Source organism: Cryptomeria japonica, chromosome 4, assembly GCF_030272615.1.
Source record: "Cryptomeria japonica chromosome 4, Sugi_1.0, whole genome shotgun sequence".
NCBI classification, from domain to species: domain Eukaryota; kingdom Viridiplantae; phylum Streptophyta; class Pinopsida; order Cupressales; family Cupressaceae; genus Cryptomeria; species Cryptomeria japonica.
The window spans coordinates 529426270-529498358 of NC_081408.1; the positions used below are offsets into that span (position 1 = coordinate 529426270).

The window sequence follows — 72089 nt, forward strand, 5'->3', positions numbered from 1 at the left end:
TAAGCCGAAGGAACAATAGGAGAAAAATGTGAGAATGAACACATCCTAAGTTGACGAAACCCTCTCCAACTACAACAATATCTATGATGTTAAATATTTGAATTATAGAAAAATTTGGTGTGAGTTTTTCTCATGCTCCATCCTATGTAATTTAATAGATATGATAATGATTAGTAATGATAGAACACAAATAAATAATCAAATGATATGTCATCACTATCAATAGATCCTTTCCCACAAACACACATATGTTTTGTTAGCCGCTAGGATATATGTTGATGACCAAGGCACAAATGCAGAGGACACACTCTTTGATTAATTCATATGATGAGAAACTTCAAAATCGAGTATCCAACTCTTGCACTCAAAATTTGCAACTGCAACAAGTGCTTCCCCTTTTGTTTGTTTTAATTTGATGAAGAAGATGATGATGAATCCCCAAAAATTATTGAAAAAATATGATTTGGTCCTTCTTGAGAAGATGCTTCATATCATCAATCTTTTTTGAAAAACGTTGATTTTCATCATGCCCTATTTTTTTGCAATATACACACTTGGGCTTCTTCATAATGATCCTCCTTGAGAGGGAGAGGATTCAAAATATTTGGGTAATTTTTTCTTCTTCTTATTTTTTTAAGTATTCACTTATTATTTTGGTACCTTAGGCTAACTAGTCACCAATTCCTGTGGTTTACAAGACTTAATGAGACCCATTTGAATTAACTCCACTTCCTCTTGGATTTCAAGATATAAAAATTTATCAAAACTAGGATCAACATATGTAGCTCCCATAGACATACATTCAAAATCAATTTTTAACCCTTCTTAATAATCTTGCAATCATTTAGTTGTGTTCTTAGTTGTTTAATATTGGATATGTAGCCAAAAATCTTCAAGATCAAGATTCATCAAATCATTACCAATTTGATATCCCTAATTTTGTTATTTTTAACAAACAATTTTTTTAAAGTTTCTAAAGCCTCCTAAATTGTTTTCCATGATTCAGATGAAAATAGAAATCAAGAGAGACTAATGAACAAATACATCCAATTGTTTTCTCACAATTAATCCCCCACATTCTCCTTGCATTGGCATCAATAGGTTCAAGAATAGATCCTCTTAGATATTTTAGATAATCTTTTCCCATTTTATAGTTTCATATTGATTGTTCCTATAAAGCATAATTATATGGATTTAGAAGCTCAATTTGATTTTTCTCAATTGTAAGAACACACAACAAATAAATGAAAGCAATCAACAACCACAAGATTACACCCCTTATAATTTTTCAAGCAACGATCCCCTCCAACAATACGTGTGTTGACTCACCTAGGAGCTTCACTAGTAAACCAAAGGAAACCTCCACAAAGACAAAGAGAAGTGGCATAGAAGAATTTATTTGACAAGTCAATGAACTATTGCATTGATGAGAATGAGATATACAAATGTACAAAGAACCATGCATATAAAGCAAGGATGAAAATGAAAGTGGTGACCAACAAATTTAATTAAATGCACCCACTACATCATTAGCTAATGTACAATTGTATGCAGCTAAATAATAAATGTTTTTACCTAAATAAACTTAAGTAGATGTGCACGGAATAAACATGTACACCAACACACACCCTTAAGTGCAACTTAGGGAGAAATATGCAATAGATGCAATTGTAAAATGAAAATGCAATATGCAATATGAGATGCATTATGGGTCTTCGCAGCAACACCATAGTAGGTACCCATGTACAAATACAATGCAATGCAATGAAATCTCTCACAATTAGAGAAAAGGAGAAAAACCATATGGGAGGAAACTCCTTTCCAAAAGAGAAAACAAAAAATGCTAAAAAGATGAAAGGAAGGACTCCTCAAGGCCCCCCAAGGACAACTTCCTTTACACAAAACATCCATCACAACTAAACATAGCGAGGAGATGCCAAAGGTTTAGTGAAGACGTTTGCAACGTATTGTTCCGTAGGCAAATACTACAAAGCAAGAACATCATACCATATGAGTTGCCGAACAAAGTGCATGTGGATCTCAATATGTTTGTTGTGTTGATGCTCTACTGGGTTGTGGTAAATATGTATGGCACTCTAATTATCACACCAAAGAGTTGTGGGATGATCAATAGGGAAGCCAAACTGAGTCACCAACTATTGAAGCCAAAGAACCTCTTGACTAGCCAAGACTACTCCTTGATACTCAGCCTCAGTTGATCATAATACAATAACAATATGCTTCTTGCAAGACCAAGCAACTTGACCAGAACAAAGACAAAAGACAAAGCCAAAATTAGACATTTACTTATCAACATCACCAGCCCAATCTAAGTAAGTGAAACCCACAATCTCAATAGCTCTTGATGTGTAGTGCCCTAAATTTACCACAAGATATGCTTGTCTACATTCTATTGATGTGTTTTTTAGACACTTCAAACATAGAATAAAATACCAAAAGTATTTTATCCTCTCTTGATCAAAATATTTTGGATTCTAAATGATGTGATCAACCAAGACAACTCCAAGGTTTCTATAGTCAGATCATGACATGTTGATAGCTCAATTGGTTGATGTGATTGTCGTTAATCCAAGGGGCCTTACACATATGCTTCTTGAGAAGTTATCAACTTGGTTTCAAGAAATACTTTTTGAATGGTATGCAATGTAGCTCTCTTACTTGCTACTACTACTAGACGTTTGATAAAAAAATTTGCAAAAGTTGAGGGTTGAAGGATACTAAACTATGCCTAAGAATGCAAAGGACGAAGAAAAATTCCATTGAAACTCTACTAGTCTTTGCTTGACATACAAGAACAACTCCACAAAGAATATTCTAAGGAAATGATATGATTTTCAAATTATTACCCCAAACATAAACACCATTATTTGAATGCATATCAATGATTGAATAACAGTTGAACGTAAGCTCATTCAAGAATTCTAGTTGACCACACAAGGTAAATTAACAATCATAAAATTGCTAGTGGTATGGATTAAGAGTTTCACCATGAATCATGCACAACACTCTATCATTCAACTTAGATACTTAAACAAAATTTAAAGTTTGAATTGAGAAGATGAATAATCATGCAAATGCTTCAAAGATTGAATAGAAACACCACACTTCAATGTCTTTATTAATCCAACAGCAAAATAGCAACAATCGTTCAAATCTCTAATCTCTACAAATGAAAATGAGTGGGGCTTATATAGTGCTCCCAATAATAACGAATGGCCAAGATTGAATGGAGATCAAGGGCCAAGATTTCGCCACCTAAACCCTAATTAGGGTTTACTACAATCAAAACCTATCTAGATAAACATCACCAAAACATTAGCCAATGGGAATGTGACATCCACTTGGCATAAATTACAAGGAGGAACCATCAAATAAGAAAATTCATTGCCACATAGGATTATAGCAAAGTGTCATCAGGAATCTTGTTGCCTTTTTCTTTTTCCCTTTTGGCAAATTCAATGAATCTAGTCGTTATGCATTCAATTTCAGTTACTGGAATTGTTGGCAAGTTCTTCAGTTGATCTTCCAAATAACTAACTTCCTTAATAGCCGAGACAAAAGTAGTCTCCCACCTTGGCCCGAAATCTCTTGTTTAGCTAACAAGTACCATGAGTGCATGTATGTCGTCCATCTACTTCTCCGTTATTGACTCATCAGTTCCATGGAATATGACTTTCACTTTCCAACTCATTGATATATATATGCATCACAATGTCTATCTCCTTTTCAAGAATGATGGGTGCTACTTCCACAATCTTATCATGAATTAAATGGATTGCCTCATCAACTTGAGTGCACCCATTGTTGATCTCTCCATAAATAACCTTCCTCATACGGAGTAGGTTGCTTCAATGTAGAAAGTTCGACAACTATCCATCTTTCAATATCCCTTCTTTCACCAAAATATGCTTAGAAGTCTTCCTTATTTCTTGCAAAGTAGGGATGATGAAGTCCCTAGTGTAAACAAAAGTGTCAAATGCTGCCATGAGAGCTTGAGTTCTTTAGAGGATTCTCAAAACTCTATCAAGTATCTTCATTATGTCTCTTACGAATTTCTTAGCCTTCTTGAGGGATTTGTTTATCCAAGTATTATCCATTAGATGTGTTGAGTTCCTTACTTTCTATGTATGATCAATTGATTCTGGAGGGAGCAACAATGGTGGTGTAGCCGAAGGATCGTATTACATCAATGGCCTCTTGAATTGCTAGAAGTAATTTCTGCATGCACTTATTTCTCTCTCCAATTTCCTATTTTTTTCTACTTCCATCCTAATCATATCATGGGCTATTTTCACCGAATCATTCCTATCACCCAATGCTTGTTCAATGGTAGGAGAATCCAAATCATATTCTTTCGTTGTATGACTCATTCATATCACCCTTGGAGTAGTGATTTGTATGACTCGAGAACCTGTATTATCCCTTATCACTTTGGACATCTTTGTTACCTTCTTCTTTTCGATAATTTATTGAGTTTGACTTAGAAGACTATCCAAATCACTCAAAGGTTCTTCTTCCACTGCTATTACTTCTTTTACGATCCTCTCTTTGAGCCATATTGGGATATCGGATCTTCCTTCTCCTACTTGTGTTTCTTTGGGCAATCGGTCATCTCGAGGGGGTGAGGTTGTATCATCACTATCTTCTTCTATATTTATAGACTCATTGCCCTCATCTTCATTATTTACTTGCATGCAGGGAATGGGATTGTCTTGGTCTTGTGGTTACTTCCCTTTGCTTTGCTTCTCATTTCTATCATTTTGGATTGTAGATTATATTGATTCATTAACTCCACGATTCAAGTCTCCTTCAAGTCTTTGGTTCTCATAGCCTCCATCTTGATTCATCTCTACTTTGTGCGTACTCCTGGAAGGAAAGCCAAAATTTTATTTACGCCTCTTACGTGATGATCCCTCCTCATGATTTTCCTTTCTCTTGGAACCTTTAGAATGAGTTGAAAGAGTGGCACTTCCACTTGCACTTGCATCTTCTTCATTGTCATCTGATAGGTCTACTCTTCCCATTAAGTCAAATGTCAATTGCACATTTTGTTCTTTCAATTTATGGTGTTGGATATCTACCCATTTGCGTGTGTAGGCCAAGACTGGCTTCATCAAATCCTTCAAATATGTGATTTCTACATCAATCCAATTAACCTTTATTTCCTTGTCTTTCTCTTCTTCATAGGTAGGCCAGAGACGTTTACCGTTGTCTTGTGCTTGAACGGCAACATCAAAGATTTCACATCTCTGAGTGATGTCAATGGGTAGCCTAGAGTACATCCTCCTTACTTTGAAATCATCTTGAGCATTCAACCAGTAATCCTCCAATTGCCATTTGTGTTTATGCTTTTTCCCATTAGCCTTCTTTATGTTTCCATAAGGATAAAATTTATCTCTAGAAACATATTGTGTAAGTGAGTAAGATGACAATTGTTCTTCGGAGTTGTCAGCTACTTGTAGAGAGGAACAAACTTCTATGGATTGTCCAAGTGAAATAGGAAAAGCAATGCCTGTCTTGTGCCTATTCCTTTGCACCTTATCATACACCATCAACTGCCTTACTACTTCTAGTAACACTATCTTATCCGTAGAATAGCATGGCAACATGTGGGGTGGGGAAGAGCACCCTTGAATTCTTATATATGTGAACTTTGGGAATTGAATGAACCAAGCGCCAAATTTCTTGACCAATTTCTGCGCTTTTGGAGATAGTCTTTGATGGATCCCGCCTTGTAGGGTTCTTGTGATATGCATAGTGAATGCAACATTGCCTCTCCTATAATGTGGCTTACTAGGATGTTGCAACTATGTATATGATTCACATGCTCTTATTTCCCCAAGTCCTCTTCCAACTAGAGCTCTATACATAAATCTGCCATACTCATAATTTATGGCAAGGGAGTATATGATATATGAGCTCATATAAAATGTCTTAGTGCGGACAAGCCTCTTCAATTGTATGTCAATGATATTGATGATGATCCTTGCCCGATTGATCATATCCTTCCCATTTGATATTTTTTCTATGAAGAAGAACATCCAATTCTTGAAGTAGAATGCTTGAGGGGTGCTTGTGACTCAGTTGAGTAAAGTGATTAAGTCACTGAATTCCTCCTTAAAATCAACTCTACATAATCAGCTAGAAAACTTGCTTTTGTGAGGTCGACTCTTTAATAGCCATTATTTATTAATGATTCCAAGACATCTCTCGAGATCATCATCATAGAATGCTTTAGCTCCTTCTGTGCTCCTATAAATCATATTTCTTGGCTCGGGTATGTGGAAAGCTTCACTAATGGCCGCTTCAGATAGATAAGCAAGCACTCTTCCATCGGGTGGCACTATTGTCCTTGTATGAGCATCATAGTGTTTAGCGCATTCAACCATTACTTCCTAGCATTGTATGGCCAAAGTAAAGCCAGCTACCTTGATAATTACGCTCTCAATCATCTTCTTAGTCATTGCTAAAGGTTTGCTTGTGTCTAGTGAGCTCCAAAATTTCTTCACATCAAATTGCCGAAGATTAGTATCGCTCACGTTGCTCTAATAGGAAGTGATCTTACTTTCCAGCACTTCACCTCTCAAATCTTCTTTGATGAGGGTTTGATGTGTGTCTGCTCCAGCCTTTGGTGTTGCCATACTTCACCTAAAAGAATTGTCTAAGTTAGGATTATGGTGTGAAAAGTGCCCAAATTACTGATTCAATGCCTATGAGGCATTAGAACCAATCATGAATGGCTATAACCTTTGATTAAAATACAATCTAAATTGAAACAAATCTGAAAAGAATCATTCAAATAACACTAATTCTACATTTATAGTATGCCGTCTGCAATTTCATCCCTAGCTCATGATATTTAGCTAAGAAAAAGGTCTAATTTTACCAAGATAATCAAAATTTAATATGTCTCAAACCTACACAAAACTTTTCACCAATTTGAATATCAAATCTGCCTTTGAATTTGATGATTTTGACCCTATATTGATGTGCTTAACAAAGGCAATGACTGATAATAATCTATAAATTCGCTATATGTTGAAGACGTATGAATGAATTTGCTTCACCCTGATCAAATTTGTTGTACCATGAATAAATTGCTGCTATGCACATGAAGAAGTAATCCACTTTGCTTTTGTGATCAAATGATATGATCAACTTGTCCTTTATAGGCGCTCAAGGGGATGAGGTGTGTCTCTTCACTTCCCTAGGCCGACTTGTCTACACTTTCACAAAATTCTTTCCTTCGAGGTGTGTCTCTTCACTTCCCTAGGCCAACTTGTCTACACTTATACAAAATTCTTTCCTCCATTCCCTAGGAGGCCGACTTGGTTGCACAATTAAACATTTTCTTTCAAAATCGCACCTCCCTTCTATATTGTGGACTAGCATGATCAAAGGAAATTTTTCAGACTTTTTCGGACTTTTTGGAGAGCAAAGGAAGAAAAATGGACTTCTTGGGAGGCAAAGCAATAAAATCAGACTTATTGGGAGGCAAAGGAAGTTGACTTAAATTGCTACCTCCACTTGGCTCTTACCAAAACCATTCCTTACTTCAATCTCAAGCCCAAACTGTCTCCTGATCATTCATGCTTATGAGCAAAGGAGGGGTTGCAGCCATGACAAGGAAAAAGAAATGTTAAAGGCACTTGCGTCATTTGCTAATGCGCTTCCCACTACTACAAGAACATCAAAGCATCACTTTCAATCTAACCTTCAATCAGCCCTTGTGTCCACATTAGACCTCTAAGGGATCAAAAGAAACGCATTCTAGGCCAGAATGAAGCTTGGAGGGGTCAAAGACATTGCTAGCAAAGGAAGGATCCCATGATTCCTACAGGGCAAAGGAAGTTTTTTGGTCTTTTGAGGGGTCAAAGGAAAGAATTCAGACTTTTGAGGGGTCAAAGGAAGTGCCCTACACTTAGTCTAATTTTCATCCAAGTAACTTGCCTTTTCAAACCCCCTTGACTACCCTGCTCAGATTGACACCATTGACACCTTTTTTCACCCTTTGCCATTCAAGGTTTTGATCAATCAAAGCAATTGCCATGTACTAGCCCTAGTCACTCAATTGCAAGAATTAGAATGCTGCAAAATATCAAAAATTGAAGCTAAAATAATGGGGTTCCCATTTTGATGGGGTGATGTTGTGAAATAATCACAACATGTTCCAATGACTCTCATGAGGATCTTGACAGAAACGGAAGACAAGACCAACTGCAAAGGAAATATCAAAACAACTATGTGTCAAGTACAAAACAACTATGTGTCAAGTACAAAAGGAAGATATAAGGTAGAATCAATTGATGTAGTGCAACTGGTGGACAACACATCTGACTGAAAAGGAGTAGGGGTTAGCTTGCAATCATCCATCCCATGTAGTTGAAGTAAATCAAGAGCATACTTTTACTAAAAATAGAAATATCCGTAGAAAATTGATGAATTTGAAGACAAAGAAATAGTGCAACAAACTAAGATCCGTCATATCAAAACACTCCATGAAGGCTCAATAAATATCCTCGATCATGGTAGGAGAAATCCATATGAGAATCAAGCCATCCACATAAAGAACAAAAATGAGAAGATCCCCCAATGACTTCAAATGTAAACTATAGGATCAGAGTGACATCTAGTGAATCCAAAAGCAAGCAAAAAACTGTTCATCTTCTCATACCAAGCTCTAGGAGCTTGTTTGAGACCACACCCATAGGAAAATACAACACTCTAACTCCTCCAGACTCTTCAATTCAACAACGCAACCCCTGCAAAGCAGCTTGAACAAAAACTTGATAAAACTCCACTTCCAAACACATGTTTTATAGGAAAATAATACAACTATGAACAAGGGCATCCAAGATTGAAAACCCAACATCTCTCACCTTGTAATCATCAATTTGTAGCTCATTATGACCTCTTACAGATGCTCTTTCAGCTATCATAATGCATCTTTCATGCATGAGCACCTAGGGACCAAAATAGAAAAGGTTTCATCATATACATTATAGTCATCATTGAATCTTATGACAAGTGTCATAGTTGTCATATGCTCTTACAGTTTATGATGAATGTCATAACATCCCAAACTAGTTGATTCTCAAGGTAGATGCTTAGGTTGTTCAACTTTACCATTTGATTGTTACTGTGATGCCTATTTAGTGAAAGTAACTCTATAACTCCCTACTAATATATAGACAAAAAATGAGGCCAATAAAAATATATTTATCGTATTAGCGAAATATTAAGTACCACTATTAGTGAAACCCTCCATCCTTGTGGGTGAATTACAAACAATATTAGGAGTAAGTAATTACATGGATTTACGAGACTGATGGCACCTAAATCCCAAAAATTCTTTGCATGAGGAATCTAAAGTCTTATCCATGAGGTAGCTCCCCAAACATTCCAATCGAGAGGGCTCATATTGAGTTTCTCCTCCAAGATACCAAGCTTATAGTACAGTTTAATACTTTTGGGCAACTCCAAAACAACTTTAATACAAACACAAAAATCTAACACAGAAAACTTGTTCTAGCTTTTGTGGCATAGTCAATGATAAAAAACTGACCAATAGTATCAACAATACTATGAATGATAGTTTCATCCTATAACTCCAAAGAGAGCTCTATGAGACGAACCCAAATAAGAACCAAGCTGATTTTGGTAACATCAAAACCAATAGACCATCTTTGTAAATGATGAAGAGCCTTACCAAGAAACCAAGTATCTACCAGAAGAACTCAAGGCAGCCCTCAATGGAATTGAAGCGGAGTCTGTCTCTTATTGTTGTGTGGCTGTTTATTGCAGGGTTTCTTGGGCCCTTTAATCATTACCATTACACTGTGTGTTTGAGTGAGAGAGAGGGAGAGAGAAAGAGAATGAAAAAAAAAGTGAAGCAATTCTCCTCAAGGATCCCAAACGGTTATAAAAATGACAAGCAGTGTCAACCAAATCTCCTATACATTCTAAAAGGCGTGTGACTAGCGTCTTTCCAGGAGATGATGAGGACATATACAGTCAACATATGTCAAGCAAACAGAGAAACGAGAAAATAGAAGCAAATAAAAGGTTGTAAGAAACATCCTTACAGTAAGTAGAGCTTACTGTCGTGATAACTGAGTTGAGACACAATATCAAGAAGTTACAAAACCAGAATTTTCAAAATTTTCTATGTTTTGTTATTTTAGAATAACATATCCCTTTGGATATGTTCTGAAACTTGAATGTCAGCGATCAAAATGTCACTCTTAAGAAACCATTTTGGTCAACACATATAAAGGTTAACCTAAGCTTTTCAGCATATCTTAGAGTTTCAAATTTCATTTAATAGAGAACAAATTTCATTCTTTCCCAGACTTCGTGTTTCATCATATGTTCTGCTAACAAGATGTCCACGATCTCCACATACACATAGCTATGGGAGTTCAGAGCTAATTATTTTTTAACTATATGCTTGGAGGTAAACTTTCGGAGGACTAGTGTTGATGGTGATTACTAAGTTGTATTAAGCTCTAATGCATCTTTTGTGCTACTGTTGTAAAATTATGCCAACACATTTTCATCTCCTTAATGAGAAACTGTAATCATCAACATAACTCTCCCACTAGTGCTCAAACTTGGAACACATTGTGCTTATTCTTTACATAAACTTGAGAAAAATATTTTCCTAACAATGCTATCATGTTTCACACGTTAATCCTTCAATATGAAAAAAAATATACCTTACAGTGTGTCAAGCTTTTCTGTGTTACCCGTGCCAGCAGCCCTATATCGTACAATCATGACACAGGAATCAAAATCATCCAGTTATATCCTGACACTAGCCTGCTGGTGGTTGCATAAACATACATGCCAGACAAGCAGAGGTACCATCACCATTCAAGAAGATAGAATAATGATACAGAAATGCCAAACAAATTCAGACACCTGTTGTATTGTAATGTATGACTAGAAGCCTTTGGGATTGTCAATTGATTGTTTGAGGCTTTGGATGAATGACAGACTTCAGAGCCATACCTTGCCTCTCAACGACTATTCCTTGGCAAGTGCTGCAATCCCTTCTAAAACGAGTGAGCCCCTTAATAAAGCCCACTTTCTTCTGTTAAAGAAAGCATGCGCTCATTCATCAATCTTCATAGTAAAAAACTCAATGTCGTTTCAATGATTCATGATTAATTGGTACAACTACAAGAAGTGCGCTTTATGACTTACCTCAATATTATACTCATAAATTTCTTATCAGATGCCTGTCTTTCAAGGAAGAAAGGATATCATCATATCACTTAATCTTATAACCATCAATTTGGGATCCTTGCCACAACCACATCCACATTTATTGAAATTCATATTTTAGATACAGCCAATATCTGGAGACATTATATGATCAATTATGCATTTACTGCGAGCATGGCTTTTTATGTTAAGCACAGTAGACTACTCCTAACAAAAATTTGACCTAAAGATATATTTCTAAACAAATACTGCTAACAGGCAACTAGCAATCGCTTGGTTAACTCCATAAATGGCCTGAACAGTTAATACATGCCTCAAAACATACAAACTAGAGTCCTAAAAATTTTCAAATTTACAGCTTTATAGTTCACCTCTTAAAACAAAACTCCAAAACATCCATGTTTTACCACACCTTTGATTTAACAAAATAGCAAGGGAAAAACTCAAAAAAAGCGTGTTCCCAGTCTTGACAAGATTAAACACTAAGAGCAACCCACACATCTGCAACAATATTGGAAATTTGATTTTCTAAAGAAATGGCACAAAGTAATAATAAGTTCTAGTCGATATTAATAAACAGGAGGAAAACATAGCATGAATGCAACTTCAAAATAACACCTTCTCTCTCCTGGACAAGAATATACACAATTTTCCTCTGAACCGCTTAAAATACATGCCTACAGAAGATGTAAAAGTCACACAATTAACACAATCGACACCATAAGAATTCTTTTTAGTTGTCTTGAACCCAAACCTTTACAGTCTTATCATTTTCCAATGCACCAGAAGCAATTTTGTTTTCTGTTGGATGACAGGATACTGAAATAACAGTATCGGTATGGCCTTCCAACTTTTGAACTATATTTCTTGTTTGAAGATCCCACATATACACACAATTGTCCTCTGACCCACTTACAACATATTTTCCATTTGTTACAGAAAAAGTGGAGGATATACAGAATTTCTTGTTGGTGTGACCTTTGTATGTTTTCAAAAACTTCCCAGTTGAGAAATTCCAGAGCCTCTGCAAAGACATGAATTTATCCCAAGTTAAATAACAAATTTAAGAAGACAAATTGCCACTTTTCTTCCGACAGAAATTGACAATATCATAAATATCCTAACAAATAAATGGTTCTCCAGAAATTTTCTGCCGAGGAATAAAATAAAACTAAATAAGCAGGAATTAAAATTCACAGTTATGTATATACAATCGAGAAAGCTTTGGAAAAGTACACGAGTAATGTTGTAAGGCAGAATCAAGCATAGCATGATACTGAGTTCAGAGAGACCCTTACCAAGTGATTTGTTCTAATAAAGCATATTTTAAGGTCTCAGTTATAGGTGAATAGTGTTATAAAAGAAACAGGAACTTGGTGTCAGTTCGCAAAATTCTACACTCGAGACCTGGGATACTAATTTAAAGATCTTGCTGGAAATTCCGCATTTGATAGCTGAAAACTAATGCCAATAGATAATGTTCAGCAATCCTTGTTGCTATAAATGCTGGAAATCTAAACTAACGTAATTTTTTACTTTTTTCCTGAATTAAATCTGTTTATTAGACAAACCTAACTATTTGAACAGAAAGATGGACTACCCAAGAATAATTGAAAAAAGACAGTGAAGCTTCACTCTTATCAAAATTAACAATTTAGAACAGCACATATGATAGCAAGAAACAATCCTAAGGAAGTATGGGTGCCAACTGCCAAATGACACCAAAAACCCAAGAGCAACGCAGATGCTACATTCTACCACAAACAGTCCTTCCACAAGATCCTGCTCAATATTTTCTCCAGCACAAAAGACACTTTTACAGGAGGGTAAACAACATTTTGTAACTTCTGCAGGCTTCAGGCCTTAGTGTAAGTGACCTCAGATAGTTTTTCACCTATAGATTCCTAATTATCATCATTGATACCTGATGTGCAACTAGCTGAATAACTGTTGGTGAATAAATTGTATAACTGATGACTACACCAAGACTACTGACATATTACCACAGAGCATATCCATTCCTCCACATAACCAGCACTTTCTTCCATAACTAATTTACTTCTGCGTAGCTTGGATAGGTGAAGTGAAATTGGAAGAAGCTGTAGATATTATATCTACTTTTAAAGAGATCAGTTTTGATGATATACACAGGGAACAAAACAAAAGCAGCAGACCAGTTCACCAATGAGGGTGTAATGAGCTATCAAAGTAAGAAATATAAAAAATGGACGATAGAAAGGCATTGCAGGCTCTCAATTACTTGCTGAAGATATCTAGATTCTAGATGTTCATCACCAACCATCAAACGTCCCAAGATCATTCTCAAAAACAGTGCTGCTAAAGGTATATTAAACAATAAGAAATTGTCAGTTTAATATTTATTTATTTTTTAATTTATGTTTTCTTTATTTGTAATTTTTTTTTTTTTTCATATAGACTGCTATGACCAAATTCACCTCCAACACAATCTTCCTGAAACAACTTGTTAAGGTGCAGGAGGCACTTTCTTGCCGTCATCACCTTTGGTCCTTATCGAGGCAATCCTAGATGACACTTAACAGGATTCTGTTGAATATCTTCTTCATTTTGCCAAGCCCATCTTGAGGGTAATCTGTTTTGTTTATGTGGATAAGCCATGTTTTGGAGAGAGATATATGGTGTCGCCACCTCAACGATTGAGAAGATGAAAATCATCATAAATGAGAAACAATAAGATCCTGTTATCAAATAGGTGTAGACATTTCTAGTTGAACAATGAAACAAAATGACCACCCCATTGCATCTTATTGCCCTTGTATTGAGTCCAAAATATTATAGCTCTGATATCCTTTCTTGGCCATAAAGGTTGCCACCATATTGACATTTGGAAATCAATAAAACACACAAGCTAGCAATTGCTAGACTCTTCTCTCATCCTATTGTGGAGGATATAGTTACAAGTGAGTTTTTGGGTTTTGTAGCCTCCACCAAGTGTAAAAAGAATGCTCCCTCTCGATGGTAGCTCCATGGCCAAAAATTCCCACAACCATAGAAACAAATATTGTTCTCCAGGATTTCTCAGCATCCCAAAAGATAAAGATGTTTTCAATTTCTTGGGATATTATTTGCTTATGTTTTTTACATTTAAAACCATCCTAATTACATAGCGACTGAGAGTGAAAGTAAGCAAGAGTGTACATCTTTAATTTTGAAATGTGGATTTATCTCATTAATTTTGAGATCACTGATTAACAAATAGCTCCATCAATATGATTATGAACCTTTAATGCAATAAAATGCAACTAAGGTAAATACTATTCATTAACTCTACTGTTTTCCTTAACTATCAAGTCGAGGAGAATAATCTATATGCAAAATGGTAACTACAGTTGACAAGAGTCTCCCTAACCTCTTCAAATAGCTCTTAAGTTACAGTAATGGCAACATTCATGCCTGGGCATTTCTGGACACCAATTTCTTGTCATAACAATGTTTCACATTAATCACTTTGAACAGCAATATTTCCTATAATGTCAACAGTCATATTGATGCCCATATTAATTGATTACAATACAAATAAGGATGCTACTGATCAGTGGTTACATGAAGATTACTAATCACAAAAAGATATTTATGTCAAAAGACAATAATGATGACAACAATCTCGACAGATACAAAATTATTAGCAGCTGATCTGTAACAATGAAAATTTCCAAACACTTGGTTCATTCATACAGCAAATATACAAATGAAATAACGACAAAAATATTCATTGATAAGTAGAAACGACAAGTAGTCCATGACAGCACTAACATTTGTGATGCAACAATGTAATATCCCCTTTAATTTTTTCCACAATTACATTCAACACAACACTTGTTATGGTTAGGAAATGAAAACCAAATGCTGCTGAAAGTAACCCTCCACTTTTTGTTCACCGAGAGCCCAATCTGGGAGGGTGAGAGCATACAGTATCGAGGGGATCTTTAGATGCCAATAACTGAAAATGATTACAATCTTCGGGCAGCAAGCCAGCCGCTTTCGCTTATACAGCGGGATATTGAAAACTATGCAATCACCTGGCAATAAACTGGCCAAGGACAAGCCAAAGATTGAAGAATGCAATCACTCAACCACTTGTGCAGCCGGAGGACTAGAAATAGAAATTAATATCAACTCCACTGCTTATTCAGCGGGAGGACAGAATTACAAACTCAATATAGGCGGCCAAGCCAGCCTCTTCCACTCATGCAGTGGGAACCAACTAAGAAATCTGAAAGATAGCTGTTAGTACTACTAATCAACTTTACAAATTCATTACAAGAATTTTGAATATAAGAAATAATACTAATCTAAGATAGGTGGCTGAGCCAACCTCTTCCACTTATGCAGTGGGATAGCAGAAAGCCAAAATGTTGCTGTTAGTACTACTAACCAGCATTACAATAAATATGAAATTTGATAGCCAAGTGTTGATTATGAGCTGACAACTACAACAACACCTCCAATCATCATCTAACCACCCAACCTACTCACACTCTCAAAAGCACACCCAATGACCAACTTTCAAAAATCTGATATTTATGACGGCGAGCTGGAAATGCATAACCAGCAACACAAAAATACACCAAAATGCTCCTAATTCTTTCAAAACCCACTCAAATCACCCAACAACACACCCAAACTGATAAATAGCATAGAGCGACTAAGAACCAACAGAAAACAGCAGCAATATAACCCGAAACACTCAGCACGCATCCCAATGCACTCCCTAACCAAAACGTCTAAGCTGAAAAGTTTGATTTGCAATTAAAATTTGGAAACTCAATACTAGGAGCTATAAACTTACAAATCTCATTGCTGGGAGCATAGAAATCTTTAGAAGCCCACATAGGAAACTAGGAGTGAAAATCTGCTTCAGCCATGACGCCAACCAGCAACCAGGAAAACACATAACTCACACCAAAAATAGAAAACCAACTGAATCATCCATTCCCCATAAACTCTATCTATTCCTTTGAGTGATAAATAGTCTCTCTGCAGCTAGGTGCTATATCTCAAGCACGAAACTTGCATAGGCTAGGAAGCTCACAACTTCGAAGCACAAATCTAGCACCATTCCGGCAACACTTCGTTATACAAATTTTCATGGATATCAAAATGAGAGCCCAAGTCACTTATTTATAACTTTTGCCTAGTCAAATTCAAATGCAAATTATGGCGATTTATTTCATTTCATTTCCTTCAAGTATATGGCGCCCAAGATGAAAATTCACCACCTAGGCTTCAAGTTCAAACTTTTCCCTTGGTCCACACTTTGCAACATAAAAACATTATAACTTAAGCACATTTTCATCAATATTGCCGCTTTTGATAAATACAATGCATAAAAAATAATATTCATGAAATTACACTTTGGAGTCCAAAAACAAGGTGAAATAATTCGCCCAAATAGACTTAGGATAAAATTAATATTTTCTCCATTCCTAAGTCGTCCCTCAATAAAATAATCAAATATTAATACCTCATGCCTAAGGTATTAATATATTAAAAATACCTTCTCCTCAAATACTGATTATTGATGAATTGAGCCGAAGACTGAAGTGCTAGAAATCACCAAAAGTGAACTGAGTTGGAGCTCTGAACTGAACTGCTAAAAATAGTCATCTGAGTGAATATAGGATCCTGCCAAAATAATACTGCCAGAAATAGCCACTAAGCTGAGCTACAGAATCCCTGCCAAAAATAGCACTGCCAAAAATAGTACTTACCATAAATAGCATATTGCTAAATATAGTAAATGTTTCCAAAGTGATTTTTACCACATTTTGAGCAACTGCCAAACTTACTAAGAATAGTAAGTCCTGAAAAGGTCCTCAAATTGGTTTGCATGTTATACTATCGCAGAGCTCTCAGAAAAACCTAGAGAACTCAACTGCTTCTGCCTCCACTTACTAAAAATAGTAAGTCGGTCAAACTCCGTAACTTGCTATGCATGTACCCTTACAGCAAAGCTTTCTGAAAACCCAAAAGGAATCTAAAATCCAAACTGACAAATTCCAACATGCAAGCCTTCAAAACTGCAGAAACATCCTCCCAGAGGTAGGAAACCCTAATTCTGCTCTCAACTAGCCTACGGGCCTCCGAAATAGGCTAACTACCAAGTGAATTGTTCACTATTGAGAAGGAGGCATTACAGTCTGCCCTCCCCAAAATTGCTTGTCCTCAAGCAATTGAAAGCCTGGATGCTACAAAATCTCTTCATTCTCCCAAGTAGCATCCTCCATAGGCACATTCTTCCACTTCACCAAATACTCCTTGTTTGACCTTCTCCTCAGAGAACGTTCTCTAAAATCAAAGATCTCCTCTGGAATCAATACCAATTGTCCTTCCTCATCCAAGGGAGGCCAATCAGAAGAGACAACTACACTGTGTCCAAGTGCCTTCTTGAGGCGAAACATGTGGAAGACATTATGAACTTTGCTACTCACTGGCAGCTCCAACTCATAAGCCACTGCACCAACTCTCCTGATGACTCCGAATGGTCCATAGAAACGTGGCTTAAGTTTCTCTACTCCACTCTTCTTGAGAGTAGGTTGTCTGAAAGGCTAAGGTCTAAGATAGAACATGTCTCCAACCTCAAATGAACGCTCTACACACTGTTGATCAGCGTACAACTTCTGTTGATTCTGTGCAATTTGGAGGTTATCCTTCAAAGCCTTCAAAATATCTTGACACTGCTGCACCATATCCTTTGCCTAAGGGCCTTTGCTATCACCAAACACCAACCCAACAAAGCTAGGGGCCTCATACCCAAAGAGTGCCATGAAAGGTGACATTCTGATGGACATGTGGTAGGAAGAATTGTAGCAATATTCCCCTAAGTGTAGCCATCTCACCCAAGCTCTCTGTTGCTCCGAGACATAATTCCTCATATAGCTGAAATCAATGCCATGTAACATATCATGCCAAGACAACTCTATAAAATCCACATCAGCAAACTCACTGACAATCATGATCTTGAGTAAAAGAAAGAATATTCCACTCAGCCAAAAAACATAGACCCAAGCATCACTTCTCATGATGTCCTCAGAATGAAGAAGATCAATCATTATTACTAATCTAAAATCTACCAACCAAGGAATGCCTCTACTGTCACTAATCAAAATTGTAACACCAACCCTTAACTTCCATGTCTCAAGGGAAGAAACTCGAGTACCCCAACAAGCCAAATTCACTGTAGTCAACCAACCATCATCTAGAAGTATGCATACTATCACTATGAAGTGACAATAGTGATCCAAACTCTCCCATGTAGAAGTGGAGAATTACAGAACCATCCCCAGAGGATCTCCTGCGGCTGGTTGCATAATCGTCTACAAGTGCTCAAAATCAAACTGCCCAAGTCAGAGGTCACCAAAAATAGTGTGGAACAACTCGGACAATTCTAAACGATCTGAAATCTCACTAAATGCATAGGACACGAGTGTGGGAGTAGCTGGAAAGCCAACTCCTCTAATCAATTCATCTCTACCATCAATCCTCAACCATGAACAACTCATCTGCTGCCTTGAAGGAACCATCCAACACATATGCTGATCAGAATCTGAACTCATGTGTAAGTTGATCAGATTGTGGACAGTAGTGGTAATGCCCATCGTCACAACTCCAAGGATCTCTGAAATATGAGCCATATCATAAAGAAATTCACTGTCCTGAACCAACTTTGGAGGTAAACTATTAAAGTTTACAACACAAACCTTCATAAAGAGAACTCCTTGAGTTTGGAAGGTCTGAAATAAACAATAACCACTGCTGTAAATGATTGAAATCAATGAAGTGCAATTTGATTGAAGTGCTCTACATAGAGGACAATAGTAGTACCAATGAAGCTTCCAAGTATAAGCATGAAAGTTGAGCATTCCAATGCTCAAAAATAAATCAAAAGTGGCTGGAAAACACCTCCAAGCAATCTCCAATTGAAAACCATTACTTGCATAACCCAAAAAATTGCCCCAACTCCCTTGAATGAGAGCAAACCATAAAGTAAAGTGACAGATCTGCAACCAGTCAGCAAGCCCAAATCTGAAAATCTGATCCATTCTTTTCCAAAGAAGATGCCCAAGAGTATGCATTTGATCAATGTTCCAACCCTAAAGACTTCTCTCCAATCCACCTGTGGTGAAACAATGGAAACACAGTGGCTTGTAAAGAAAGGAACATCACTTTTAAGTCTGAAATCTTGATCCTTATCACTCCAAAGGTCACTATTATGACTCCCTATAATCTCTATCAATTCTTGTTGAAAATACCAATCAAGGATATCCAACCCCAAAGAAGGACTAGTATATGCTAAAACATTACTCAATCCAAAGGCCGGATTGTCAAGTGTATAGATTTCATATTTATATCCTTTTTCCAAAGCTACACAAGAAACAAGCTGGTAACTACCTTCCCTTACTGCTGTTTTGAAAATTCCAACAAGCTTAAGAACAATGTTTGGAAACCTTTTAAAATATAAAGGGTAGAAGTCTCTATGAATCAATCCATCCCATGAAGAAGCAACATCTCCAACTACATATGAAAGGCATGCAAGACTACTCATCAATTCTGATTTGGTATGAAGTGTCCCACTTGTTGGCCAATTCCAAAACTCAAGACCACACTTACAAGTCATCATGTTGTAAGGAACAATGATGCCTCCTACTTTCATATCACTCCAAATGCATCCTCCTTCTATCTCTTCATTTTCATATGTCATATCTAATGGCTTCCCAAGAGGGTAGCCAATCACCTCATAAAGTGAACATCAATCAAAACCAAGCTGGAAAGAACACTCCAATTGAAGTCCTCGATCCCACACCTTGCTGTTTTCACCAAGTGCAATACTACAATCATGAGTTAATCCATCATCCAACTCAAAAACTGGATTGTCATATGTCTTCTCTATACCCATCTCTAACAATGGGCCATCATTGGAAACCACAAATTGACTTCTGTTGTGACGTTTTCACACATCGCCCCATTGCAAATGGGGACCCATGTTTTTTGTTTTTTGCTCGTTTTCGCTTTGCTTTTCTAGGGTTTTGTTAGTTTGTTAGTTGTCTGGATTTAGGGTCAAGCCTTAGGGTTTTAATTACCGTCTTTTCGGACCAAAATCCAGTCAGTTTTGGGAGCTTTTTGAATTTCCTTTTCTAGAATGCAAATTTTGAATGAAATGAATTCACCAGAATGGTCTAATTTTCAATTGGAATGTTGATGCAGAGCTTAAATTTGTCTAAGTGTTGAAGATGAAATGTGAATTTTTGTCCAATTGAATATTTTTGACCAAATTTTGACATTTTTGATTTTTGATCCTAGGCATCTCAAATGATTTGTTTTCGCCTTGTGAAGTGTTAAAATGTGTAAAATCATGTTATTTTGGCCTGTAGGAGCAAAATCGCTCCTGTCCCTTAGTGAAGGACGGGAGCTCGTTTTCAAATATTTTACTATTCCTGCAGGGTCAAGATGAATTACGAATTGGAAGTGATGGAGAAAGGCGAGATCTTTCCATTGAATATAAATTGAAGATTTTCATGAGCACAGAAATGCCTCCAGGGGAAAGATCGCTCCTATCCCTCAGTGAAGGACCGGAGCTACAAATTCAATTTCGCCTTGTCCTTGCAAGATTTTGATGACTTAATGATTTGAGGACGTCCAAAGGAAGATGCTTTGCCAAATGAATATAATTTGAGATGCAAAAACGAAGGAGAATGACCTATATTGACCAAATCGCTCCTGTCCCTCTCCAAGGGACCAGGGCGAGGTACCTTGTAGCTCTCGTCCCTCTCCCAGGGACCAGAGCGATTTCCTTCATTATGCAAAATCCAGACAAAGGTCAAGGCAAGTTTACGTTCAAAAACAAGGAAAAACATGAGATAAATGCGTTGAATATAAATTGAAGATTTTTGGGACGTCCATAACAGTGCTAATTGCCTAAATCGCTCCTGTCCCTCAGTGAAGGACCGGAGCTACAAATCCAATTTTGCTTTGTCCTTGCAAGATTTTAACGTCTTGACGATGTGAGAAGGTCCAAAGAGGTACATTTTATCAAATGAATATAACTTGAAGTGCTGTCGGGGAGATCAACAGGGTAGCAAGTCCGGCTTGAGTGAGGTCCTGATCCTGAAATTTGGCTAAGTCTGGAATGTCCTGATCTTGAAATTTGACTAAGTCTGGAAACTGAAAAACCTCCAAAAACTAGATTTTGCAATATAACTCCTGGAGGTCTGAAACCACTCTCAAACATCCTGAAAGTATATATGGAATATAACTTAAAGTATAAGAAAGAAGAAACATAGAAGGAAATGTCACTTATACTTAAATGTTATATTCCATTAAAATTGTCCTGATCGAGAGTGCGAAAAGTCAAATTTCGCTCGTGTCCTTCTCCAAGGGTCCAGAGCGAAATGCGCTCCTCTCCCTCTCCAAGGGACCAAGGTGAATCGCTCGCGTCCCTCACCAAGGGTCCAGAGCGAAAATGCTTAGTTGAGCCATTCCTGACCTTGTTTGGACGAATCGAAGACATCAAAGGCATGGTGAAGGACGAAATAAGCATGATAGAGCATCCAGACTTGATCAAAAACAATGAAATGATGAAGTTTTTGCCTAGAGGGTCAAATTCGCTCCTGTCCCTCACTGAAGGACCAGAGCGAAATTCTTCATAAGGTACGATCTGGGCAAAGATCAAGCAAATTTTATGTTCGAAGGCAAGAAAGGAGGTCAATCGAACCCGTTGAAGACAAATTGAAGATTATCAAACGTCAACAAAGGACCAAAATGCTTAAGTTCGCTCCTGTCCCTCAGGAAGGGACCAGAGCGATTTTTGTTGTAGATGATTTTCTCGCCAAATTTCAACCGATCTCAAGGCATGAATGAATGAAAGGAGGCATTGCGAATCCGTTGAATATAATTTTCGAAGGTGATGAAGTGAAATGAGGCCCACAAGAGCAAAATCGCTCCTGTCCCTCAGTCAGGGACCAGGGCGATGAGGTACGTATCTTCCCACTTTTTCATTTTTGGGCGCTAAACAAACATTTTTGAATTTATTTAAATGCTAAAATTCGATAAGTTTTGAAAATTCAATTAAATGGCATTTAAATATTGCGCTTGATATTAATTAAATTATTTTGCCTTGTAAAAAATCGAATTTGTTAATTTAAATGACAAAGGCATTTAATTAATTATTTATTAATTAATAGAAAATCAAAAGGAGCGCTTGGTATTTTATTGGTTTATAAAAGTCGGCCTTGTTATTTATTAAAAAATCGTTTAATTTGCCTTATTAATTATCAAGTCGGCCTAAGGTGGTAATTGTGAGATGAGCGCTATAAAGGGAGGTGAGAATCATTATTTTCACATTATCATTTTTCATGCGATCTCAAAGGGAGAAGTGCGAAATTATCTTCAAGGTGCGGGTCTTGTCAAGGAAGGCGCAAACATCATCAAGGGAGTGCGAGTGTGTTTGAAGGAGCGAATTTCATTTCAAAACAAAAGAAGGCACTAGTTTTATCCAAGGCGAAACATCTATCCAAAGGAGAGGCGAACTTGAAGTTTCAAGTTAGGCGAACTTGCCAAGGACATTGAAGAACACATCAAAGATTCCAAGGGTGGCGAATTAATAAGGAGGACGTTCATTATCCTTCAAGATCAAGTCAAAGGCTTTAAATTTTGATTTTTGCCTAGGCAAATTCCTCATTTTGCATTCTAGAGTTAGCTCTCTCCTGAGGTATGGCGATATTGGTTTTATTGTCTTGATTTTGAATTGTTCATCGTCATTTCCTTAATTTTGAATTTTGGAATTTTGTTTTGCCTTAGCTCAGTCTTTTTTAGGAAATGATTAATAAAGGACTTATCATTAAGTTTCCTAAAAAATTGCTCTCTAATTTATGTTATGTATTGCAAAATCATGGTACTAATTTTGAAATGTTGTGTAGGCATCAAATGGAGGTCTCATCAAGGAAAATCAAGCCGGATCCAGGACGGTCTTCGCCAGGACGATCAAGCCAGGACATGGACGACCTTCTTTGGACTAACATCATCAAGGGCAATCCAGCGTTCCAAGGCGAGGTACATCATCTTCCTGCACATCAAGGACGCAAGGAGTTAGAACAAGGGCTCGTTGAAGAAGCAAAATAGATCCAGAGGAATTAATTAAAGCAAGTTTCTCAACAATATCAAGATGAATATCCACCAAGTTCCAAGTGTCAAATGAGGTGGCGTCCTAGTCATCACTTCTCCAATCAGTGAAGTCCATCTCAGCATGTCCAGATTCAATGTACTTAACTCATGGAAGGTGGCACAAACTCCGATGTACCTACCCTGGCTATCCATTGGTCAATTTTTCTAAAAGGGACATGTGTCCAAGCAATACAATTTTATCATTGGTCAAACATTAAATGTTATGTAATGGTTGTAACAAACCCTAATTAGGGTTTTCATTGTAAAATCTTGGCCATTGATCTTGAATTGATCTAAGCCATCAAATTGTATTGTGGGCACTATATAAGCCCAAACATTTCATTTGTAAAGGATGATTAGAGAGAGTTGTAAATAGTTGGAAGAGTTAGAATATAGTTGATAGAATAGCAATTAGAGTAGAATAGGAGGACAAGGCAAGAAATTGTTGCCATTGATTGTAAACAAACTCCATTTTCATTGAAGTAATGGTGAAATATGTCGTTTTCTTGCAATTTGCATGGTTTCTTGTTGAAGTCTTCAATCTTAGATGGTAGATAATTAGATGAATGGAGGAAGTGTGATTGATTGATGGTGGAATTCGTACATCCATACTACTAGCAGTTTGTTGATTGCAGACTTGCCTTGCGTAGTCAACTGGAATCATTCAGCCTAAGCTCAATTTCAATTTGTTGCCTCTTCATTGATATGCATCAACTTGGATGGTATCTATGCCTGCGGTGATGATTTGAACATCATAAAGCTTCCCATAGAAGATCGCACTAGTCTTGTGTAGATGTTCCATTGATGTCAAAACAAGACCTAGTTAGAGTTTCATCAAAAATCAATCATTGCTCCTACATTCTTAGTATTAGGATTAGATCCTCTCTTCGCCCTTATCCTTTTTCCATTTTTTTTAATCTAAGTTAGTAAGAGCCTGTGTCCAGCAAAGCAGATCGGAAGTTCAATGTAAGTCCCCTTGTGATTCCAGCAAATCACATCATACCACTGGAGCTTGTCCACACGTAGAGACCCTACATCAAAGAACCTTGGAGTCTACCTAACTGATCCTTTATGCGAATCTTCAGCAGTTAGAGACTATTTTCTCAAGAGAGGATAAGATGCCTTTAGGTATTTTATTCTGTGTATGATTGTGTATAAAATACACGTCAACAACTTCCCAAGCTGCTATGATGAATACCAAAATTAAAATCTTTGTCATACCTTTCAGCAGTGACTCCATGGCTGCCCCAAGTTTCATGTACCTCCTCTTCGAAGCTTGTCTCATCATCATTATGCCCAACAAATCCCAAACTATGGTTTGATTCCTTGCCAAGATGAGGCGAAGGTGATGAAACAATGCTAGACTCAATTAGAGGGGAACCAAAAGAATTCACACCTCCTTGTGGCTGATTTATCATAGTTGGTGCTATAATCTCAATGATAGTATCTTCTTCAATCTTCATCTGCTCTTCCTTTGAAAGCACATGAGTGCATTCAACACTCTCACTAGCTCCATAAGCAACATTAAGGGGTTCATCATGCACAACCTCAAATATTGATGTTTCTTCTTCTTGAATGACAACCTCATCAATGGTAGGTGCATGCATGACATGGGAATCATCATCAACATTCTCAAGTTTTTCTTTCCTCTTCTTAAGCAAATAGAGTAAGAGCTATCATATGGTATTTTTTCTTTGCAAACTTAGTTTTGTAGCATAATTTTGAATGGTGGTTCATGAAACAATTGAAAGGTAATTCTTCCTTAATGACTTGAGGAAGTGTATCATATTCCTCAAACATGCCAAGAATTTCTTCTCTAATCTTCTCCTCATATGAACCCATCATTAAACTATGAATTTATGCTGAAAGCACAGGAAGGAAGGAATAACCGATTTCTCTATCACTCATGGAGAATTTGATCAACTAGGACATCATGTCCATCATAGTATCGAACTTTTTCTCAACTCTCTCCACAGCCCCAATGGCAACATTCTGATTTGATGTTCTCTCTGCCATTGAATCCACCCAATCTGCTGAATCAACTTCCTTAACTTTGTTTCTCAAAACTTCTGAAAATGTTTCTTCTACTAGCACTGATGGTATTTGATACTGCTGCTTTCTTTGTTCCCGGTTGTAGTATCTGATGTCTTTGTCACTCATGGAACCCTTCTGTCACATAGGCTAGCAGGATGCGTGGCTATGATACCATTGTAATATCCACTTTAATTTTTCCACAATTATATTCAACACAACACTTGTTATGGTTAGGAAATGAAAACCAAATGCTACTGAAAGTAACCCTCCGCTTTATGTTCACCGAGAGTGCAATCTGGAAGGGTGAGAGCATACAATGTTGAGGGGATCGTTAGATGGCAATAACTGAAAATGATTACAATCTTCGAGCAGCAAGCCAACCCCTTCCGCTTATACAGTAGGATATTGAAAACTATGCAATCACCTGGCAGTAAACCGGCCAAGGACGAGCCAAAGAACTGAAGAGTGCAATCACTCAACCACTTGTGCAGTGGGAGGACTAGAAATAGAAATTAATATCAACTCCACCGCTTATTCAGCAGGAAAACAGAATTACAAACTCAATATAGGCGGCCAAGCTAGCCTCTTCCACTTATGCAATGGGAACCAACTAAGAAATTTGAAAGATGGTTGTTAGTACTACTAATCAGTTTTACAAATTCATTACAAGAAATCTGAATATAAGAAATATCACTAATCTAAGATAGGCGGCTGAGTCAGCCTCTTCCACTTATGCAGTGGGACAAGCCGAAAGCCAAAATGTTGTTGTTAGTACTACTAACTAGCATTACAATAAATATGAAATTTGATAGCCAAGTGCTGATTAAGAACTGACAACTACAACAACACCTCCAATCATCATCTAACCACCTAGCCTACTCACACTCTCAAAAGCACACCCAATGACCAACTTTCGAAAAATCTGATATTTATGACAGCAAGCTGGAAATGCATAACCAGCAACACCAAAATACACCAAAATGCTCCCAACTCTTTCAAAACCCACTCAAATCACCCAACAAAACACCCAAATTGATAAATAGCATAGAGTGACTAAGAACCAATAGGAAAACAGCAGCAATATAACCCGAAACACTCAGCACGCATCCCAATGCACTCCCTAACCAAAACGTCTAAGCTGAAAAGTTCGATTTGCAATTAAAATTTGGAAACTCAATACTCGGAGCTATAAACTTACAAATCTCATCGTTGGGCGCATAGAAATCTTTAGAGCCAATACCCAGAATCAACAGAAGCCCACACAGGTAACTAGGAGTGAAAATCCACTTCAGCCATGAGGCCAACCAGCAACCAAGAAAACACACAACTCACACCAAAAACAGAAAACCAACTGAATCATCCATTCCCCATAAGCTCTATCTATTCTTCTGAGTGAGAAATAGTCTCTCCGCAGCTAGGTGCTATATCTCAAGCACGAAACTGGCATAGCCTAGGAAGCTCGCAACTTCGAAGCACAAATTTGGCACCATTCCAGCAGCACTTTGTTATACAAATTTTCATGGATATCAAAATGAGAGCCCAAATCACTTATTTACAACTTTTGCCCAATCAAATTCAAATGCAAATGCCTCTAAATTCGCCCAAATCACATGTCATTCCATCCCACTCACAGTTGGCGATTTATTTCATTTCATTTCCTTCAAGTATATGGCGCCCAAGATGAAAATCCACCACCTAGGCTTCAAGTTCAAAATTTTCCCTTGGTCCACACTTTGCAACATAAAAACATTATAACTTAAGCACATTTTCATCCATGTCGCCACTTTTGATAAATACAATGCTTAAAAAATAATATTCATGAAATTGCACTTTGGAGTCCAAAAGAAGGTGAAATAATTCGCCCAAATAAACTTAGGATAAAATTAATATTTTCTCCATTCCTAAGTTGTCCCTCCATAAAATAATTAAATATTAATACCTCATGCCCAAGGTATTAATATATTAAAAATACCTTCTCAACTATTGATTATTGACAAATTGAGCCGGAGACTGAAGTGCTAGAAATCACCAAAAGTGAATTGAGTTGGAGCTTTGAACTGAACTGCTAAAAATAGTCATCTGAGTGAATACAGGATCTTGCCAAAATAATACTGCCAAAAATAGCCACTGAGCTAAGCTACAGAATCCCTGCCAAAAATAGCATTGCCAAAAATAGTACTTACTATAAATAGCATATTGCTAAATATAGTAAGTGTTTCCAAAGTGATTTTTACCACATTTTGAGCAGCTACCAAACGTACTAAGAATAGTAAGTCCCGGAAAGGTCCTCAGATTGATTTGCATGTTATACCATCGCAGAGCTCTCAGAAAACCCAGAAAAGCCTAGAGAACTCAACTACTTCTGCCTCCACTTACTAAAAAAAGTAAGTCGATCAAACTCTGTAACTTGCTATGCATGTACCCTTACTGGAAAGCTTTCTCAAAACCTAGAAGGAATCTAGAATCCAAACTAACAAATTCCAACATGCAAGCCTTCGAAACTGCAGAAACATCCTCTCAGAGATAGGAAACCCTAATTCTGCTCTCAACTAGCCTATGGGCCTTTGGAATAGGCTAATGGCTAACAAAATTGTTCACTGCTGAGAAGTGGACATTACAAACAACAATGACAAGTCAAACTATAACATGGTCATTTGACAGTTTTGTGTCGTAATGACTATGCTCACAAATCATGAATAATGACAGCAGTGTTCGCTGTTATCAAAGGCAACACTCGTATTCTCTAATCACAAGTGACAATAATGATGGTCATGTTCTCTATTCGCAAGATTTTCAAACCAATTATACCAAGTGTCTTCACAACAGCAAATAACTACATTCATTTTTGGAATAATGACAACAATTGTTGCCATTGTCCCTTCGTAACAAATCTAAACAGCTATTCAATAATGGATGGTGAAAATCCTAACAACTACTTACACCATTCAAAGTGTATTACTCATTTATAAAACTTCTAGAGTAGAATAACAAAAAAAGTGCAGGTCTGATGCTTATACAGGAAAAAACTTATTTACTGTGATATTACCAGTGATATGTCACTAATACTTTTGGGATATATTAGTGAAAATTTTGGTCAAATACATTTTGAAAAAGTCGTGATATTTTCAAAAAAATGTTGGGAACCCCACTGTGGATAGACATCAGAATATATCCTGATACTTTTCAAAAAAATGTTGGAAACCCTACCAAGAAAAGATATATCGGAATATATCTCATGATTTTTTAAAGATATTGCTTCTACACCACAACTATAGATTTTTGCAATCAAAATTTTAACACAAGTATGTTTTCAAACTCTCTAAATTTGATTTTCTTTCTATTTTTGAAATATGTTTTCTAAAATATTGAAGTTTGATATATAATCTTATTACTCTTTAACTCTCTAACTTTGCATCAATAGGTTGCCAATCCATCTTCAGTAGCAGAATTGCAGTACATATTCTTTCAACTATAGAAAGAATTTTATTTCTTGAGCCAACCCAATTCGTTCAATCGTTAACTAATGCATTCAAAGCGCATGAAGCAAAGAACTTTGTTTGCACACCAAACTTTAACATTTAAAATGCTTGGCTCAGGCTTTACCAAGAAGTCTTCATTATCGCCTCAATTTATGCAAAATTTGTCAAAATTCACCTTACCCACACATTTTTCCTGGAGTAATCGTGATAAAACTTTAAAAAGCGGGCCAAAAGTTTAAAAATGGTCAAAATTGCTGGTGAACAACAATTTTACACAAAATCACAAGTTTTTTTGCGGAAAAATCGGCATTACAAAAGTTTCACAATTTTTGGTGATTTTTGCAATTTTTCACCTATTTTAGCTTCCGTGGTTTCAGATATGTTTATGATAATAGTTAGTAGGTTTTAAAAAATTGATTCATCTGAGAGATCAAAAAAATTCAAAAATCTGGAATTCTGGAATATTTACGTGCCAAGCAATGAAAATACTGAAATTCAATTACCCTTTGCTACTGTCAGCTGCAATCAATTTTACATGCAAAAGCTCAATTTCAGAAAAACTATTCCAATTCTGTTAATATATGAACAAATTTTAACCTTGGAATTTGAACTTGAGACAAAGCCAGTTAGCTCTGAATAACTAGCCCTGAATGGAAAAATTGAACTAATTTTCTATTGTGGATTTATATGCCTCCATAAATTAATGTGTCATGTCCCCAGTCTGAAACCTCTCCCGTTAATAAGAAACCTGTAAGTGAAATCGTTTTACAGGATAAGACAAGACGATTTCACTAATAAATCCTTGTTAAGACAAAAGACCAATATCGGTTACAGTTGTTAATGAATCCATGTGAGTCAGTTGTTAATAAATCCATGATCGCCTATAGTTATTAAACCCTTGTCAAGACAAATTAATATCGGTTACAGTGGTAAATGAATCCTTGATTAATATCGGTTACAGTTAAGGCAAAGATTAATTTTGGTTAAGCCCACGACGATGACGAACGGCAACTCAAGAAAACATGTCTCTTGGCAAGGCAACTCTCAATGAGGAGTCAAGATCCTACAACCAAGCAAAGGGATATAAAGAGGCCTCCCACCCAATCAGGCCATCATCGAAGGAACAGAGTATTAAATTACTGGCAGATCATCTATATTACTGCAATCATTGTTGTGACAGCAGATTGGTATGCTGTATCTCTCCTATAAACTAAATGTTTATTACAGAATATTATATTGAGTTCTATTAGGAATAAAAGACATATATGGCCTATAGTATAAACTGTAATATTTATTCTTATATACACATATAACGGAAATAATAAGTTTTATATTTGTTAATCAGATTTATATAACAATTATGCTTAATTTCATTTGTTTACATATATATTCATAATACATGAGAGAATAGTATACTCAAAGCCTAATCCTTAAACATTGTCTATTGCCCCTCATGAGGATAGGTTGGTTTTGTTGGGTAAAGGCGGTTGTAATACCTCCCAAAATAGGTGAGTCCCAAGAGGTGGTATGGACGGGTGTTCCTGAAACCCTTAGGAGGTCAAAGAGGTGGTATGGATGGGTGTTTCTGAAACCGTTGGGCCTATTTGTGGACAATAGTTTTCCTAGCGCCCTAACAAGTAATTCCCCATCCTCTGTTAGGGTTGATGATTAGGAAAGAAGTAAGGATTGGGGCTTCAGTATAGTAACTAGCAACTGTATTATGAATGCTAATTGTTCTCTAGTTCAGTGTCTTGATTTAAGGCATAATGATGTTAGTATGCAGGAACCTCCTAGTAGGGGACATTAAATGATGTAACAAGTTTGTTCATTTCTTAAGACTTGAGTGGAAGCCATCCGGATCCATCCTTATCGTACAAGAGTCTAGTTATAAATGCTTAGTAAAAAATATTGTACAATAGTTAATACAGTACTTTATGAAGGGAGGCATATAATCCATGTTGGATGGAGATGGTAAAGGCAGATGTGTAGTTGAAGTTTGTTCAAGTTTGTTCCTCTCTTAAGATGTGAGTAGAAGCTAGCCAGATCTTTTCAGTGAAAAAGTGTAGGTAACAAATAAAAATATTATAATATAATACAGTATTTTATTGTTGGTGGTGGAAATAAGCCACACCCGGACCGATGATGGACTGGTCCAAGAGGGGCCAGTAGCTCAGTGGTAGAGCACTCCAGCAGCGTATGGAAGGCCCTAGGTTCAAGTCCTAGCTGGTCCATGTCTCAACATTTATGAGGGGAGGCTTCTAAATCCATGTTGGGTGGAGATGCTAGAGGCAAGGGGTTTTCTTTAACCTATATTTAGTATTTGCTCTTTTGGATTGAACTTAAACATAGCAAAATAAAGGAGGTGAAGAGATAGGAGCTCTGCCAATCACAGACATGACACAAGCCAGGATAGATTTCTATGCCTGCTGCCAATGAAAGATGCAAGACAGAATTGAGGCACATACTGTAATAGATTTTCTATTTAAGGATGCATGCTGCCAATGAATTTGTCCCCAAATTCATTCTCGTTTTCTGTATTTCTAGAGGAAATACTGTATTAGAGCTTTTGCTATAAATTATATACTTCCAAATATTTTTTTGAAATTTTGGGAAGTCAAAATCCATTTAAGTCGAATTGATTGTGGTTCACTAGTTAATAGGCAAGACACTTGATCCATGTAGAGACCACAAAGATTGCTTACTTGTTTTGAGTAGAAGCTAGCTTGAGTATTTCACTAAAAATGTGTGTAACAATGCTTAATAAGAAAGATATAATGTAATGCAGTAATTTACAAAGTGATACTTATAAATCCATGTTGCGAGAAGATGGCAAAGGCAGATATGTAGTTGAAATTATTAGCTGGTAACGTTTAATTTGGGATTTCATTATCCTATATATACTCTTTTGGATTGAACAAAAACTAAAGCAAGATGAAGGGGAAAAGGACAAGACCAACAGGGCCAGATTTGTATGCCTGTTTCCAATGAAAGATGCAAGGCAGACTTGAGGGGATGGTTTTACCTTCAATATTTTCATGAAAAGATTACGAAATACTGTAGTATCTGGTCTCTATGGATACCTGCGCAATTTTGAGAAATTGTATCTACTAGAGAAAATTTTCCGTCATTATTCCCGTCATATGCTCCAAATCAATCTCTACAACTTTGTTATTCACCCATTTTATTTTCCCACGAGTTAACATATAGTAAATCTTTGTATTAATTTATTTAATATTTAATTTAGACCTAATATTTTATATTTTGCAAAACAATTCAATATTAAATCTAATATTATCAGCAAGTGGGGACATTGGAAAACTCCAGGTACATCTGGTATTTATTTTTATTTTAAATTGAGCATCTTTTATGATAGTTGTAATTCACCACTTTGGCCGATGGTTAGGAGTGGTTTTGAAATATTATTTTCATTTATTTTTCCCTCCAAAATGTGGCATGCGATTTTGGGCGCCAAAGGTTTGGCTTGTAGCATAGAAAAATTTAAAAGTAATCCATTTGTGGATAATCAACTTATGCCAATTTAATGATTTATATTCTGGAGCACTTTTTATTCAACTTCTAAGGATGAAAACCCATAGACGATTGTGGCTTGTGGACAAGAACTTCAGAGCTACAAAAGTCGAATGGCAAAAACCCTTTAATTCAAAAGGGCATTCTTATTTAGGGATCGCATCAGAGCTTCAGATTTGCAGGACGTTTCAGTTATTCAATGTGTGTTCATTTTTTGCAGGTGGCAGATGAAGTATATGTAGTTGGAGTGCAATGTTTGTGTCATTTGCTGTTGTATTGTCTATTGTTGCAGGATTCCTTGCTACTGTTCTTTATGTTGTTCTTGATCATTTCTGGGAGCTGGGAATATCAAACTTGTTGTGGAGAAGATCAGAGAGTTTTCAATGCTTTGGTTGGCAATGTGTGTGAGAGTTAAGCATTGTTCGTTTCAGATTTTGTATTTGTTGTTGTAGCTATTGTAATGACTGTCACATCAATCCATTATGCTGTTAAAATCAAAATTATATCAATATAAAGTGGCATGAGTTTTTGATTCGATTTGTGCAAGTTTGGATGTTGACTAGCTAGTTTTATTAGCGCTATTTGATGTAGTTTGTAAAATTTATTGTTTATGTTAAACTCTATTATCATCATCAATAAATTTGATTTAGGCCATTCCAATGGTATTAGAACCAAGATCTTGCCAACCTATAGGGTAGATTTGTTTGTTGATGATTTCGAGTAATAGAGAAATTGGATACATGAAAAGAGAGTAGAAGAAGTTGTTAGAACAAAACACCAACGACACAGAGAAAATAAAAAATGTCAAGACACAAAAAAATGCTTATTGCTCAAGAGAGAAAAAAGTTTCTCCAAAAAAATGCAATCAGAATGAGTGAGAGGTAAGAAGCATTGACTGCTTTAATGATGAAAATGTCAGAAACCCTAAAGGAATTGAAGAATGTGCAGTTAAATAGAGCAACCCAAGGTGAAGGAAGCACATCAGAAAATGGTAGATCTACGGGGCATCCCATTCCAAAACCTTCAAAGCCAGTGTTTCTAAGAAAGAAAAGAGTTCAATAAGAAGCTTGTGAAGATCCTTATGGCGATGATCTTGAAAAAATCATTAAAGAATATAACAACAAACTTGAGGCTTTTAAAAGAAATATATAATTTATCATTTATTTCGAAATCTAGGATAAGAGAGCTTCAGGAAGATGACATCATAATTATTAGAATATTTAATTATATTTTAGTCACCTATATTTAGTTCCTTGTTTAATGGTCATTTAGCTTTTTAGTTAATTAGCTTTTAAGCTTTATTTAGCATTTAGCTTTTTTCTTTTTAGTTAACTAGCTTTTAAGCTTTATTTAGCGTTTAGCTTTTTAGTAGTTCATTTTAAACGACTTGTTCTTAATTTAGAACGTCATCTTGTAATCTCTATATATACGCTTGTATATTGTTGAATAGATTATCCGATTATTGAATCATTCATTCAATTTATTTTTCATGGTATCAGAGCAGGTCAATGGGATTCTTTAAAGTTTGGCGAATTTTTTAATAAAAATTCATACCCTTATTTCTGGAATATTTTCCAGATTTAATTTTATTGTTTTTTTATAAAAAAAACGATTTTGCTTTTTAGAAGTCTTTTTGAGGGTTTCTGATTTGTGGGCGAATTTCTTTGTGCTGGGCAGCAGTTTATGTTTTTTTAGCATTCTGGAGATTTTCGGGCCTGCAACCTGGAATTTTTTTTGCAGATTAAAAATTTTCCTAGGGTTTCTGCAATTTTCGACTAGGGTTTTGACCCTTCAGTTCAAGTCGAAATTTTATTTTTCTTGCAGATTCTTGGTGGGTTTTTCGAGACCTCAACTGGGTCGTCGTCAGATTTTTCTGGGTGCATCGTTTTCCGTGCCTCAATTTGAGCCGTCAGATCTATATTCTGTTTTCAGATTCTTGGTGGGTTTTTCAAGAGCTTTTTTGGGTTGGTCTCAAATTTTTTAGGGTGTCTCGTTTTCCGTGCCTCGAATTTTGTGCCAACAAATTTGCCTTGGAATTTAAAAACAGTTCACAATTTTTGCTAATTCTGTGGGCGTTGATTATGTTGTACATCCGATCTAGGGTTTTAAGTTTGCAGAAAAAAATTAATTTATGGGTTTCTTCCAAACCTCGAAATTCGCACCTAAGAATTCATGCTAGAATCCTCCTCCAGGGTTTCAGATTTTTTGTGCAGCTGCTTCTATTTTGATTTTTGAATCAGATTCTTTTGTCTCATGCTTTCACTAGGTTGACCTCGTTCAACCTCCATTTTTGTGATGGCATCTTTGACCAACATCATGTTGGAACACAGACATAAGTTCAACAACTGCCACAACACTTGGAAACAGTGCATGTTCACGATATCTGAATATCGTTACCTTTATCAGATTGATTTAGGCCAAACCTCGTCTTACAGGTTCCAGGGTTTTCACGATTTTTTCTTGAAAAACTGTCTGTCGATTTTCTGATTTTTTCCACAAAAATCATGGGAGGGTTTTCACGATTTTTTCCTCGAAAATTGTTCGCAGGGTTTATAATTTTCCCTTAAAAATCATCTCATCTGTAATCCGCGATATTCGCGTAAGATTTTAGTTATCTAGGTTTAACGTTTTTTTCCACAAAAACGATGATTTTTAACCTCAGATTTCTTGGTTTTTTTATTTTCTCCTCAAAATCGTAAATTCTCTTTTCGAGGGTTCCCATTTCAGGGTTTGACGGTTTTTTCCTCAAAAATCGTGCTTTGTTGCAGTTAGTTTGGGTCGCACCTGCCAGGGCGAACATCTGCAACCGTGGTATCTTGCAGTCAATTTTGGAGTTGATACTCTTCTTCAAAAAGGTTTGCCGATTTTCTTCAAAATCATGGTTTCAAGTTTCAGTTTGGTTACCCAACGTCAGGTTGGATGGATTCTAGCATTCTTGGTCATTTAACACTTTTCAGATCCAAAGAGGGTCTCCACCGCAGCAAAGTGTTCTTTTCGTTTGTGATCAAAAAACTTGCAATGTCTTCTGTAGGGTAGTTAGTAGATAGAATGACCATTAAGGGAGGGTATTAGAATATTTAATTATATTTTAGTCACCTATATTTAGTTCCTTGTTTAATGGTCATTTAGCTTTTTAGTTAATTAGCTTTTAAGCTTTATTTAGCATTTAGCTTTTTTCTTTTTAGTTAACTAGCTTTTAAGCTTTATTTAGCGTTTAGCTTTTTAGTAGTTCACTTTAAACGGCTTGTTCTTAATTTAGAATGTCGCCTTGTAATCTCTATATATATGCTTGTATATTGTTGAATAGATTATCCGATTATTGAATCATTCATTCAATTTATTTTTCAATAATGATCACCAAAATGATGATAAAAGAGCTTTTACAACAGATAATTCCAAAAATTGAGTGCACCCATCTTTGATGGAAATAATAAAATCTCAGCAAGGGCTTGGTTACAAAAATTGCAGATATCCTTTACACTCAGTCCTATGGTAGAGGAAGATGATATTCAATTTGATACTTTACATTTGGAGGGAGTTGCTTATGATTGGTCTCATGATGGATTAATCACACGGGGTCATGATGATGTGCAGACATTTGATGAATTCAGTCAGAGAATTTTGGATTGTTTTGAAAGGAAGGATGAAAATGAGTATTTTAGAGAGCTTGTAGCAATTAGACGACATTAAGCATGTGGGGCTGAATTTCAGCATATTGCGGTTATGGTATCTGATGTTTCAGAAAAAAAAAATCACATTCCTTTTTATTGAGGATTTGGTTGAACCTCTCAAGCGAATTGTTAAGGCCTTTGCACTGACAGCATTGCAAGAAGCCATTAAGAGGACTTTAGCCTTTGAGCCATCTATACAGAAGAATACTTTTTCTCATCATTCCAAGGCATTCACTTAATGGCAGCAGGAGAGAGTATTCCAAAGGAAAGATTTCCATGCCCTAACTTAGAAGTTCATACCACCAATTGCAACAAAGATGGATAAAGAGACAAAGAATGATCTCAAGAGAAATGAATTATGTTTCTCTTGTAGAGAACCATGGACTTCTAGACATAGATGCTTGGGTGAAGAAAAAGTATATTACATTGAAGTGGTGTCAAATAAAGATTGAGAGTCAGAGGATAAACCCGAGATATTTAAAGATTCAGTTCAACATATAGCTGAAGAATTAGAGAATGAAGTCACAAAAGAGAGTACAATTGCTGTGCTCTCAAGAGTTCCAAAATATTATCCTTTTAGAGTTCATGGAGTGGACAGCAGATGACCATGCTGACAGATAGTGGCACTACCCACAATTTTATTGATGATGGTTCGGTATTGAAAAGAGGATTATAAGTAAAAGAACATGAAGGTTTCAATGTCACAATAGCCAATAGATTCATCATTCCATGTACCAGAGTAATCAGGCAACTTAATATAATTCTAGGAGACCATAAGGTATCTGGTGACCTTTATGTGGTTGGTATAGGAGATACTGATATGGTTTTGGGTGTACAATGGGCATTCTCTAAAGGAGTATTCACGGAATTACCAAACTATGGAGCTTAAGTTCACAAAAAATGGAAAGAATATTGTGCTTAGAAGGATCTCAAATGGAGCTCCACAAGTGGTGACAACCATAAGGATAGAGAGAACTTTCCATAGAGGCCAAATAGCATGGGCAACAAGTTGCTTGTTTCTTCCCACAAAGTCCCCATCAAATAATAAATGTACTACTCATCACGTTGACATTCAAATAAATGTAAATAAGAAGAGTGTGATTTTCAATGATATGCCTCCAAGACTTCCATCTAATAGAGGATTTCAGCATGTTGTAGAGTTAAAATAGCAGGCCAAACCTATTATAACTACACTATACCATCATCGAAGAGTATTTAGAGAAAAAATTCAGAAGGCTGTCAAAGAACTTTTTTGAGATGTCCTTCATTGTAATTTTATACACTAGGTTCATTAATCAGACTTATATCCTTTTATTTATGCCTAGATTGTAATCAGATTTGTGACAAATAAGTTAACATTCAGTAAAATCAGAAAGTAAGTACTCAGTAGACAAACACACATACCCTAGGAAAACCTCCAAGGAGGAAAAACCCAGCATTAAAGACCCACAGGTCAGATTATATATTCTCCTCTTAAATGCACAAATACAATACTTAGCTTCTCTGTCAGATCTGGTCCTTTTGTATAGCAGATCTGCACTTTCTAAGTTCTCCAAGTTTGCATAACACAGCCTATGTCCTCTTGGACAAATTCGCACAATTCTAAATGAATTCGCTTTCTCCCTTGTAAATTCGCCCTTTATTAGCAGAGCTGTTTTCGTTGACTTGCAAATGTCTCTTATTTATACACATTTTAATCCTTGATTGCAAGTCGGCCTCCTTTGGGTTTTGGCGCCAATTTAATTAGGTGGCGTGTATTTAGGATTGGGCTGGGCATATATTAGGGTCACGTTACCCTAGGATAGGGCCTGGACCTAAAAGGGGTTCGGATGTTGCCTTAAGGCAAAGGCAATCTGAACCCATACATAACCCTAGTTACAAACAACACATAGGACCTAGCTCCAGCTCATTTGCAGCTTTAATAGTTTTTGTTGAAGAGGATGCCACTATTCGGATGTACATTGATTATAGGACCTTAAACAAGAAGACCATTAAAAATAGATATCCTATTCCAACGATAGATGAGCTCATAGATGAATTGCATGGAGTTGTGTACTTCTCCAAAATTGATTTGACATTAAGATATCATCAAATTGCCATAAGAGATAAAGATGTTGATAAGATAGCTTTCAAGTGTCATTAAGGACACTTTGAATTTTGGTCATGCCTTTTAGACTCACTAATGCTCCAGCCACTTTCTAATAATGCACGAATCAAGTATTTAGCAAACAACTCAGAAAATTCGTTGGGAGGAGCATCTGAAACATCGAAATACAATTTTGGGTATTTTGGAGCAACAATCTTTCTTTTCAAAGTTGTCCAAATGTGAATTTGGTTTGACAGAGATTTTTTATTTGGCTCATGTTACAAGTGTCAAAGGTGTTTAGGTGGGTCAACAAAAGATTCAAGCAATTTCAGAATGGCAAATTCCCACCAAGCTGACACAATTGAAAGGATTCTTGGGATTATGTTGTCATTACAGGAGATTTGCAAAAGGGTTGTCTCAGTTGACTGTTCCTTTGACTGATTTAACAAAGAGAGGATCTTTGTATGGGCAAAGATGCTCAAAAACTTTTGACAAGTTTAAGGAGGTAATGAGCTTGTGCCCTTTAAATGCTATTCTTGACTTTTCATTACCTTTTGTTGTTCAATGTGATGCATTTGGAGAAGGTATTGATGCAGTCCTCACCCAAAAAGCACACCCAATCGCATTTGAGAGCTGAAAACTAAGCAAACCAAAAGACGTTAGTTCATTACCAAGAGTTTTGTACCTGTTTTACAAAAAAAAAGCAAACGAGATACAAAACTCTTGGTATATTCATTTGACAGGTACAAAACTCGCACCAAGTACTAGCTATCATCCACAAACTGATGGTTAAATAAAGATAGTGAATAAATGGATTCAGGGGTACTTAAGAAACTATGTTTCAAATCAAGAAACTGCATGGATCAAGTGGGTGCACTTGGGTGAATGTTGCTACAATAATTCACCTCAAATGCCCATTCGGTATGTCACCATCTAAAGCTTTACATGATTATGATGCACTTTCTTTTGCTGATTTATTAATTTCAGATAGTACAGCAGGTGACTTGATTAATCAAAGTCAAGAAATACTGAGGGCATTAAAAGATGATTTGCAGCAAGCACAAAATCAACAAAATATTTATGCATATCAGAAAAGGACAGATAGATCTTTTGAGGTGGGTGACTTATAGATCTTTGTAGGTGGGTGACTTGGTTTTCTTACGGTTGCGGCCCTACTAGCAAATTTCTATTAAGAACAATGGAGCTATTAAACTCAAACCCCAATGCTATGGATCCTATAGGATTGTGAAGAGGCTAGGTGAAATGTCCTATGAGTGGAAACCTCCACAAAATAGTATCATAATGTTTTCCCTCTATCTTACAAAAAGAAAGTTCTAGGTCAGTGTATTGTGCCTTCAGCAGATTTGCCGCCCTTAGAAGATGAGGGGAAGTTGATTTTGATTCCAAACCAGGTGCCATGTCCCTTTTTGTACATGTCCTAGTTTTTTGCCCTAAAATCACAAAATTTAGTTGAGATCCACAAGAATTATTATTTCACATCAAATCACAGTTGTAATACTAATATCTGTATGCCTGAATCTGATTATATCAGGTCTGCCCCTGTTCAATCTCTTGCTGCTCATAAAGTCTGAAATTAACTACTCATGAAGTCTGAAATAATCTACTCATAGTCTCCACACATTTCTGCTTATAAATGTTCCTTTGATCTGCTCTAGGGTCTGCTTATTATACCTTGAACAGATATGATAGTCAATGGAATGCTTATGATCTGCTGTATTAATATATTTAAATGTTGGATGTAATAGGCCTGCTCTGATTTGTAAAATCCTTCTTATGCTTTTAATTGGTCTGATGTCTGATCTGATTCAATTCCTTCCTTGATGCCTTAAGTCTGCTTATCAATTAATTTTGAGCTGCTTGCCAAACTTCCTTACCTCTGCTTTATTATCCAATGATATTTCTTAATTTTTCTTCCACTGTCATCTCAAACTTATCTTCTTATATACCTTGCCAAATACACCCTTTCACCCATGAGGGGTGACTTCAAAGAGGTTGGCCCAATACAGCAGCAATTTTATTTAATTTAATTTATTTGCTTGCACACGATGGGTGCTCATCTCTAAGGATCGGTCATCATTATGAACCCTGAGTCAGCCCTTTAAATATGTATTTATTTCTTGCTTGGCCGCTTATCTCTTCTCAATCAGGTCGGCCCTCCTTACAGAAATTATTGTCCTTAATTAGGTCGGCCTTCCTTAAATGGTTATGACCAATATTTATTACTTATTTAGGATGGTCTTTAGATATATTAGCTGCCTAGGGTTTTATCTAAGCTGTGATTTTCTAGTTTTATTGCTGTGTATTCTGCCCCTAATCTTGGGCAGAGATATTAAACGAGGTGATCGATGACAGAGTAAAAAATCTTGAGAAAAAAGAGCATCACAAACTATCTAATCAAATGAAAAAACTTATCAGTTGACGATGCCACCTGGGAAGGACCTAAGATACTTGAGCATCCTAATTTGCATTGCTTGAGGACAAGCAATCTTAGGAAGGGAGGACTTGTCATGTCGCCCTTCCAAAAATAGTAAGTTTAAATTTAATATTAACCCATTTTATTTAATATTTATTTTAATCCTAATATTTCATAACTTACGGAACAAATATAAACTCTAATATTATCAGCAATTTGGAGCATTGAAAACCTCTAGGCGCACCTGACATTTATTTTGAATTTAAATGGAGCATCTTTTATGATAGTTGTCGTTCACCATTTTGGCCAACAGTTAAGGAGTGGTTTTGGGATATTCTTTTCATTAATTTTTTCCCTCCAAAATGTGGCGTGGGATTTTGGGTGCCCAAGTTTGGCTTGCAACATATAAAACTTGAAAAGCATTCCATTTGGAATTATCATCTTATGCCAATTTATCTTCCAAAGCACTTTGTTTTCAAGTATCCTTCTGAAGACAAAAACTCATGAGTTGCAGGAGTTTAGAAGACGAAAACCCTTTGATTCAAGAGGGCATTCTCTTTCCGTAGCTTCATAGATTTGCGAGAGATTTCAGTTATTCAATGTGTGTTTGTTTGTTGCAAGTTGTAGGTGAAGTATATGTAGTTGGAGTGCAGCGTTTGTGTCGTTTTTCTGTTGTGTTGTGTGCTGCTGAAGGATTTTTTCTTCTTGTTCTTTTTGTTGTTCCTGGTCCTTTTCAAAAGATTGGAATATCAAACTTGTTGTGGAGAAATTGGAGAGTTTTCAATGCTTTGGTTGGCAACGTGTGTGTGCGAGTTTAAGACTATGTATTTATAGATGTGGCAATTGTGATGACTATCATATCAGTCATATCAATCTATTATGCTGTACAAATCAGAATTATATCAACATAAAAGTTACATGAGTTTCTGGTTCAATTTGTGCAAGTTTGAGTGTTTACTAGCTAGTTTTATTGGTATTGTTCAGTGTAGTTTGGTGAAGTTTATTGTTTATGTTCGAATCTGTTATTATCATTGAAAAGTCTGATTTAGGACATTAGATCTCTTACGATATAAGTAGAAGCTAGCCATATCGTTTCAGTAAATGAGTGTAGATAAAATGCTTGGTAAAAAAAATATTATAATATAATACAGTAATATAAACCCATGTTGGGTGGAAATGGTAAAGCCAGATATGCAGTTGAAATTGGTTAGCTAGTTGCATTAAATTTGGAATTTCTTTATCCTATATATTCTCAATTGGGTTGAGCTAAAAAGAAGAGACAGACAAAGGGGAGGCAAAGATCGGGCCTCCTCAAATCATAGACACAACACAAGCCACGATAGATTTTAATGCCTGATGCCAATAAAGGATGCAAGGCAGACTCAAGACACATACTGTAATAGAATTTCTATCTAAGGATGTTACAATTTACTTTTTTGTCCCCAAATTCATTATTCTTTCTGTTGGTGTAAATAATTATTCATCATGGATATTATTACACTTACTTAAGTTTACTTAGGATAATGCATTACATAGTAGTTTGGATATGAGACACTTGGGTGTTTGTGCCTCATTGGGATAGTGTGTGTAGGAGAAATTCCACCTCTTATGGTGTTGATCTTGTTATTACACTATCATATCCACTTATTGTGGAGTGATAATTCCACCTTCGGTGGGTGATCCACCTCATGTGGAATATTATATTATTTCTCCTACCTACCCACACCTATTTCCTACCTACCCTTGTTTCTCATTGAGCCACTTGTCATATTTGTGTGCTCATACATCCATATGGCCTTGCCTATATAAGCAGGCCTCTATTCATTGTATTGGTTAATCCAGTTGATCATTTTTATATTGATGAGAATACAGTTTGTTCTTGTCATTCTATTGTCTCTTTTATGCTTTTCATTGTGCCCTTGATCTTGGCAAAATCCAACATGGTATCAGAGCTATTGGGGCTTCGTTGATCAGTTTTTGGAGACATCGTGGAAGGCTTCTATTTTCGGATTTGGGGATCTTCATTTTTTGGAGGCATCTTACAGCGATTTGGACATCACCGTTGAATCCGGGAGGCCATTTCCATAAATTTTGACTATAAAGTCGACCTATTTTGGTGAGGAAAATTTTTTTCCCCAATTTGGCTATATCGTACGGATTTTCGAATTTTTTATATATTTTTTCGAAAAAAAAACAAAAATTTTTCATTTTTTCCGAATATTGGTTTGAAAAATCAAAAAATCAAAAATTTTTGAAAAAAATCAAAAAAAATCTTCAAAAAAAAAAAAAATTTTTGTTTGGGGGGTCCGCAGACCCCCCCCCTTGTGCTCCGTACCCCTGCGGTACCTGCTTGCAGGTCTGTGAGCCGTCTGCAGCTTTGTCCTTCCGGCAGCACCCGTACACCGCTCCGTCTGCCGCGCCGGCGCCTCCCTCGTCCTCTGTTCCGGCGCCCAGCATCCTCTCCCGGCAGCTTCCGGTAGAGTCTCCTCCGCCAGCGTCCTCGGCTCCTCCAGCTCAGCTCCCGGCGCCACCTGTTCCAGCAGCTCCCGGAGCCTCCGTCTCTCCTTCTGCCGCCGTGTCACCGCCGGAAGCCCCCACACGACACCTGCAGCCGTCCGAGCACAGAACCCACCACGCGTCTGACACATCATCCGGACACGCAGGCAACCGTACAGACACGTCATCACTCAAGCACTGTGCCACGCAGCATTACCGTACGCACAGTCAGCAGTACGGACGCACACATCAGCCTGCACAGTCATCATTTCCGTACAGTACGGACGCCCAGTCAGCCAGGCAGCGAAGTTTTCGTGACGGTCATACGGCCGTCAAATTTAACACAGTGTTTTGCTGACGTCAGCGCCACATCAGCATTTTTTGAAAATTTTTAAACCCCTCTCCATTGGGCTTTTCAGTTTTGCAGTCCAACTTTGGAAGGCCATATCTTGCTCATTTTTGCTCCTTTTTTGGTGCAATTTTTTTTGAAATGGGCTAAAATTTCGTGATCTTCGCAGTGGTGTGGTTATTTTCTGATTTTGATGCACAGGTTTTTCGGAATTTTCGGATTCTCTCAGCTGTACCTGTCCAATCCTCAATTCTGCAACTTCAAAGGCCTCGTTTGAGCTCATACGACCTCCTTTTCAGGTGCCGTTTTTTTTGAAAGTGCTTATTTTTTCGTCTACTTTCAGAATCTATGATCAGATTTCAGAGATTTTGAGTGAAAATTGTACTTTCAGATATTGGTCTTATTTGGCCTATTAGGTACTTGTAAATTGCTTGGATCTTAGTTAGATCTCTTGCATTTTCAGTTGAGTCTCTTTTGGCCTTCTTGAGGCAGTTGTAAAATTGTAAATCAGAAGTCCACTTTGCCATTTTTTTGCAAGTGGCCCATTGTATACGCACTACTTATAAAGTGCCAAAATCATCACATTTGGGGGGGTTCTTTGATTGAGTGAATTTGGGGGGGTGTCTTGTGTGATTGTGCCTCTTTTGTGCTCTTTCCATTCTTGTTGCAATGAGTCCTAATAAGTTTCCACCATTAACTCCACATAATTATGCATCATGGAAAATTAAAGTATGGAGTAAACTAATGGAAAAGGGTCTCACACACTACATAGATGGAACAATAACAGCACCACCTGATCCTAAGGCTGATCCAAATGCTCACTTAGAATGGCTCACTAAGAATTGCATGGCTCTTGGAACCTTACGCAAGTATGTATCAGATGACCTCATTTTCCACATTGAGAAGTGTAAAACAATTAAAGAGGCTTGGGATATGTTTCAGAAATTGTATGGACAAGTCGATGAAATCAGAGGCTATCAAATTGATAATGAGCTCACCAACTTAGATCCCAAGAATTTTGATACAATCCAAGATTATGTAACCAAAGCAAATGAGCTAAGAGCAAAGCTAAAGGATTGTGGAATAGACAAAAAGGATGCTCAATTGATATTCAACTTGTTGGACAAGCTTGCACCAGAATATGCAGCATTTGTATCAAGCTTCCAAACTCATCGTTTGACAGTGGGGAGTTCTTATGTTATGCCTTCTTTTGAAGCTTTCACAGAAATGTTGATATTGGAACAATCCAAGTTGTTGAACATGGGGCTTCTCAAGTCTTCAAAGTCCAAGGCTTTGGTAGCAAATCAAGGAAATCAAGGAAGTCAAGGCAAAAATTCCAACAAGAAGAAGAAGCAATCTAAGTCTCAACCACAACAAGAAAAGGGACAATCATCCTCTCCATCACAAGGCAATCAACAATCCTCTTCCAAGAAGGGGACAACACCTAAGAAGGATAAACCAACTTGTGCATATTGCAAAAAGTATGGTCATGATGAGCATCGATGCCACGCAAAGCAAGTTGATGAGTTAACCAATCTTCTCAAGAAAAACAACATCAACTTGCCATCCGCCTACACAAAGAAGGATTCATCTTCTTCCTCCTCACAGTCAAAAGGAAAAGGGCAAGCATTTGTGGCTAAAACAGGTTCTTCACAGCAATGGATACTTGACTCGGGTGCCTCCTATCACATGGGTTCTACAAAGGAGCAGTTTTCTTCATTAGAGCCATCTAAGGTACCTCACATTTACATAGGTGATGATACACAAGTAGAGGTTGAAGGGAAAGGTTCAGTTGACATGGATGATGGAACATTTGAGAATGTTCTCTATGTTCCTAACTTGTCTACCAACCTTCTCTCCATCTACCAAATCACTCACTATGGGAATGGGAAAAAGGTTGAGTTTACACCAGATTCAGTTGTGGTAAAGGAACTTGATGATGATGCCTTGGTAGCAGTGGGACAAGTCAATGACAACTCAAGGCTTTACTCATTTTCCCACTTTGTGCCACGTTCACCTTCTAGGGCCTTGCTTACTCATTCAAATTCAGAAAGTAAGCTATGGCATGAGCGGTTTGGTCACCTCAACTACCGCTATCTACAGCAGCTCAGCACTAAAGACATGGTCACAGGTCTTCCTCGAATCAACTTTTCAGAGGGTGTATGTTCAGGTTGTTCCATGGGCAAGCATCCCGAAGAGAAATTTGATAAAGAGAAAACTTGGAGAGCTTTGGAAGTTCTTCAACTTGTTCACAGTGATGTAGCAGGTCCATTTCCAGCACCTTCATTTAGTAAGGCCCGCTATGTTCTTACCTTCATTGATGACTACTCCCGCTTCACTTGGGTCTACTTTCTCATTCATAAGAGTGAAGTATTTGACAGATTTCAGGACTTCAAGGCTCGTGTGGAAAAGCAATCAGGGAAAGTGATCAAGATTCTTCGTACAGATAATGGCAGGGAATATGTGAACAAGAGACTTGAGGACTTTTGTACATTTGAGGGGATTGATCTTCAGCATTCTGTTGCATACACTCCACAGCAGAATGGGGTTGCAGAACGCAAGAATCGAACTCTCAAAGAAATGGCTAGCTGTATGATTCATGCACGTTCTCTTGATCCCGCCTTTTGGGCAGAGGCTATCAGTTGTGCCACACACATCCAGAATCGGGTTCCTCACAAAGCTTTACAAGGTATTACTCCTTTTGAAGCTTGGGTTGGTAGGAAACCGATTGTGAGACATTTCAGAGTCTTTGGGTGTCCAGCATGGGCTCGCATACCTCCACAGAAACGCAAGGCATTGGAACCACAGAGTCGGCCTTGCATATTTGTTGGATATCCTGAGGGTGTTAAGGCATACAGATTGATGGATCCAGAGACACATGAGGTATTCATTGAGAGGAGTGTTCACTTTGAGGAAAGCTCTCCTAGCTTAGCCTCTCTACCTCCTCCACCTTCCTCCATTGTGGATGGTGATGTTAGTGATTCAGATGATGAGACTCCCTCAACTCCGACTCGCAGGGTTACACCTCCGCAGGGTCCATTTATAGTTGAGGTGCCTCATTCTCCACCTCCACCTAGACCTCGTTGGGCTCGACAGACACTTGAGTCCGCGGGTTCTCTTGTTGGGGATCCTTTGGATACACGGAGAACACGATCACAACATCAGGATCATCCACATGCATTTATTGCTACCGCTTCCGATCCACAGACATTCAGGGAAGCATCAGGGGTTCCTGAGTGGGACCAAGCTATGGAGGAAGAGTATAGTTCCTTGATGAGGAACAACACATGGGATCTAGTACATCTCCCTAAGGGGAGAAAGATGGTTCGATGTAAGTGGATCTATCGAACTAAGTTTGCAGCGGATGGTAGTGTGGATAAGTATAAGGCTCGGCTTGTTGCCAAAGGTTTCTCGCAGGTTGCAGGTGTTGACTATACTGAGACCTTTGCACCCGTAGCTAAGATGAACTCCATTCGTTTGACACTTGCTATAGCTGCAGCTCATGGTTGGGCTGTACATCAGATGGATGTGAAGAGTGCCTTTCTTCATGGTGATCTAGATGAGGAGATTTATATGGAGCAGCCACAGGGTTTCATCCAGGATACTTCTTTGGTTTGCAGATTGAGGAAATCTATCTATGGCCTTAAGCAGGCCCCCAGGGCTTGGTATGCCAAGATGGACTCCTTTCTACTCTCTGCAGGTTTCACCAGGTGTCATTCCGATCCGAATGTCTACATTTTGCGACAGGATGACTCTCACTTGATACTAGTGCTCTATGTTGATGACTTGATCATTACAGGGAGTACTGCATCCATCATTAGCAGGGTCAACTCTGCTTTGCATGACAGATTTTCTATGACTGACTTGGGTCTTTTGCACTACTTTCTCGGGATTGAGATTTCACAGTCATCTTCCGGGATTACTCTATCGCAGCCCAAGTATGCTCTTGATCTACTTGCACGCTTTCATATGGCTGATTGTAAGCCTGCCCCGACTCCCTTTCTTTCAGGAGTCAAGCTTGAGGCTCAGTGTTCTTCTCCACTAGTTGATGCCACTTTGTATCGTCAGCTTGTGGGTAGTCTCATCTACTTGACTCATACACGCCCTGATATTTCATTTGCAGTTGGCATGGTTTCCCGCTTCATGCAGGAACCACATGAGCTTCATTGGAAAGCCGCCAAACGCATTCTACATTACATCCAGGGTACACATCACTATGGGATTCACTATGCAGCAGGCACAGGACTTCGCTTGGTTGGTTACACAGACTCCGATTGGGCTGGCGATCTAGTTGATCGTAAGTCTACTTCTGGTTACAGTTTTCACCTTGGTTCGGGCCCCATATGTTGGCAGAGCAAGAAGCAACATGCTATTGCTCTCTCTTCGACTGAGGCTGAGTATCGAGGCGCTGTTAACGCAGCGACTGAGACCATTTGGCTCCAGCAGATTCTCACAGAGTTTGGGTTCACTACTCCACGGCCGACAGTCCTATATTGCGACAATCAGAGTGCCATTGCCATCTCGAAGAACCCGGTCCAGCACCAGCGGACCAAACACATCGAGATTCATATGCACTATATCCGAGAGCTCATCCAGGAGCAGGGCATTGATTTGCAGTATTGTTCTACAGCAGAGCAGGTTGCTGACATATTCACCAAACCTTTCACCGAGAGTAAGTTCCAGCAGTTGCGAGCTCTCTTGGGGGTGCGGGATGTGTCATTAGGGGGGGTCAGCTGACTTCTCCTTCCTCTCTTATGGGGGGGACTTTTTCCTCTTTGAGGTTTTGTCCTTCTTCCTTGAGATTCTTTTGTACATTCATCTCTCTTTTGGGGGGGAGTTTTTTCCCACTGGGTTTTCTCCTTTTCTCCGGTTGTGAGAGATTGCATTGCATTGTTTTGCTTGCATTCGCATGTTGTACATGGGTCCCTATCATGGCCTCGTAGCCGGGACCCATCTTGCATTGCTTAGTTGCATTGTAGACTTAAGTGCATTCCCCTCAGTTGCACTTAAGGGGGGGTGTTGGTGTAAATAATTATTCATCATGGATATTATTACACTTACTTAAGTTTACTTAGGATAATGCATTACATAGTAGTTTGGATATGAGACACTTGGGTGTTTGTGCCTCATTGGGATAGTGTGTGTAGGAGAAATTCCACCTCTTATGGTGTTGATCTTGTTATTACACTATCATATCCACTTATTGTGGAGTGATAATTCCACCTTCGGTGGGTGATCCACCTCATGTGGAATATTATATTATTTCTCCTACCTACCCACACCTATTTCCTACCTACCCTTGTTTCTCATTGAGCCACTTGTCATATTTGTGTGCTCATACATCCATATGGCCTTGCCTATATAAGCAGGCCTCTATTCATTGTATTGGTTAATCCAGTTGATCATTTTTATATTGATGAGAATACAGTTTGTTCTTGTCATTCTATTGTCTCTTTTATGCTTTTCATTGTGCCCTTGATCTTGGCAAAATCCAACACTTTCTGTGTTTCTCTGTGATTAGATAAAATGCTTTATCTTTTCTGAAAATAAGCATAAAATAATGGTGTGTTAGATAAAAAACTTCATCTCATAAGATGTGAGTAGAACATAACCAAATCATTTCAGTAAAGAGTGTAGGTTACAGTGACTGATAAAAATATTATAATATAATACAGTAATTTATGAAGGGAGGCTTCTAAATCCATGTTGGGTGGTGTTGTGACCTTTTCACACATCGCCCCATTGCAAACGGGGAACCCCTCTTTCCTACTTTCCGGTTTTGTAAGTTTAGGGTTTTTGGCAGTCAGGTGGCAATTTTGAGCTTCAAGTGCCCAAGTCTCATTTTGATGTGATCATGTTCAGAGGTTTTCATGATGCAAGCAATGTCAAATTTTTGAGTTTTGAAGTCATTAGGATCAACGTATTACAAAATGTAAAAATGTTAAGGTGATCCTAAATTTTTCTGTGTGTTGAAGTTGCAACTAGCCTTTAAAATGTGAGCGCAAAAATGTTAAAAATGTTGCAAATTGGTGTGAATTTTGTGCTAAAGTGCTAAAAGTCCCTATAGGAGTCATTTTTCCACTCCTAGGAGGTAAAACAAGTCAAAAATGCACAAAGTCCCAATGGACTTCTATTTTCCACCCCTCAAATCTTGACGAAATCTTAAAAGTCCCAATGGAAATAGAATTTCCACTGCATAAAATCATAAAATTTGATAAGTATGGGTTTTTACAATGTGAAAATCAACAAGTCCCAATGGAGAATGTTTTTCCACCAAGTAATTAAGGCATAAATCAAAAGTCCCGATGGGAGGTGCTTTCCACTCAGTTATGAAGATGAAAATGGACAAAGTCGCGATGGAGGATGATATTCCACTCCATTTTGCGCATGAAAGTGTTAATTTGATGTTAAGGATGTTGAAAGTGTTGATTATCACTGAAAAGTCCTGATGGAGGTCGCTTTTCCACTCCAGGATTGAGTTTGCAAGTAATTTTGTGGAAAGTCCCGATGACTCGGGAATTTCCGCTCAAGACAAAGAATGTGTCCCAATGGAGATCGTATTTCCACCAAGCCTACAAGAGTAAAAATGCATAAGGAATTGAGTCCTGATGACCCACGTTTTTCCACTTAGGGACAAAATGACAAAGGTAAGTGCAAATTTGAGTTTTTTGATGAGGTTTGATTTTCCACTTGAAGGAAAAGTGATTGAATGAGCAAGATAATAATGAATATCAATTCTCCACTTGGGATGAAAATATGAAGATTTTATGAAGTTAATGTGTCCAGATGACCATCGATTTTCCACCTGGAGGTATTTTGCCAAGTTTAATAGGATCTTAATGGGAAAATGAGTGTCCCGATGAAGGGCGAATTTCCAATTGAGGCTAATATGTGATGATTTGATCAAATTTGTGAGTCCACATAGGCATCGAATTTCCACTTGGGGAAAATATGTGAAGAGAAGTGAGTTGATGATGAAATTTTAATGTCCAGATGGACATCGATTTTCCCCTTGCATGATCAAATGAGCTTTCAAAGGTAAAATGAATGCAATTTCAATGGCAAATCAGTCCCAATGAATATTGATTCTCCACCATTGCACTTGGTGGACAAAGTATGAACAAAATAAAGTGAAATTTAAAGTCCCTATGGAGTGGGATTTTCCACCTGGGGAAATAATGTGTTTTTTAATCCCACATGCAAGGTGAAGTGAAAAGTGAAGATGAAAGGTTGATTAAAAAAGCATGCCCAGAAAGCATTATAATATTATTGACTGATCCAGTGTTTGGAGGGCTAGAAGATCGAGTTTGGAGTTCGCCATTGCTAGAAGGGGAGTGCGATTTTGTTTAATGCATTGAATGCCTCTCCATTGGAGGTCGCTAACGCTGAGAGAGGTGATTTTTAGGAGGCATCCTTGCTGATTGAAGGAGCTGCAACGATTTTACTTGCCCCATTCTCAGCCCAAGATGTCATTCCCAGCCATTGATTCAAGCCAAAAACGTGTTGTTTCCAGCCATGTATGGGCAAATCGCTTCAAGTGTATGATGGTGCCATTAATGCAAACATTTCGGCCATTAAAATCCAAGTTGCAGAGGTAGACATCAAACTCAGAAAATCAGACCTGGAACAGCATTTTGGACATTAAATTACTTCATTTTCTGAGTTTGGAGAGGAGTTCTCAGACTTAGACATCAAGATCAGACCTATTTTAAGTTTGAAACTCAGGTTTTTCAAGGGTGAGATGCCTATATTTTGGTCCAGATCTCCATTGTTTTCAGAATTTATGTTATGCAATATTATATTTCTGATTTTAATGAGCTCAAAAGTCGGAAAATTAGTCAAAATCAGAACTTAGATAATTCTGAAAATTATTTTTTAAGGTTATTTTAGAAGGTTATCGACTTCAGGCTTCGTACAGGTACCATGTCAAAGGCGGGGATAGCTGCAAGGAAGACTCAATTGAAGAATGTGCTTGAAGGATACTATCCGGAGTCGCAGATATTTTCCAAGTGGAAGAAAGTTGGAGACACGAACATGGAGCACCTAGATTGGAAGAAGATGAAGCGGAGAAAGTATGGAATGAATAACCAGCTACCTTCCCCTTTGGTGATCATGAAAAGTGGAATCTACCACACTGTTGGCTTCCCACCATCGATACAATGCAGCGAGCTTATGGTTGAGTGTGCAAAGCACTATGATCCACAAACTAGAACAATCAAAACACCTAAGGGTTTGGTTCTTGAATACCTAGCCAAGGAGTCAATAAGGGAGGCATTTGGAATTCCTAGATACCAAGACATGCAAGAAAGAACTAAAGAGGATGCTCAAGCTATGTTTGAGAAGAGATCCAAGACATGTATGACACTCATCAATAATGAGTGGGTCCTTGAGGCAAGGCGTCACCACTCCAAGCTACCCAAGAATTTCCTATGTTCAGACTTCAAAGAGGAGTATAGTGACTTGATGTTTTTACTCAACAGGATTATGGGAGCACCTCAAGGAGCTCTATTTGAGACGTGAGTGTTCTACTTCATATAAAAAATATCAGATGGAATAGTGATGATCAACTAGGCGAAGATTATAAGTGACAACCTAGACATCCAGTTGTGGAGTTGGAAAAGACGAAGACTTTCTACATGACTTCCTACCTAGTCTACATGTTGGCAAGGCAAATTGTTTACAAACGATTAATATGCAGAGGCCAAGTTGAAAACAAGCTTCGACAATACAAGGTGTATGAGTGTTATCCACAACTCCACCTACATGATAAAGAACAATATGGAAAGGTGAATGATGCCTTCACCATGTACATCACACAATTGCTTCAAGGTGGATTGCATAGGCGATTGTCCAAGAAGGTGATGTCATTAATAGAGAAGTACGGATCATGGTACATTCAGTTTCCTACCTTCACATAACTAAGGATTTAGGGATTTATTTCCAAACCATACAAGCTTCCTAGGTATCCGACCAACAAGATGGTGTTACTTGAGGTAGTGAGGCAATTGTTAGAGTTTAATTGCATCCAAAAGGAGAAACATAGGCAAGGTATCACTTTTCCCATCATGCTTGGGAAGATGATGGAGATATGCCCCACAGCAGCAGCAGAAATAGTTAACGAGGAACACAAGCGAAGGGTAAGGAGATTGTTAGTCACGAATCCATACACAAGAAGCATAAGTCTAACACTCCTCAATCTACCATGAGCTCTTCATTCGTGAAGGAAAATGAGCTGACAGAAGATAAAAAAATGAGACCGAGCGAGGTTCCGACACGAAGATCCTACCAGAGAATGATCAAGATGAACATGACACCACAGGAAGATGATGAAGAACAACCAGGATCTCCTACAATTCAGCTTGAGGTCCATTTGGGTAATGATGTGGTGGATTTGAGTAAGAAGAAAGTGTATGATGAGGTTATTTCAGCCTTGAGAGGACTTGATGATGATCAACAACTCAAGGATGGGATGGAATTCTCTACAATTCCCGATTGGTTGATGAGTAGTATGGAGAAAAAGAAAGTGATAGAGGCATAGGTCATTGAAAACATTGATGACTTCTTAGCCCAGAGTGGTAAGGCTAAAGAAAAGAAAAAGGTGAAGTTCTCCAAGATTACTATAGATGATTCAGGAGCACGCATTGTGCAAGTGGCTGTCCCAACTGTTCATAAGACTAGAGATATGATCACTCCTATGGATTATCAAGTTACCACAATTGACCTTGGACCTACTACAAAGCAGCAAGAAATTCAAGAGCTAAATGATACCGCCAAGGCAATTGTGGTGCGATTGAACAAGGTTGAAAAAAAAAAAGAGATGCTAGAGATGGAAAACAAGAGACTCAAGGAATATATTGAAGGGTTGAATACCTTAAGGCATTTGGATCCTACCTTTGTCTCGCCTATTGCTATTGCTCATGGATCACCTATTGATTACGAGGCAATGAGGAATACATACCAAGAGGTTGGAAGATGGATAGAAGATATTCCAAAGCAAGCGGATGATTTCCAATTCCAGTTCATCCAAGCATAAGCAGGATACAATACTTGGAGTATGGGAAGAGTTCCAGCCAGTGCAAGAGAAGACTATTCCTCGCCTCAAGGTGTTGAAGCGGATTCCTACAGCTACATTGATCCAGGAGGGATTTGTTCAGGAAGGTAATGTGTATGATTTTCATGGATGGTATTGTTCCTTGGCCATGAGGAAGTCGGTATTTGATCATGCAAAGGATGAATGTGTGGAGATGGAATGATCAATTCAAGAGACACAATCAAAGATCCTTACATCAATTGAAGAGTTATTAGGACGAGATGTCCACACTTCCAGCACTTTGAATATGGAAGGATTAAAGGAAAAAATGAAGTTTGTTTACTTCAAAGAGTTGGAATCTATTAGGAAGAATCAGCTGAACAATTTGGTTTCCCTTTTGATCCACATCAACAACTTGCAAAAGCTTACACCAGATTGGGAAAACATTTTCAATACTTGTTCAAATGCCTTGGATGTGATCAAATTGCAGCTTGATGGATTGCCAAGTGTCACGATGGAGGAGCTCAATTCAGTTAAGTCCAAATTCATTGAATATGCAGCTAGAGAGAGAAATGGAGGAAGGAATCTTCTAGAAGATAGCCTACTTGATGACTAGGCGACATACCATTGGACCTCATTTCTCGATTTTTGTGATTCCACTTTTTTTATGTAAACCCTAATTAAGGCAATGTTGGCATGATCTCAGCTCTTGATTCTATATGAATCTCGACCCTTCATTTCAGTTTGAGACTCTATATAAACCCCATTCCTCTCATTTGTAATAGGGATTTCTGAGAATTGTCGCTTATATGCTGCCAAATTGGATTTTAATCATTATAACTTGGTGATTTTTATGAGATTTTGAAGCATTGTGTGGTTCTCCTACCTCCAAACTTAGCATTGTAGTTGAATGAAGATGGCTCATGAGCAAGCCAATAGTTGGGTCAACATTTTCTAACATTGAACAATCATAGCAGCCAATGTCAGATTCTTCTACACCTTGTACTTCACAATGACTTAACATGAGGGGTGTAAACATTAATGCTTCTTTGCACCTTGTAATATAAGAGCACTACCAACCTTAGCGAGTATAGGGTAAAGAAGATGGCTCATGAGCAAGCCAAGGTCATTAGTAATTTTGGGTATAACTCCAACCTATCATTCAATGTTATCAAGTCTCCATATTGCCAACCTGTGGTAGACAACATTGCAATTATGGGGTCCTAGGTTCAAAGCCCCCTCTTATATGACCTTAAGAAGTGACAGGTTGAGGGATGCAATTTAGATTGAGATCAATGTCATTCCCAAACATCATAAGAGCAATTAAAAATATGTTGCACAATTATGTCAAATCGATGGACAAATGGGAAGAATCACACTCTTATCAACTTCCTTGTAGCATATGAGCTTGGCATGGCATTCCTCAAATCCTATGAATGTGTCAAATATAGTGAAATCAATGCACACATTTTTCACTCTATTTGATGAGTTGGCCATTGAAGTAGAGCCACAATGTGTACTCCAATTTATTAAAGATGATGTTGTTGCTTGGGTTGTTGTCAGGAAACTTCTGATAGAGAAGTATCCCACTACGTTTTAGAGACAATGTGCAACAAATTGACTTGTTCAATCTAGAAAAGATTGGCAAACTTCCATTGGCAATCTATAATGAAGAAGACCCACTATATCACCAAAATTATTTACAATCACAAAGAGAGTGTTGATTATAATGTGCACCTTCACAAAAAGCAAGGGATTTCTTCAGCCAAAGGAAACAAGATTCGCTATCCACTTCCTTACATTGCAAACTTTTTATTCACAAAAAAAGATGATTTTGAAACAAATGTTCATTTCAAGTAAGTGGGATGAGTCTAAGTTTGCCACTCATTTGGAGGGCAAGACCATGGTAGAGGATGGCAAGGCACAATAAATTGAATTCCCCATCTTTAGTAAGAGTTTTGAGACTAGATGATGGGGAAGAATCCCTATGAAGCAATGGACCAGACCAAGGAGGCTATCAAGAGCAAGATGGAAAAACATATAAACAAGTGCATGCTAATACGGGCAAACTTCAATGAAAGATGGGATCGGTATATGTGTTTCTCCCTCCATGTTAATGCATACCATCTCAATCCAGCATTGTTCTATAATGACCCATTTCAAAACACTCAAATGTGTCAAGAGAATTTTACCTTGTTTATAGGAATGATAGGCAACTATGGCAAGTTTGCATTCATCCATGTAGGCAATGGGATTTTTCTCTACCATTTGCATTGTATAGGCAAGACCACTTTTGAACTAGGTATTTGCAATGAACTTTTGCCTTTTATCTATATTCTACATACCATAGTAGCAAAAATTAGAAAAACATATCAAGACATGGCAATTTGTCAAGAATTGAACCTTTTTTCATAGCCAGAATTACAAGGGTTTCATAAAATTGGATGAAATGATTTTCTCGTACTTTCTATATAATAAATTTTCTTTTTTTTAACCAAAAAGCTTAACCCTTATTTTTTCACAATTTTTGTTAATTGTGCTAAAAATATTCCTCCAAAAACCAGAACCTGATTTTTCCCCATTAGACCACAATTTTTTGAACAAGTCTTTATAATCGGGTTTTTCAATTTATTCATATAAATGATATTTGCTACCATGGTACATATATACATTACTGCTATTATGTTTTAACTAAATCATATGTAAAAGAATCCAGATGAAATTTGTGCACTGATAGAATTTTTGGCAGGGAAACCAAAAGCATTTGATAGATGGAAATGCAGACCTTTCAGACAGCCATGTAGTTCATTTGATTGTGAGCATATTTGAACACATACACTCCAATAAACCTAATCATTTGACAGAATAGTGGATGACTAATTTGGTATTTGTTCACCCAAGAAGAAGTTTAGAAAAACTGTGATTCTAGTTCTAATCCTGCATTTATCATGAACTTATCCATTCAATTTGATTTTATAAAGGGGTGGGTGTCAAGGGCAAGCAATTGATTGACCCTGATTAGATCAAATCCATTTTCAGAATTTATCATGAGCTTATGCATATATCATGACCTTGATGACTCATTTTGCATATATCATGACCTTGATGACTCATTTTGCATATATCATGAACTTATGCATTCAATTTGATTTTATAAAGGGGTCAAGGGCAACCAACTGATTGACCTTGATTAGATCAATCCATTTTCAATATAGGATCTAAATGATAAGGAGCAATTTTTTGATAAGGGCCTACCTATCATAAAGGAGGTATATGATCAATGAGAGTCCAATCAAATTGGATGCATCAACACTAAGGCGTCTACACACCCTATATTGTAGCAGTGCCTCATTGGGTAACTCCCTATTTTATATGTCTGTAATTGAAGGTTGACTATGTACTTTGTATTTTGCATTTTTGTAATTCATTTATACTTCTAGGTAAAAAATTTGAAGTCAAACAATACAATTACGTAGCATACAATGCAATCAAAAAAGGTACCAATGTCAATTAATAAGCAATATCCATAAATCATGTTGTACACTCTTATTTTGTTCTATTTTCTGTCACTCTGGTCTTTATCTGGCATGAGATCAAAAATACAGCAGACTGGGAAAGGTTTTTACTACCATGCATCAGAGATCCAATAAAAGTAAATTTATAATAAATGTATTTGAAGAAACTATGCAAGCTCTATGTAAAACAAACTAAAATATCTCAGAAGTGATGATGACTCCATTCAAGAACCAAATGATCCACTGTCAGCATTTACAGGCATTTAACTTTTTTTTTTTTTTTGTATAACAAGCTTGCGGAGATGCCAGATTTATTGAAGAGTCACTCATAACTACAACTTCTAAGTGTAGGCCACTAGTTTCAACCATCAAACAACTGGGGAGTCATTACTGTAACTCAAACTGTGACCAATGATATCAAGGCCATTGGTACCACCGATTGAACCACAGCCTTCATGCTGAAGAAACTAATTTGGAAATTAATTTTACTACTATGCTTAGTAGCATATATCCAAAGATGTCCAGCAAACGAAAACAAAGGAAAAACCATTTTAGATGATTATGTATTATCTATGTCAAAAACATCAAATACTTCAAATGGCATTAGGGAAAGGACCTAATGATTGGGCTTAGTAGCATATATCCAAAGATATCCAGTAAACGAAAACAAAGGAAAAAACATTTTAGATGATTATGTATTATTTATGTCAAAAACATCAAATACTTCAAATGGCATTAGGGAAAGGACCTAATGATTGGGCAGAGTACAATACCCGAGCGATTATAGGGCATCAAAGGATGCTTTTTTATATTGATCAAAACCAGGGGGACCGTAAATGGGAAACCTCATCCCCGTCCCCACAGAATATTATATTTTCAATAAAAGTTATTTTATGTGGTTTCATAGCAAGGTAGTATTCAAACAAAAAGTGTTCCTTAGAACAAACAATGTTAAAAATATATATTAATTTGCAACTTATGGTCCAACATTTTTTACTTTTACTTTACTATGGCACTAAATTTGGTGAAACAGATCAGGTTTCAACAGTTAACCCGCTTAAAATTTTGAATCATTTGAATTGCTTGAAAAGCGCAAAGTTAACAACCCTAACAACTGCAACATCCCTTCCCTTCCCCGGGTTTTACTTGAAAAGCCACTGGCACTATTTAAGGGTGTGAAATCGTGCTTTTTTTATATGATAAAGTTGCAATTATCCATTCTTGTCAATCTTGAAAAATGATATCTTTTAAAGGTTTATAGTTTTAAACATACCAGTGTATCGTCGAGTGTTCCGGCGAGAATGAACTCGCCATTCGGCGCGAATTTAACAAAGGAAACCGGCGGATTATCCTCATCAATCAACGTCTTCAAGCAGTGCCCCGTTGCAGAGTCCCAAATCCTGCACAGCCCATCATAACTGCTCGACACAATCAACCCTCCTTGGCGGTTAAAATTGACAGCCGTGACGGGGTCGGAGTGCGCCGGCAAAACCTTCAAGCATTTCCCCGTCTTGACGTCCCATATTCTGACGGTCTCGTCGAATGACCCTGACACCAATAAATTTGACTGCGGGTTAAAGCTAACACAAAAAACGTAATTTGTGTGGCCTTTAAGGGTTTTAATGCACTCTCCCGCCTTGTGCGCATCGAATATTTTTAGGGTTTTGTCGTCAGAGGCAGTGCAAATGTAAGATGAATCTCCCGACCATGCCAAGTCCGAAACGCCCTCTGTGTGCCCGACGAGCTCCGTTAAAAAGCTCCCGTCAATGGCAGACCATACTCTAACGGTTTTGTCCGCCGAAGAGCTGGCTAAGTATTTACCGTCTTCCGAGAACTTAACGCTCGATATCGCACGCTTGTGGCCTGTTAGAGTGTATTTCAGCTTGTAGGGTTTCATGCCTTGGCTCTGCTTTTGCTGCGCTTCTGATGTCATTCCGCTGGATCAGTCGTTCGAATCCTCAGAGAATGCTTTGCTTCACTTCATTAATGGCCGCCCTTTGAACTCCTGCTTTCTGTTACTCATTTGTTCCAAGCGTGTAAGGTGCAGATTCATTCCAAAGAACTTGGAGCACATGTATACCGTTCCGTGCAATATTTTTGACCGGAAATTTGCGCCCCTTTATCATTCCATAGAACTTAGAGAATAAGTACAGCGCCCCGTACACTATGTTTATGCGCCACTTTAGGCAAAAATAAATAAAACTAGCAATTGCCACTTGGTGTGCAATGGGTACACGATAATGTGTAAGGTCAATTAGAAAAAAAAATTATTCTATTTTTTTGGATATATTTGTGAAATATACGAGATCAATTAGTAGGCAATTATCAAGTTATGTTGTGGTGCAACAAAGGTCTCAACGAAGAAGTGATAGCCAAGCTTCCTTAACAATAGGCTTATGTTATGTTTGCAATCTATATATAGAGAGAGAGAGATGACATGAAAGAGGAAAATGTGTTGAAAATGTGTTGTCTTGATAATTGGTACAACTATGAAGCTACTCTAAGAAAGGGGACAATCTAGGAGAATTTGGTCAAAAGTACAAAGATAACAATTAAACAAGTTACATCAATCCATTATCAACATACTCATTTTCTCAATTGATAAATCCTTTGTCCATGTGAAAAGATTTTTGGTAATAGACAAGATCAATCTCATAATTTAACACATTTAACAAATAAAACTACAGTACATCAAACTTATTCTACAACATTAAACGTAGAAACTTCACCAAAAATAATATATATTCTATTTACAAACTTTTAACTTATTTAACAAGTAATTTAAAAAATTCTCTTTATATTAATTACAAAATTTATGTAATAGAACAATATATCTCTTAAATAATTGACACAAATGTTCCATTTTCATATAGTTTTATTATAATAATGTTAAATACAATAATTAAATATATTGTTGTTTCATCTATGTACTAAACATTAAGTCAAAACATTTAAATATTTTCTTAATAACTAATTGTCATCTTTTGAGTTTCTCACTCTTTATATATGTAGAATTGTTGAGCTAAAATTATTCCCAACAAAAAACAATCTTAAATGCTTGAGTTGAAATTTACAGCGTTAAAATTATTAGGCATGTCCTATACACAATGGGTTGTATCGAAATGTATTTAAATGACTACATTCTGAGGGTATCTATAGAACTTGATTAGGAGTTGGGAGAAGAATGAAATCCTTGTAGAATTAAGCTTTTAGATGGAAAAGGGAAAGACATTGTTGAGATGGAAAGAGAGTGACATAGTACAATTTTAGTCAATTTATTAATCAATGTTTTTATTATAGTAACTTGTTACATCATCTTCAAACTCCAAAAGTATTTATTTGTTATGATTAATAGAATATTTACAATATCAAGAATCATCATACTTCATAGAATATTTACAACATCAAGAATGAACATAAACAACATATTGTGTGTGCCAAGAGAACAAAAATGTATATTAACGATTTAAGCATATACTTTAATCTTTTTAGGGCAATTTGATGCTTGTAAGACCATGACTTATTTCCAAAGATATAGGTACTCATCAATATGTAATAAGAAGTAGAAAATTTCATTAGAAGATCTAAAATTTTGTGATAGAAGCAAAGTGTATGATTATAAAAGAAAGATTACACATGCTTCTTCAAATGCCTTTTATACTATAAATAATTTCTATAGATTTTGAGTCCTTTTAAAAATACATATTGTATTTTATTTTAATAGTTTATTTTTTCATTTCTCTAATTAATACATGTTACAAAAAAATGATATATTTGATACATTCTAAATAATAAAAATGATTTTGTAAAATAAATAACATATCATAAAATAATCTAGATGAAATATCTTAATGAAAATCTATGTTTTAAAAAAAAATTATGAAAAAATTCCTAACAAAACTACTCCATAAAAATATTTATAAATACATCAAACAATGTATTAAAATTAACCAAAAAAATTTCAAAAAATAAATAATAAAGAAATAGTCATGTAAAAATAATATGAATAAAACTTGCATTGAAAATGTCACCAGTAAGGGAGAGAAAGAAGACATCACTGCTTAACTATCACCGCATCATTTTAAACGAGAGTAGCTTCATCCACCATTTATTGTTTTGGTTGACAAGCAGATGCCCTCTGTATATGCATTTTTGTTAAAATATTTTCTGACAAATGTTTAAAACTTACCATAACATCTGTCTTTAAAATCAGCTCATCTTTCTACACGTTGTTGCTTGAATTTGTGTTAGCAACTTTTTATATCATATAACATTCTAGCAGAAATTTCTCTTTTTTATTTTCTTCATTATCCAGGTTGTATGTCCAGGAGACTCCTATACGCTACCTGCAACAAATATAATCAAAGCTTGCAGAAATAAAGGGGTTGTTGGATATGTTTGGCACATGCAACTTTGAAGCTTTTGAGGAGAGTGAAGAGGCAGACAAGCACATCAGAAAGATGCAAAAGAGAATTCGGCAGTGCTTGGAAGGGGAGGAAAAGCTTAAAAGCCTCGAATACGTGAAGCACTTGATGGATTTCTTAAGTCATTGAAGATAGACTCACAAGATGAAGATTTTGATGATGAAGACGATGTTGGATTCCAAAGTAGATAGGGCAGAACAGATCAGTATACACCTGCACCAAATCTATGCGGTTCACTCACACTGATCAATTGACTACATCCACCGAAAGAAGGGTGTCTTTTTTATTTCTGTATATTATCAACAATAATACATGATTTTTTTATTATTTCAATAAATCTCTTTTTTAAGAGGTGAATGTTGGTATCATTTTTACTCAACATATTTGTAGATTAAAGCAATTTATAGGCACATGTAAGCCTTTTCCCCTAGAAATTAGAGTCTTGTATTTCTATACCAATTCATGTTCAAATAGTTTATAAATCGGACAGTTAAATTGATTATTGCAGTAATTGCAGTGCTTGTTTAAACATGATGTCAATAGGTGTATAGTTTAAAATCTCATATTGCATTATATTTTTGCAGCTGGTTTCCGTTTTTTAAATCAACCCTATTCTTACTACATTTGTGAAGAATATGGATTCGTACATGTAAATCACAGTAAGAAGCAAAAGATTTTGTAGGAGGGACTTGGTACTCTCCTACCATATGATATCCCAAATAGATTATGAAAAATTAGCTATCGCAATGTTCAGAAAGGAAAGCAAGCCGGATCAACAGAGAAAGCTTCCTAACCGGAGGTCGACTCATGAATATGGGTGGGTGTTAAAGAATAGCTTCCTTTATTTCTTAATGTGTGTGGGGGGGCCCAAGTATCAGAGTTATGGAGACTTTGAAATTCATAATCCGGTTGGGAAACGGAGGAGAAAGGGGTGCAACTTATAAGCTTCCTGGAAGAGGATCGAGCAAGACTCAGACAAAGAGCCATGGACCCACTCGACAGTGGTAGGTTTACAATGAATCGTCCCTACAAATGTCCCAGTACCCCCTAGATTCAATGCCAAGAAAGCTTCATAATCTGATGGAGTTCATCGAGACTCAAATTGAAGAAATTCTAACCTTATATGAGCATGCTTGTTGTTGTTGTTGTACATGTACAGATGAATTAAGAAAAGAAAGAAGATTGTGATGGTGGGTATGAATGAATGGTCACATTGATCAAGGATAGATTGGTACAATCCCACTTCGAAGTTATTACAGAGAAAGAGCTTAAAGTTGAGTGGAATAACATCTACTTGGTTGTCCCATCGCTTATATAGGAGATGACGGCAAGGTGACATCATTATGCACCAACAAAAAATGAATCGATGGTTTTAGGGAGTGCAATTGTCTTCCATTGCCTCTCTATGATTGTGGATCGTTGATGAACAAAATGAGCTCATCCATCTCATATAGGATACGCCTTCGGCGTAATAAAGTCTAGGAGCTTCGATTATTTTATTAGTTTTACTAAAAATGGCAGTGGGTTTGACATATTATAGCGCCCCGTTTAAAAAAAGACATGTCCAACAATATTCAAAAAATAACGTGTCATGGGCACCTTGGTGGTTATATGAAGAAGAAGAAATTATTGTAATGTTCACGAGATTAAATATAGCCTATGGGACAAAACTGCCAACCGCACTGGATTAAGCACTGATTGTTTTCTGCATTTCAGCTCTCTTCTTATGCAGCGTGATGATAAGTGCTCCCAGTTTCTCAACAATTCCCTCACTGAAAAGAATGTCCCAAGAGTTAGTTGTCAAGATGTTAATATAATTGTCCATGTTGTCTTTGAAAGCTTCACATTCTAAAATGAGGTGTTTTTCCGTTTCCACTTTACCCGTTGAGCAGAAAATGCACACTCTCTCCTCCCAATCTTCTTTAGGTCTTTTCCAATGATTGGTTTCACTACGAAGCTGGTGAAAATTACTTCTTAATTGAGCAATAAGGATTTTGAATCTCCAAGGAATATTGACCCCTATGTACATCTTTTGCTAATAATTACAAGTGGGGTTAAACTCTTCAATATAGTATTTTTTTTTTCTCCCAAGGTTTTTATCCCGAGTGCACTTGCGAAACTTGTCTATAACAAATGCTTTTATCTCCTTGCTATTGGTGGGGCATGCATTCAAGGAGATATTTAATTTACCTTAACCATTTGTTATTTTTTTGCATCCAAGTCTTCTTTCTTTTGCATAGAGTATCATTAAAGACAATCCTAAGCCATCGGTCCTCATCCATTCTCTCAATTCTTTTTAAATAGGTTATGAGTCTCGTCATAGAAATAGCCTCAATGGGTGCTACCCCCACTTCACTCAACATAATGTCGTAGGATACTGAGTTTTTAAGCTTGAACTTGTTTGTAATCAAACGTTTTTTAATTTTCTCAATTTGTTTCCATTGCAAGACAGAAGTATTGTTGCCCCACACTTCACAGCCATAAAGGACAATTGGAAGCACTAAAAGACCAAAAAGAGTTTGAAAGGTCTTCCAGTCCCATAACTCGACCTCTCTACACCTATTTTGAAAGGCATAAAACACTTTCTACCCTCCCAAAACTCTCTTGTTTCTGCACCCTTCCCAACTTAAGTTTTTGTTGAAGCCAATACCAAGGTACTTGTAATCCATTACTTCTTCAAGAGTATTACCTTCAAAATGGAACACATGTTGGTCATGTTTTCTTTTGGTAAAGAAAATCATCACTTTAGTTTTCCTGATGTTAACTTGCATCCCCATAGTTCTACAAAATTGCTCAAGGGAGAGTAGGTGTTCTTGTAAACCAATAGCAGACTTAGCAATAATGATAAGGTCATCTACATATAAAAGGAGTCTTATGACAAACTTGTCCAAGTGAACACCATCCCCATTTTGTAAGTTTAACCAATCTTCGAGTTTGTCAACGTATAAATCAAAAAGTGTAGGGGATAGAGGGCAACCCTGCTTGACCCCAATGTCACTCCTAAAACTTTCTGATATGCCAGCTGAAGTTCTGATTTTAACTTGGACCTCTTCATACAACCTATGAACAACTGCCCTGAGATGACTAGGAAGTCCAAGTTCCTCCATTCTATGCCAAAGTTTGTCCCTAGGGATCCTGTCAAATGCTTTTTTGAAATCTACAAAGCAGCAAAAGACTTCATCCTTATGATCCCAAACTTTTTTAATGATGTGCCTTAGAGTGACACCATGATCAACTGTGGAATGTTTAGCTCTAAAACCATCTTAACCTTTAGCACGTTTATTGCCTTGTTCTACCCAATTGTTGATCCTACTTTGTATCATACTCCCAAACAATTTTGTAAATAAAGGATTGATCATAATGGTTCTATAATTGGAGGGATTGTTGATATCACCACTCTTGAAAAGAGGTATTGCTAAGCTAGTATTCCAATCTATGGGTAAGCCATGTTGAATGATATTGTTGAAAATATTTGTAATATGAGGAGCAAGGATTTTCATACCCCACTTTAGATATTTCGCTTGAAGCTCAACTAAGTCCTTTGCTTTGCCAATACCCATTTCAATCTCTTGAACAGTGAAAAGCTTAGTGTTGGTGTTGACCAATGGTGGCGGGTCGACCTAAGAATCTTTCTCATAGAGTTGTCTAGCATAATCGAACCACTGAGATGCAGTAATAGTATTTTTCAGTTTGTTTATTTCTCGACTAGAGCTCCTACCAAAATAGCTTGGGGTTGTTTTTCCCAAGGGAGATTAACTCTTCTCTTTTTGTGACCATAAAATTAGCTTTTTTCTTTCTTAAAATCTGCTTGCAAGCTTTGTGCTTTATTTTATTATTGTTGGTTTCTTTCATGACCCTTCTAGCTTTTTTGCATTCTTCATCAAACCAAGCATTGACCGGAAAGCAATTTGTATCGGACTTCTTGTTCTTAGCTCTCTTGCATCCATTAAGTGCTCCTTGAATAATGTATGTTAGTTCGGAGCTATGAAGACCATGGAAAGGGATTTTCTTGTTCTCGAGAGACCTCTCTAGAGCCATTTGGAAAGTATCACATTTTTTTTGAGTTAATAAAATTCTACCTTTTGATAGAGGTTGCTTAATATGAGTAGTTTTCTTCCCAAGCTGTTGTTGACCAGTCCAAAAAAAACTTAAATAAATCAGTTTATGATCAGATTTCAAATCCCAGTGTTGTTGCGCAACAAGGACTGACTCCATTCTCTCAAAGAGGCCATGTGAACACATAACATAATCCACAACACTTGCCCCATTGTAAGTGTTGCAAGTGAGATTACCAGACTTCATTCATCTAGCCAGCCCATTACAAATGACTAAATTAAATGCCCCACATAAAGCAAGAAGTTGCTCCCCAAAAAGATTCCAACCTTTGTTGTCTTTTGAGACTCTATCCCACTGACGATCACTTTCTTATTTAAGCCAAATAGGGTTGCAATTTTCCTTATAACAAAGAATGCTAGGTTGTTCGTTTGCAATTCTAGCATTAAAATCACCTACCAAAATAACTTGTCCTAGCTGAGAATAGATTGTGATATCCTTTTCCAAGGCTACAAAAGGGTCTTTGTGGTCAACCCCCCTACCCTTGTAAATTTTTGACACTTGAGGGGCGAAGTAACATGCTGCAATTCTGATAAGATTCCCATTTTCGAAGATTTTAAACCAAAGAAATTATTTATTTGTGTCTTCTCTTTCTAGTTGAACCAAATGACCTTCCTTTTCCCTTACCAAGGCCATGATACGACCATGCCATTTACCATTCCCTGTTTCCTTGTTCCACACTGCCATCTTCGAGTACCCTTCAAACCAAGGTGTCTTGCACCCTTCATGCTTGTGAGTTTCAATAAGACAAATAATGTCTTTGTCCCCTGCAATAGGCCCTAACTCAGGTCCACGCCTCCAAGGATATCCTCTACAATTCCAACAAACTAAACTTAAAGAAACTCGGGTATGTAGACCTTGATTGCTATTTGCTTTGGCATGTGACACTCAAATTTGAGTCTACACCCCCGTTAGCCCATAATGACCCTGTTGCTATGTTTTTAATTGAAGCTTCTATTGTCATTTCTTTGCTACCAACTTGTGCTGTTTTAGAGTAGGGCCCAAATGAGGCAATGACTTCTTTGCCATTGTGCAACCATGCTCTTTTACATTCATCCCTTGTTCTGACTTTAGATATTTCTTCCCTCCTTTCTTCTTGTTGTGTAATAGTTAAATCTTCGTCTAAAAAGAAGCAAGAACCCCTAAGGAGTTGCTTCTTGCTTAAGAGCGCTTGTTTGTCCAGGATGCATGGTAAAATAATTCTAATACGTCTTGCCTTTTCCTCGTTAAGCTTACCCATCCTCCAAGCTTGACAAATCTGGCCTTGCCAAAACAACTTGTCCTTTAAACAGTCGTTTACAAGATCAAGAGTATGTTCATTCCTTTCGTAGTCTTTTATACCTTTAGTAATCATATTTGCTCCTCTATTTTATCTTTCTTTGGATTCTTTATCCTACAAATTGCCAGCTCAGAAGTCTGCTTTTGCTACTTTGGTAGCAACATTATTAACAACTTGTGCCCCAGTTTTGGAACTGCTTGCACCACCCCCATCCTCTCTTGCTCTTTCTTTCATTACAAGCTTGTTTTGTTTGTCAACTAATATCTCTGTGGTTTGAGGTGTTTTAAAACTTTTTATTACATACTCTTTCATGTTATTCCATTCAATTTTCATGATCTGCCATTCAATTTTTCCTACCAAAAGGGTTTTTTGCAGTAGTGCCAGTTGTTCTTTTAAAAGCTTATTGCCCATCCATTGCCCTATTTTTGCTATAAATAGAGCTCTCATTCCTCCATTTTTCAGATCAAAGTCTTTAGCATCACACTTATACTAAAATCCATCCAAGCTTTAATATATCATTTGTGCTCATCATTTAGCCTCTCTTTTCAATAGGAAATAATCTAAATATGCATGTTTAGAGTATTTTCCTTATCATATAGCTTAATCATAGACTAGTATATCATGCTAGGATAATCTTGCTACCAATTTTGTCATCTTATAAACTAGTTTATTGCATTTATAGGATCATGCATAGCTTAGGATGCATTTCATCTTAAAATCAAACAAAGCATCCCTGGTTCTTGCATTTGTCATCCCTAAACCACTTTGCTCAGTGATATGAGAGCAAAGACATTGGTTTGAGGGACCTTGTAAGATAGAGAACCATGGAACCAACCTTGGGAAGTTGAGCCATACTTCATGACTCCATAGCTTGAACCAAGAAGTCCTGTGGGTGTGTGAGCAAGGCTCCCTAAAACTCCATTTTTCACATTTCAAGTTCTATCGACCCACTTTTCCCACATACATTTCTGGTGCCCACCGTGGGGCATCACCTCATATATCAAATCCATTTTTGAATTTAACCACTTTTGCAGGTCCACGGGAAACAAGAATCAGCGCGTGGGAAACATTCCCTAGCACATCTGGTTAATAGTCTAGCGCATCCTGCCTATTGTTCAGTGTGTTGGGTCCATCTTGTAGCGTGTAAAGTCTTTTCCTTAGTGCATTATGTTTCTAATATTTTCCTGTAGGTCTCGGCGCGGGAGAAAAACAACGCAGCGCATCTGGAAACCAGTTTAGCGCTTTTGGAAAATAGCTTAGCGCATCGGGTCTGTTTGATAGCACATCTCACCCATTCTGTAGCGCGTACAGTTTGTCCTGTAGCGCATCACAGACAGAGAACAAAATTTACTTTGTAATAGAAATTAGATTTAGACTTGTAGAAGTCCACAAAGCCAGTGTTTTGCTAACTACTTTACTTATTGTTTTTGCAGGATTACTGACAGTTTCTTGCAGGTTTGGGAGATCATTTTATTTTATTTTTTAGTTAGGATTTAAAATAGTTTGATTTTTTTTTACTAACTTAGCCAAGTTAGTTAAAAGTTTGAATTCTTTTAATTTCTTGTTTAAAAGATAAAATTGAACTCACTTTGTTTTGGGCTTTAAAAGAAACAACAAAAACCATCATTTTTGCTTTTTTATGAGAGCAAATTTGCAAATCAAAAGGCTTAAAAATAATTTCACCATCCTTTGGTGCATAAAAGGATCCATCTTTAATTTTGGCAAAGTAAAGAATCACACAAAGTCCACAGGTCATTTACAAACTTAAAGAGGGAATATCTTCCCCTTTTGAATTGATTTACTTTGTTGACGAAACATCGGATTTACTTTGTTGACCATTTATTTTCAATAAATTTAAAATCATTGCCTTGAAAAGTTAAAAAGAACACCATGTTTTCATGGAGCAACATCTCCATATAGGATTAACAAATCATTGTTTTGAAAGATTAAAAAGAACAACTTGATTGCCTTGTCTGAAAGTAGAAGGTATATGCTCTCCCCTTAACTGGGTGATCAAAAATCCAGACTACTCTTACGTTTTCAATCATTTCAAGCATTTTACAATCCTTTAGCAGACCTGCCTTCCCAAGGAGTTGAAATCAACTCTTAAAGCCATTTATGGTCAGTGTGAAGGGAACGAACTAAGTGGGGAATGACTTTGATGCCAAGTGTTCCAACTCACTATAATCAAAAGTGGAAAGTGATGAAAGTCCTTTTCAACGGTTGTGCGCAGCGATTAGTCTTCCCCCAGTATCCTTGAGATACGTAAAGCCTTTGTTCTAAAGGTTGGGAAGCCTCCTGAGGGAGTTTATTACTGACGGCCGAACAGGAAGCCTGATTACGAACCATAAAAATAGAAACCTTGAACCGAGTCAGCAATCAGACATTTGTAATATCATAGTGCAAGGGTGGGGAAGAATCTGCCCCCAAGATCACTCACCATATATCTCCCAAGATAACTACTCAATTGTAAAGCAATTCACTTTGAGTTAATTTTTGGCAAAAGGCAAAAAAACGGGCGCCCTCTAGGGGGTGACACGGCTGTTTAAGCTGACAAAGTATCGAGACTAGTGGGCTATGAAGTTACTTATGACCTTTGAATAAAGAGTCTTCTCGAAGTGTATTATTTGTATCCAAACCTATTAAAACATTGGGGATTTGAACACATCCTCGCAGAACATACACTTTTTGTTAGATTAAGCAAAATGGTTGTCTCTTTGGTGCTATGTTTGCATTTATTACTTCAGAAAATCATCTATCAACACTGAAAAACTCATAAAAAAAATCCAAAAATTGCAAAAACCAACCAAAGGAAAATATCAGGACAGTCTAGCGCATGAGAGCAACTTCTTAGCGCGTGTGGTACATTTGTTAGTGCATCAGAACATCAAGTTAGTGCGTCCGGTTGAAACAGTAGCGTTCTACCAAAATTTCAAAACAACATTAAACAGTCAGTGCATCCGTAAAATAGCCTAGCGCGTTGAAACATCAGCTTAGCGCGTAGGAGTCAAACAATAGCGCATAGGGTTTAACAGTTAGTGCATAGCAGACCCATATTAGCGCATAACTTTTCGAGCAAAACAAAAAACAAATTTTAGCAGTCTAAAACAGTTAACGCGTGGTCAGGGGTAGCTTAGCACATGTGGTCTTTTACTTAGCATGTGAAGAAATTTTTGTAGCGCATCCCGTTTCTGTTTTAGCGCGTGACCAAACCCAGAAAAACAGGGGGCAAAACAGTGAAGAATTTTGAAAACTTAGAAGACATTTTTGGAAACCTCTTTTCATCAGCATCGTTTTTCGTCAAAACAAAGTATCGAAAACAGAGCTTTAAAAACTATTTCTTGAGCGAAATTTGTGTCAAACAAAAGTTGTCAAAATCCAAAACTGGTTGCATGATAAAACATATCTATCCTATCAAAATCAGGAAACATCATCGCAAGTGACAAAAGGGTCCTTTATCATCTCGAGGATTTTATCTCAAAAACACTTGTTTAAAACCTCGGGTTGTCAAATCAAGTTTCCATATTGAGAGACTTTATCCATATCATTTGACACGCTTTGTCATGAGGGGGCAGCTAAACCTTCACTTTGATAAAGTAAAAACTTGAATTTTCAAAAGCAAGATCAAATGAATCCAAAACAATTCAAAAGAAACCATTGATCATTTATGCATGACTAATCCCCATATTCTGAGAAGAAAAAATATTTATCGTAACACCACGTTGAAGAAACAACAACCAAGTTTTTTCAAATTTATCAAAAGAAACAAATTTGTATACATCAATCGTCAGCTCTTCAAATCTCATCGAACATTCCTTCATCACGTCAAAATTTATATCCAAAACAAATCCAACGAATTTGATAAAGAGCCTTTAAAGACTAGGGCATATTGTCAGAAATCCGCATTTAATCAAATCATAAACCATGGAGGAAAGATCAATCTGGCATTCTTGCCCGACGAGTGTATCACTTACAACACACCCCGACTTGAACCAACAACTCCTGAACAACATATCGAAGAGGATTTTTTCCCCTTCGTCAAAGAAAGTCTCTACTAAAATGCCTATTACTCGCTCTTAACAAAACAAACAAAGCGAGGCACAAGCAGAATCCAGTATGAATCGAAGGTTATCAAATCCTTTTGAAGGTCCACATCTAGAGGATACTGAAATTTCTGAAGAACTTCTTTAGGAATGCCAAGAAAGTGCTTCATTCCAAAAACTTGTGGAAAGACTCATGGAAAATGATAAGGAAAAATAATTGCTCATGCTCACAAGAAAAGGGGTCAAACTCCTTGAAGACTTTGACACAGACGTGTTTAGAATGAGACCTCAACATTACGAATATCAAGAACGACAACAAGAAGGGGAAGCACGCGACCCTGAACAAGATATCCCCAAGCAAAACATACTGGAACAACATACACCAGGGCAAAACATCCCTGAGTAAGGCATCCCCGAGCAAAACATACCGTTCCATACACCATTTCAACCCAGGATCAATGCGAGGGAAGAAATCTTCCCTTGGCAAAACAATGCGCCTTTCGTTGCCCTTACTCAACAAATGCAAATGTTACAAAGACAAATGCAAGACATGCAACAAGGGACGACAGTGCGGTACTCATTAAATGAAATTTGTCCTTATCCCTTTGATAGAAGATTGCACATGATCCCTTTTCCTCCAAACTCAGACGTACCTAAATTTGACAAGTACGATGGAAAAAGCGATCCCTGTGATCATGTCAGAAAATTTTGTACCGTGAGTCTTGAATTTTCTCATGATGACACCTCTCTGATGAGGTTATTCCCAAGAAGCTTGGGAGGACAAACAATGGAATGGTTATCCAAAATTACACCTCTTGTCAGATCATTTGATGAATTGGTCAACAAATTCATAACACAATATTCCTATAACATTCAACATGCTATAACCATGCTAGACGTTTGCAACACCAAACAGAAAAACAATGAAACATTTATGATATTCCTTCAACATTGGCGACGTATGGTTTCACGATATCCTCGAGACATTCTTGAAAAGGAGAAAATGGAAATTTTCATCGACAACTTGAATGGTGAGATGAGTTACAGGCTCAAACTCCAATGCATATAGTCTTTCGCTAAATTGATTGAAAATGGCATTCAAGTAGAAGAGGCATGTGTCAAAAAGGGAACGCTCAAATTCTTCAAAGAAGGAACAAATT

General features: G+C 37.1%; 1 protein-coding gene across 2 annotated transcripts; it reads right to left on the reverse strand.

Moving 5' to 3' along the window:
* Nucleotides 1-11752: 11752 nt before the first annotated feature.
* On the reverse strand, nucleotides 11753-59275 carry LOC131069045 (uncharacterized). 2 transcript variants are annotated; one of them, XM_059219941.1, is made up of 3 exons: nucleotides 58344-59275; nucleotides 38798-38886; nucleotides 11753-12274 (listed from the first exon to the last, which is right to left on the reverse strand). In XM_059219941.1, the coding sequence occupies exons 1-3, from the start codon at nucleotides 59001-59003 to the stop codon at nucleotides 12241-12243; spliced, it is 783 nt and encodes a 260-aa protein (XP_059075924.1). In that variant the 5' UTR covers nucleotides 59004-59275; the 3' UTR covers nucleotides 11753-12240. The 2 variants fall into 2 exon arrangements, with proteins under 2 accessions (XP_059075924.1, XP_057860342.1); XM_058004359.1 differs by lacking the exon at nucleotides 38798-38886.
* Nucleotides 59276-72089: the final 12814 nt, after the last annotated feature.

What these genes read in the sequence shown, in the direction of transcription:
- LOC131069045 (XM_058004359.1), bottom strand. Translation starts at nt 59,003, where the DNA reads ATGACATCAGAAGCGCAGCAAAAGCAGAGCCAAGGCATGAAACCCTAC. An exon ending in GAACACTCGACGATACACTG is followed by an intron (nt 12,275 to 58,343) that starts GTATGTTTAAAA and finishes ATGTCTTTGCAG; the next exon opens with AGGCTCTGGAATTTCTCAAC.